Source organism: Callorhinus ursinus, unplaced genomic scaffold (assembly GCF_003265705.2).
Source record: "Callorhinus ursinus isolate GAN/ISIS: 27379988/994484 unplaced genomic scaffold, GSC_fseal_2.0 scaffold17, whole genome shotgun sequence".
NCBI classification, from domain to species: Eukaryota; Metazoa; Chordata; class Mammalia; order Carnivora; family Otariidae; genus Callorhinus; species Callorhinus ursinus.
The window spans coordinates 39,468,942-39,541,030 of NW_027397079.1; the positions used below are offsets into that span (position 1 = coordinate 39,468,942).

General features: G+C 43.0%; 2 protein-coding genes and 1 pseudogene across 5 annotated transcripts in view; 2 read left to right on the top strand and 1 right to left on the bottom strand.

Moving 5' to 3' along the window:
• Positions 1-16,885: 16,885 nt before the first annotated feature.
• On the top strand, positions 16,886-45,499 carry CHRNB3 (cholinergic receptor nicotinic beta 3 subunit). The gene is made up of 6 exons (XM_025886205.2): positions 16,886-17,021; positions 25,411-25,562; positions 26,626-26,670; positions 41,210-41,319; positions 41,548-42,430; positions 44,511-45,499. Exons 1-6 carry the CDS (start codon positions 16,967-16,969, stop codon positions 44,643-44,645), a joined length of 1,380 nt encoding a protein of 459 aa, XP_025741990.2. The 5' UTR covers positions 16,886-16,966; the 3' UTR covers positions 44,646-45,499.
• Positions 45,500-52,872: 7,373 nt separating this feature from the next.
• Positions 52,873-54,243, top strand: LOC112834735 (heterogeneous nuclear ribonucleoprotein A/B pseudogene; annotated as a pseudogene).
• Positions 54,244-57,756: 3,513 nt separating this feature from the next.
• Positions 57,757-72,089, bottom strand: part of CHRNA6 (cholinergic receptor nicotinic alpha 6 subunit) — a 17,237-nt gene continuing 2,904 nt past the window's right edge. For 2 of the 4 annotated variants that reach the window (XM_073902577.1, XM_073902574.1), the window contains exons 3-7: positions 62,732-62,776; positions 61,541-61,650; positions 60,467-61,461; positions 58,841-58,878; positions 57,757-58,682 (exon numbers count right to left, since the gene is read on the bottom strand). In XM_073902577.1, coding sequence (XP_073758678.1) covers positions 58,461-58,682; positions 58,841-58,878; positions 60,467-61,461; positions 61,541-61,650; positions 62,732-62,758 — 1,392 coding nt within the window. In that variant the 5' untranslated portion in view covers positions 62,759-62,776 and the 3' untranslated portion in view covers positions 57,757-58,460. Of the gene's footprint in view, positions 58,879-60,466; positions 61,462-61,540; positions 61,651-62,731; positions 62,777-72,089 lie in introns of all 4 variants that reach the window. The other 2 variants (XM_073902575.1, XM_073902576.1) reach the window with 2 other exon arrangements.

The following is a 72,089-nucleotide window of genomic DNA, read 5'->3' on the forward strand; positions in this document are numbered from 1 at the left end:
TTGTCAGAGAGAGTGAGAGAGGTAGGAAGAGGGAGAAGCAGGCTCCCCGCCGAGCAGGGAGCCCAATGTGGGGCTCGATCCCAGGACCCCGGGATCATGACCTGAGCCGAAGGCAGACACCTAACAACTGAGCCACCCAGGCGCCCCGATTTATTCATTTTTAGAGAGGGAGAAAGAGTGAGGGGAGGGGCAAAGGGAAAAGGAGAGGGACAAGCGGACTCCACGCTGAGCACTGAGCCTGATGCAGGGCTCGATCTCACGACCCTGAGATCATGACCTGAGCTGAAATCAAGAGTCTGATGCTTAACCAACTGAGCCACCCAGGGCCCCCTGCCCATACTTTTTCTACTGGTGTTATCAGCCGCAGCATCAGCCCTGATGGGTCTCCCAGGTGGGAGTTCTGAATTTTCAACTCCTGCTGGGACTGGGAATCTCAAATTCAACACACATAAGACAGAACTTGGTGTTTTCTACCAAAAATAAGTCTTCCGAAATGGGGATAATAATTTTGGAAATATGTCAGTTGCTTTTCTCTAGTACAATCCTGTGTGTGGTTTTCTGAACATTCGTTTGCGTCCGGGAAGGTTAGGATTGTTGTAGCAGGAATGCGAAGAGGAGGAGAATAGTCAGCTTTCCCCAACCAGAGTGGGCTTTTGAAAACAATCATTTATTATGGAAAATTCCAAATATATGCCAAAGTAGATAGAAGAGTATAATGATTCTACGTGTCCTCATCACCCACCTTCAACAGTTATCAACCCATGATCAGTCATGTTTCAACTGTACCCCATCTACCACCTCCCAAATCATTAAATATCCAACCAGTATTCAAATTTTCCTGATTGTCCTTAATTGTTTTACAATTTGCTTGACCCATGGTCCAATTAAGATCCAAACACTGCAATTGGTTCATAAGTCTCCTATTTTTAAAAAATCTATTGGTTCCTTCCCATCGCATGTTTTTCCCCTTGTGGTTTATTTGTTGAAGAAACGGGAAGCTTCTGGTTTTGCTGATCATCTCCTGAAGAGGTGATTTAACATGCCCCTCAGTCCTTTGTGTTTCCTTTAGGTGGGCGGTTAAATCTAGTGCTTGTTCAGATTCAGACTGGACATTTTGGCAAAGAGACGTTAGCAGGGGTTGGTGATCATTGCCTAAAACAACTAATTAATCGTTGCAAAATTATGTCATCCTTTCATTCTTTCCTCATTTATTAGCTAGATTACTTCTTTAAAGGAAAACGTCCCCTCGTCAACTATCTGCTTACGATGAGGTACATTTATCCAGGAAAGGCTGGATAAATGAATTCTCCCCCTGGTTCCTGTTAGTAGGAAATGGGATTCCAATGCTACAATCTAGGTGCAAGGTGAGCCTGCTCTTCGTGAAATGATCATTGTTTTTAGGTGTTTTCAGTGGATAGAGCTAAGATTCTAAAAAGATAAAATACATGATGGACTCATATTTATACATCCAAATTAAATTCAGGAGCCCAGTGTTCCTTACTTGATATTGTTTTGTACTCTTAACATCTGTATCTCTTCTTCTCAATGATCCCACTATAATTATTGGTTTGCTTCATCTCACAATCCACATACAACAATCTCTAATAATACCGACACCATCGTCAATAGGATTACTGAAAACAGGTTTTGTTTCTGCTTTTTGTGTTTTGTGTGTGTGTGGGGGGGGAGTACTTCTCTTTGTCTTAGGATCTATCTGACTCTGGATATATAATCAAATTACTCTGAATTAAAGTCCCTTGAAATATCTCACTTCTGTGCATTATGCCACAGCTCAATATACTGTTCGGTCTGTTTGTGTAGTTGCTTTCCACTTTTAGGGATTTTTTTCCTTTGTAAATTTAACTTTTTTATAATTGCACAAAATATTTACTTGGTTTCAGGGGCACCCGGCCGGCTCAGTCAGTAGAGCATGCGACTCTTGGTCTCAGGTTGTGGGTTCGAGCCCCACACTGGGTGTAGAGATTACTAAGAAAGATAAATAAGGTTAAAAAATATATACTTACCTGGTTTCAAAATCAAATCTACCAGACAAGTTACAGTCAGAGAGGTCTAGCTTTCTATACCTATTTTCTCAACCCTATTCTCTTTTTTCCCTGTTGGTAATCTCTTTCCTCATTTATGGTTTCTTGTTCCATTTTTAAAAATACAAGTTTATATACATCTATAGAAAAGTATGTGTGTGTATGTGTGTATATATAGATATAGATATAGATAGATAGATTCATATTCCTCCCCTTTATCAAATAAATGGTCTATTAACATTTCTTCACTTGTACTTTCCACTTATTGATATAATCTGGAAATAACTATACAGTACTAGTATATGGAAATATTTATTGTTCCTTTTATTTTCTGTTACATACCTCTCCACTTTGAAAATGTGAGTAATTCAAGCTGCCCCTATTGAGGGACAGTTGGTTTGTTGCCAATCCTTTGTTACATGGTGCTACAAGAATAGCCCTCCTTGTACATGCATCTTTTCTTATTTTTGCTACACTATCTTTGGACTAGCTACCAGAAGTGGGAAGTCCAGGCCAGTGAATAGATGCATATGTAATTATGCTAGATATTGCCAAATTTCCCTCCATAGGAATTACACCATTTTGCATTCCCAGCAGCAATGTATAGGAATGCCCATTTTCCCACAGCGAGGCCAACAGAATATGTTGTCAAACGTTTTGGCTTTTGTCAACCTGCTAAGTGAGAGGCATGGTATCTCCATGAGCCTTATTTTGCATTCTTCTTATTGTAGGCAAGCTTGAGAATACAGTTAAGGGCTGTTTGGATTTCATTTTCTGTGACTTGTCTATTCATTTTTCTAGTCCTTGTTTCTATAGATTTGTGGTCTTTTTCTTCTTTAATTTAGAAACTATTTATATATTAGGAAAAATAACATTTTGTCTATAATTTTTCCCCCAGGCCGTTATACTTTGCTTATGGAATTTCTTGCCGTGTGAGCTTTTTTTTTTTTATGTAGTCAGATTTATTAATCTCTTCTCTCATTGCTTCTGGATTTGAAACCTTAGGAAAGTTTGCTCAGTGCATCCATTACACAGGAATTCACCCACATTTTCTTCTAGCAGTTGTGGGGCTCAGTTTTTCACATTGAAGTCTCTTATCCATTTGGAATTTATGTGTACCATGTGGAGAATGAATCTACTTTTATTTTTTCCACAAGGCTATCCTAGTATCTTAAAACCACTTATTAAAATGCCTGGCTTTCCCCCACTGATTTGAGATGCCTCCTTTATTATACACCAAGTTTCCATTTGCAATTGGATCTTTCTCTAGATTTTCTAGTCTGTTCCTCCGTCTGTGTGTCTACTGATTTGCCAATACCACACTGGTTTATTTATGGAGGTTTTATAGCATTTTCCTGTTTTACCCTCTCCTATTGTTCTTTTTCAGGGGTTTCCTGCCTATCTTTGCCTTTTTGTTCTTTTTAAATAAACAAACCATTCCTTCTATAATTTATATGATTATACACTTTATAATCAACTTTACCTCCATGAGATCACCATGACCTCTGATAATCCCACCAATTCCATTACCCCGTATCTAGATGCCTCTTGGAGAAAAGCCAGCTAGCGGGTGGAGGATGGAAGCTGAGCATTTGTTCAAGAGATCGAATCATCCCAAAGAGACGGAGATGCCACTCTCCGACAAGCTTAAAGCTCAAGCGAACTTTCCTGTTACCCTGAAGGTGAGGTCTCAAATGAAAATTCAGATTGCTTATGGAAAAATAAAGAAGATATATTTTCTTTACATATCAGCCCAGAAGTGTGAGTAAACATGCGATGCTGCTCTTTCTCTTGATTTTCTTATTTCTCTTAGCATAACCATTCTCATCTGATGGAAACCTCTGGGTGATCTTTGAGCCTCTCCTTCACACTCCTCATCCGATCAGCCACCAAGGCCTGTCATTTCCACCTTCACAGTGTCTCCGTGCTTTCCCAGATAGCAGGTCAGCAGGACCTCAAGGCTCTCAACCGTGTTGTCCCATTGGCACCCAGCTGTCATTTTCAAAAGAAACATTCTTTCCAGGGTCAATTCTAAGAATACATACGTATGCATTCTTCTAACCAATTAATTTTAGCCAATTAACTTTGATGAACAAAACACACCAAACCCCCATCATGGTTTCATCTCTTTCTCTGTGCAGCATCAATGGTGATGTTGTTCCTTGTATGAGGAAAGCCTGCTTCTCCCTCTCCCACTCCCTCTGCTTGTGTTCCCTCTCTCGCTGTGTCTCTCTCTGTCAAATTAAAAAAAAAAAATTCTTAAAAAAAATCTTTAAAAAAAAACCAAAAACAAAACATTATGCCTTCTCCAGACTGGGACCCGTCACAATTAAAAATCCATTTTCTATGGGCTGCAGACAGATCTCTCTTTAATAAATATCTGTACACATATTCAGATTAAAAAACCTAGTGTGTTTTATCTAGGAATATTTTTAGAATCGAAAAATACCATCAGATTCGACTCTTAGATGTGTAGCAAGAGTCATAAAGCACACTTACCCACCAAAAGACATGTACAAGACTGTTCATAGCAGCATTATTTTTTTAAAGATTTTATATATTTGTTTGACACAGAGAGAGAGAGCACGCACACAAGTTGGGGGGAGCAGGAGAGGAAGAAGCAGGCTCAGCGGGGAACCTGACACCAGGACCCTGGGATCATGACCTGAGCCAAAAGCAGATGCTTAACCGACTGAGCTACCCAGGCGCCCCTCACAGCAGCTTTAGCCATAATAACTCCAAAGGGCAAACAACCCAAATGTCCATCATCAAGAGAACACACAAATAAGTTGGAGTATTTTCCTTCGATGGAATGTTACATGTCAATAAAGAGAGAGGACTACTGCTAAAGGCATCAATATGGAGGACCTACAGGCATAATAAACCTGGGGGCAAAGGAGCAGACAATAAAAAAAGAGTACATATTACCTAGTTCCATTTATGTGAAGTTCAAGACAAGTAAAACCAACCTATGAAGACAAATCAGAATACTGGTTCTGAGAGGGAGTATAGTCTGGGAAGTGGAAACTTTGTGGGTGGAGGGCAGGTGGAGATGTCTGTATCTCCGGCTGGGTGGTAGTTAGCTAGTGTTTAGTTATGCAGAAATTCCCCGGGTTGTATATTTAACATTTGTGTACTTTCTTTGATGTAGGTTATACTTCAATAAAAAAATAAATATATCTTAGAGAACCTCCCCTCCCAAGTCCCCAAAGATAGCAAACTTCTCTAAAATCCCTTGGTCCCCATATATCTGGGACAGGAAAATCCATGTTCTTACACACACCACCAGGAGTCACAGCTCCAAGTGTATTCTATGTAATGGTGCTCCCTGAAGCATAAAAAAAATGTACAGTTTACATTCTGGTTAAAATGGAATTTCTCAGCCTTTTATTCCCCATTTATGCCAATCACCATGTGCACGAGGGAAACCTGGCTCAATTTATGAATCAGGAACACGATAAGATGAGGTTGGAACTCCCATACAGGACAATAGAAGTTCTCATGGCAGGCACACAGCTAGCTTTACAGGCAATTGTAAATTCCCTGAGGGCGGGGGATCATCACCCTAACCATTAGCTTGTCCTTTGAGCCATTAGTACTGTGCCTTTCCTTTTTTTTTTTTTTTTAAGATTTTATTTATTTATTTGACAGAGAGAGAGCACAAGCCGGGGGAGCGGCAGGCAGAGGGAGAGGGAGAAGCAGACTCCCCGCGGAGTAAGGAGCCTGATGCGGGACTCAATCCCAGGACCCTGGGATCATGACCTGAGCCGAAGGCAGCCGCTTAACTGATTGAGCCACCCAGGCGCCCCACTACTGTGCCTTTCTGGAACAGAGTAGAAAATCAGAATGGATTAATAAATGGATGGATGGATGGATGGATGGATGGATGGATGGATGGATGGAAACTTATGTCCTCAGTACAACAGTTTAATTATCACTCCTAAATGCATATTTTCTTTGTGGTAAGTCCTCCTCAAGGCTACATGATTATAACAAGCTTCCCTCATCTCTTCCCCTTCAATTTTATTGTGTCTTTGATGAAATATAATTATATCTAAGTGGTATTTTTCTCAGTGTTCTTTGTTGAAATATGTCCTGTTCTCATGATTTGTGTCCCATGGTGAAATTTTCCAGTGATAAGAACTGGTTATAATCTCACATTTTCTTTCCATGGGAACTGGCAACCTTAACAATTAGAGTCGTTAGTTTAAAATACACAAAATATATGAATACTGGGATTTCTCAGCAAAGGCTTAATGTAAAAATGAAACTGTCTAGCACTCCCCCCGGAAAAGAGTAAATTTCTCATTGAGAGCCAGTCCCACCAGCCTGGGCCCAGGGCAGCGGTCCACCCAGGGAAGGGCTGTGGGATAACTGGGATTTCTTTCTGGGACGGTGAGGCTCTTCTGGACTATAGAAGGGAATTGTTTGGTTCAAGGTTGCTGCTGTGTTTCTAGAGTTTGTTAGAACAGGAGTATTTGTGATGTGAAGACACCCTTCTGTTTCCACCTAAATGCTGCCAACGTCCTTAGGTTGCAGGTTGAGGAAGAAAGATCCATGGGTGCCTTCTTTTTGCCACTTTCTTTTTATTTTAAGATTTTATTTATTTATTTGAAAGAGAGAGAGCATGAGGGAGTGAGGGGCAGAGGGAGAAGCAGACTCCCCACTGAGCAGGAAGCCCACTGCAGGTCTTGATCCCGGGACTCTGGGATCATAACTTGAGCCGAAGGCAGACGTTTAACCAACTGAGCCGCCCAGGCTTCCCCTCTTTGCCACTTCTTAGAACATCTAGAACATTCTTTCCACTTTATCCTACACCCATCCTTAACCCTTCAGAGAATCGGACTCCTGCTGTTTGTTGGATTAGAACCAGAACCTAACCTTGGCACGTTGACATTGTGGGCAGATAGTTCTTTGTTGTGGGGTTCTCCTGTGTTAGTAGGGTATTCAGTAGCATCCCTGACCTCTACCCACTGAATGCCAATAGCATCCTCCCAGTGTGACAACCAAAATGTCTTCAGACATTGCCAAATGTCCCATGGGGGACAAAAAGGCCTCCGGTTGAGAACCACTGAATTAACTGATCAGATATGAGGGCCAATACTCAAAACTCAGGGACCCAGCTCCCACTTGTTTCCACCCCACACAACTTCCAACACCACCCTACTGATAGCAACTGAGAAGGGAACAGGAAAACATTTAACTCCATGATGGTGATAGCCACTGGGTGCAGTGTAGCTAGAAACTATCAGATATAAGAAAAGAAGATAACAAAATGCAAATGTTATGGTAATATTTCTGGTGTCCAGGACATCTTCTGCCTGCAGGCAGGCCACAGAGAACTCACAAAGGATTGCAGAGTTGGTGAGATTAAGGAGTATGTTTCACAAAACCTTCTGAATCAAATCTAAGAGCTAGAACATTTCCTTGGTGGTTACTGTGTTATAGAAAGAAGGGGGAGCCTGGGAATTCGCTCATTAAATGTTTTCTGTGATTCCATCCTTGGACTTCAAAGACTACCCAGTGTTTCTGCCAGGCCTGCATAGCCAAAGAGCCATAGTGGGTTGTGGTGGCAGTGAGCAGGCACACGCAGGCCAGGAGATGGTCCCAACCTGTATCGATCGCACATTTCCTTGGCCCATTATTACATACTTTCATGGCTGCTTTATGTCCATGAGTCTCGTCTTGCCACAAGGACTGTGTGGTGACTTGATTTTGTCTGACGCCCTATCCTCTCTCCTTCTCAATAAAGGACCCTACCTATGTTCCTTAGCTACAGAGGGAACACAGGATCCAGGATAGGTCCATCATAATACTTCATCTCTGGCCACAGTGAATAGTGGCTAACATTCTTTTTTTGACATTTTCAAAGTTGGGAGAGAAGCTCCCTTGCCTCTCTGGTCAAGGACTAGGTGAAAGGTACAAGTGAGGCCAGATGAAGCAGGCACCATGTGGAAAAACCCATCTACACCAGGAGACACTAAAGCAATACCTGGAGAGAGAAAGCTCCGGCGGGGACACAGAGACATTGGGACCTGTGTGCACCGCAGGTGGGGATGTGACATGGTACAGCAGCTGTGGAAAACAGTGTGACGCTTCCTTGAAAAATTAAAAATAGAATTACCATATGATCCAGGAGTTCCTCTTCTGGGTGTATACCCCAAATAACCGAAAGCCGAGACTCAAAGAGATATTTGTACACCCATGGTCACAGCCACATATTCCCAGAAGGTGGAAGCAACTCAAGTGGCCATTGACAGATGAGTGGATAAACAAAATGTGGTGCATATACATATATACAATGGAATATTATTCAGCTTTAAAAAGGAAGGCAATTCTGACCCATGCTCCAATACAGATGAATCTTGAGGACGTTGTGTTAAGTAAAATAAGCTAGTCACAAAAAGACAAATACAAATATAGCAGTATGATTCCACCTATATGAGTAATCAAATTCAGAGAGAGAAAGTAAAATGGTGGTTGCCAAAGGCTAGGAGGAGGAGGAGACAATGGGGAGTTAGTGTTTCAGGGGTACAGAACTTCAGTTCTGCAAGATTAGAAGAGTTCTGGAGATGGATGCTGGTGATGGTTGCATAACAGTGTGAATGTGCTTAACACTACCAAACTGTATGCTTAAAAATGTTTAGGATTTTATGTAAATTTATGTTATGTGTATACTAACACCTTCTTTTTTTTTTAAAGCCCAGAGCCCAAGAGTCATGTTCTTCTCCTGGAGTCCAGCATCCTACCCTGCCCAATCTCCATTCGTTGCCCTGGAATGCAGTGGGTAACACCTGGGACCTTGTCGGAAATGTGTACCATGGGTCCCACCTCAGATCTCTTGAATCAGAAACTCTGGGCTCTGGAATTATAGTCCTAACAATCCTACCAGGTGATTCTAACATCCCTCAAGTCTGAAAACCACTGCACTAGGGTCATTGAAGTAGAGCTAGAAGGGAGATGTTTTGAGATTCAGAATATGTTTTGAAGATAGAGAAAATAGGATTTTGTGGGGGACTGGATACAGAGTAGAAAGGGAGAATAATCAGGAGGTAAAGATTAAATGGATACCTGTTGGATGAATGAACATTTTTAAAAACTGTCTGCGCTTAATTTGTCTTTGTTTTACTAGAGTCAGAAAGGGGGGAAAAAAAAAGCATGCTTTCTTAAAACATCAGGCTGGAGAACAGGAAATAGGCCAAGATGGTTGACCTATAGTCTTTAGAAATCCATGCAAGGTAGGTTTTACCCAAATGTGTACTTAACTATACACATGGCAATTAGGTAGCAGGTGAATGGTGGAGTCATAAATCTTAGGGCTGTAAAGTCACACACCACACCTGCCCCTCCCCCCCTCAGCCCCCCCCCCCCCCCCCCCAGAGCTGTGAGCACACCTCTCTTCTTTCCTTTTGTACTGATGTCAGAGGGAGGAATGATGGGGCTCAAACCTGGGATTTTCTGGGACAGGGGACTTTCAGTTTTAAAACTGGGACAGTCCTGGGCAAGTCAAATGGTTGATCACCCTGCTTATGACACATACTCATAGAATTTTCAAATTTAAGGCAAGCAGAGTTCATCCGGTCTATGGTTTGACACTTGGGCTACAGATTGGAATTACCTAGAGAGCTTAGAAAATACACGATTGCTGGGCTTCACAGTGGACCAGTTAAAATCAGTATCTCAGGGGCGCCTGGCTGGCTCAGTCAGTGGAGCACAAGACTCTGATCTCGGGGTTTTGAGTTCAAGCCCCACGTTGGGTGTAGAGATTGATGAAAAATAAAATAAAATCAGTATCTCTGGATGCCATTCCCAGGCATCAATATTTTTAAAAGCTCCCCAAGGGAGCATTGAGAATTGATCTAATCCAACTTTTGTTTACTGGAGAGATGAGGAATCCAACGCCACTAAAAGTTATTTATCCAAGGTCACACGATTAATTAGTAGCAAAACTCAGGGTTCCTGACTCTTAGGCCAGTGATCTTCCCACACACAATCCTTTTATAGATAATTACTGATTAATTACTGGTAACCAAGCCCCTGCCCAGTGCTGATAGGGCAACGCACGCACACACACCACCTGTCTGGCTCTCGATAAAACAGACCTTTGAGCTTCCAGCTGGGTGCACTATCGGCTGAAATCCAAGGCTCTCCTTTCTTGCTCCCTTCCAACTTCCTTCTCTACCGCCTGCTCCCTTCCTAAGTCCCTCTGACTCCTGAAAGACACAGCTCGGATTCCTTGCCCCGGGGATCCCCTTTGCTCCCGTTTACCAATTTGGCCTCAACTGTTTTTACCCCAGCACCCTCTCACTTCATGTTCTGGCAGCCCCTTCGTGCATGTGTGGTGGGCACCCAGGATCACTCACCTGGGTCCAGAAGCCTGCCCTGGCAGCAGCCTGCTTGAGCAGCACTCCCACCAGGAGGGGCTAAGATGAATCTCCCTTAATCACAGAGCTTATTCTGTAGAACAAGCTAAATCCACAGCAGCCTGCGATGTAAACCCTCCTCCATATTTGCTAGGGGAGGGGTGAGCCTGGCTGCCTGACCACTGGCCATCTAGCACTAAACAAGCACCACTGCTGAAGATGAGTCCAGAATGAAATTAAATGCCTCTCAAAGGTTAGGGTTGGAAACCCAAACCTCAGCCTTGTTAATTCAGAGGAGGAATGGCTGGACTGTTTCCCTGACCAGGAAAAAGTACTGAAAAATGATGGTGGTGAGGTGACCATAGTGAAGGAAGACTCCATCATTCACATAGGAAACAGTCAAGTCTCGGAAAAAGAACAAGAATGAAATTGAAAGTGCTGAAATAAGTTTCTAGGCTCAAGATGGAACCATGGAGCCACAGGGGCAAACAGAGACCTGGATGACTTTGGGGTCCCTGCAAATGCTCTGCGTGGCCAGGCATGCCACGCACGGACCCAGCCAGCTGGTCCCCACACGCCCAACCACCTGTGGGCCTCCTCCCCCAACAAGACGGCCCAGCCAATATTTCCTATTTGTCTCATCCTTGATCTTTTTTCTTTACCCAATAAAGCTTCCTACCTTCTGCCCCATTTTGCTCGGACAGGAGACTGTCCACTTCGTGAAATGTGACATAGAGTGTGTGTCACCCAAAGTGTCTTCTTTAATCCTCTTTGTAAGAGAACAGGAGCAGCCCCTATTCTGCCGGGGCCCTCCCTGGACCTGGGCAGTCGTCCTGGGGAGGAGGGGGGCGGGGACCCTGGGACCTCCTGGGGCTGCCCCCCCCCCCCCCGCCCTGGGCACCCCGCGGTTCTCCTCCCCGCGGGGTGGTTTCATATGGTTGGGCCCACTGTCATCGAGTGTTTCCTCCGAGTCCTTGTGGCGGCTTAACTTGGAAGACCATACAAGTCGGTGGTCTGCAGCAGTAAAACCTGGCTTCTCTTCAAAACCACGTGGGCCCCATTCCAGACCCCCGGATCGAGAATTCCTGGGGAAAGCATCCAGGAATGTGTTTCTCAGAAGCACGGATAGGTCTGGGAAACACTGCTGTGTGGGGGAAGTTTAGAGATGGTTTCTCGGTTCAAGCCGTCCTTCCCACAGTGACCGCCAAGGTTCCGGGTGGTGGGCGCTCCAGCGCTGCTACGCCTGAACCCCGCCCCGTCCCCCCCGGCCCCCCCCCCGGTCCCCCCTCCCTCCCCCCTCCCCCGCTCAGGGGCGGCCCTCAGCTCGTTCCAGCAGCTCTTGGCGGCCTGCACCCCTTGCCTGAGAGCTGTGTGACGATGCGTGGAGCTGTTAGACCAACAACCCATTGCCTTCTGGTACTTAGGTTTGGATTTAGGCAGCCCGCTTTTATTTTAGTTTGTTTGTTAATTTAAAATTTAAGGAACGAATATCTAAAGCACACGTCCTTTAAAAGGGAGCCGCAGTAGCTCCACGGTCGGCCTAAGCCTGCAGTATGCTCCATGGTCCACCAGAGGGCCCCCAAGTCCTGTACCGCACCTCTGGCGTCGCTAAGTCTCCGGGTCCTAGTCGCCGCCAACGCCAAACCTGGGGAAATGCAAAGCATTTCCCAGGAGCCCCTTGGCTCCTGCTTGATCTCAGGAAATAATTTGACACGTATTTAAAAGCCGTGAATTTCAAATCTCTGCAGATGATGAGCAATGTTCCTATTGGGAGGATGTCACATAAGCGAGCAGTGCAAAGAAAGGAAAAGGATTGAAACTCTTTGTATTAAAGGGCTCCCTCCCAGGCTCTTTGAATTTAATAAGTTTGAAACCTAGAGAATTATGTTTAGAGTGAAAAGTGAGCCATAAAAGGATGGGAGATTATTTGGGAGGGCAGTGAGACTTTCGAAGTCATATACTATGAAATTCTAGACCTTTGACTCCTATGAATACCAACACCGGGTCCTGAATCCCTCCCACAAAACATCCCACTGGTGGTAAGAAGAGTATTTGAAGTTCTAGTAATGCTGGCTAGATGGAAAGGCAGACAGGCAGCAACAGGAATGCCTGAGGTAAGACCGAGGGAGGGGCCCAAAGAAGAGAGTGTGATGAATAACTGGGGCGAGTCAGAGGTGATGAACCTGCAAAGGCAGGGGGTGTGTTCTCTCCACGCTCATTTCTCTATATACAGCCTGGTTAATGGGTATCTTAGTAAGTGGCATGGTACATGATTCTGACCCTGCTTCTACCATCATCGCGCTGTGTGCTTCAGGACCGTGACTCCACCTCTTTGGGCTTCCCTTTCCTTGCTTGTAAAATGATGTTGGTGTCCTGGGGTTTCTGTCACATAGCAAAACTTTTCACAGCTAAAAGACAGTTCCCTAGGACTTCTTTTTCTCTAATCAAAACTCCTTGCTCTTTAACCATTTCTCACAAGGCCTACTTTCTAGACCCTGGGTCTCTTGACTCCCCTAGATGAGCTTTCTTAAAGCATGTGGCTCTCGGTGAGATGGTTTGAGGTGCCTCTGGCAAGGGAGAGCTGCTGCTCTGGATGCCATTCTTATGGCAACCAAAATGCTGTCTGTATTATATAATTGCAATAAAAGCAATTCATTAATGAATACCGCAATATATTTAGTGTTTCTAAGTGTTCAAAAATCTTTTTGTAGAAATGGACATATTTTGTCCCAATTCACACAAATGTCATTCAGAGCTATCCTACCTTGTCGGTATGGGCTCAGCATCCCAGTTTTTTGAGGTTGCTCTGGATCTTGATTCTGTCACAACAGTGGATGACAAGGTTGTATAGTTTGGTATTGCAAGGGACCTTGGCAGTCAAGTTGATCCTCTTATTTTTGTGTTATTTGCCAATCTGACAGAATATCTTCCATGTCTTTAAGAAAGCACTTAAAGGTGTTGAATGTGTCAGAGCCATGTTGCCACAAGAGAAGATGTCACGAGAGACCTTCTTTTAGGTTGGCATCCACTTGTTAATCAACACCCTGTCTGTGGTTGCTCAGCTAGCTCTGAATCCACTTAACTATACTCTGGAGCCATCTACAATTCTCCCTTTTGTCTTCCTACAAGTCATGAAATCATTCCTAAAAGTTTCTTTTTTTCCTCAAAGTTGATGTTAACACATTCTCCTTTTTAATGTATCAAGTTTTATATTACAAATAGTAACAGTTCTGCTGAAGGTTGTGGTGTGCGTGTGTGTGTGTAGACCAAGATCTTGATGGTGGTTAGATTAGGAAGATGAATCATAAGTGTTTTTAAAATTTATGGTTAGGGGCGCCTGGGTGGCTCAGTTGGTTAAGCGCCTGCCTTCAGCTCAGGTCATGATCCTGGAGTCCTGGGATCGAGTCCCACATCGGGCTCCTTGCTCAGCAGGGAGTCTGCTTCTCCCTCTGACCCTCCCCCCTCTCATGTTCACTGTCTCTCTCTCATTCTTTCTCTAATAAATAAAATCTTTTAAAAAAATAAAATTTATAGTTAGGATTATACTACTTTCACAATTAAAAAAAAAATACTCATCAGAGGCGCCCGGCTCAGTTGGTAGAGCACGCAACTCTTGATCTCGGGGTTATACGTTCAAGCCCCACATTGGGTGTAGAGATTACTTAAAGAAATAACATCTTTAAAAATAATAAATAAATAATAAAAAATACTGATTGTAACTTTCCAAATCTTCAGTTGAACTCTCATCTTCAGTTTTGGTTTTGTGACTCTCATAAGTATGTGTCTGGAGCGCATTCCAGAGCCTCAGAATGAGTGAGCTCACTCTTCACATGGAGAGCATTTGGTCAGTGATGGATGAGGAGAGGTTTTGCTTGGGGTCCTAGAATGCAAACTTATCCTCCATGGTTAATGGAGACCTCTGATTATTTCTGCATTGATAGACCCAACACCACAGCCCGGGCAGCTGCCCAGCTCATGTTTATTATTGGTTATAGAATGGGTGAGGAAATATGGGCACACTGGTTCAAGACAGGATGATTTTTTGAGGTAAGGATTTGTGTTTTGTTCTCTGTATGTCTTATTCCTACGTTTTCCAAGAAAGGAGCTGGGCTCCGGGCCCCTTATGTTTACAGGGACCCAAAACAGAAGCTGCTTAAAGACAGCTTCTCTACCTATTTATTTGATGTCTGCCGCACTGAAAGTCTAAACTCACCGAAGAGATTATTTGAGGTTTCTAGAGTGGGATGGAGACGAGATGGGTGGCTTTTCAGGGAGAAAAGAAGCTGCAGGGAGAGATAGGTGAGAACTTTGCAAAAGTGCAGACGGAGCCAGAGGCTGGCTGGTCCCTCCAGCAGCCGGGCCGTTACAGGGCGGCACCAGCAGAGGTGGCCGTCCTCAGGAGGCAATGGCTGTGTGGACACTCAGAAAGGGGGGCATTCTATCACCCAGACTTCCAGGCCTCGCAGAATCCTGGGCATTCAACCAAGCAAAGTGTAGCACAAGTGCCACTTCCAAAGGACCATGTGGGCTGGCCACTGATGCACCTGCTCTGGTCAAGAGGGACTGGAGCCTACAGGGCCTGCCCTGTATTGTGGGCACCACAGAAGCCTTCCCAGTTCTTGTGCTACCCCCAGGCAAGAGGATTGAGACTGGTTTTTCTGCTTGCTCCGTGGAACAGTGAGCTTCATTTTATTTGATTTATCGAAATAAAGAACGGTGATACATCCTGCACCTCTGGGTTAGTGGCTCATTTATTCCTGAGATAGTTGTAAATTCACAGCGGGCCCGGAACACGATTCAGATGCATAGGAAATCAATGTCCGATTGTTTCCTTCCTCCTTTCTTCCAAGCAACACTCATAAGCATTTCATGTGATAGGCACAGGAGAGAAAGTGGAGGTACAGAGATAAAAGAACACAGCCCCGTCCTTGGGAGTTCTCAGAGAGGATCAGAGAGGTGAGCATGAGGAGGGGACAGGGCTGTTTTGATTATATATTGGTACCTTTTGGAGCAGTGCCTGGTGTTTGAAAATTGTTAATGACACATAGTGGGAGCCTAATAAGATAACATCAAGCGAATTTTAAATTGGATTAAGACAGTGTTAAAAGGGGGAGGAGAGTCAGTAATGTATCCTCCAGACTGAGAAGGCACTTTAGTACTGAAAAACAAAACACTGTGTACACAGAGTTTTGTTCAGTGTCACTTACTGACGGACAATCAGAGGGGCGAATGGACCAACCATCCAGGGCTCTACACAGTAATTTTTTACCCCTACTCTCAGCCTGTTCTCTGCAGCTATCCAGACCTTAATCCCCAGATTTTACGGAGTGAAGGGCAGGGGGTTTGTGGTCACAGGATAGTTATCTAAGATGGCACCACCTGCGCCCCAGATGGAGGACCAAAGATGGAGTCAGTGTTGTCCAGGTGGAGTTCCTCAGGGCCCTGGAACATGTTGCTCCAGTACTCAGTCCCCATCTATGTGCCTGTTCCCACCTGACCCTCTCCTGCATCCAGCCTTCACTTACACTCGTTCATTCATTAGATTTGCATTTATGAGGAACACGCACTGACCTCGATGAAAATCTGATCCACTGTGAAGAAGGTGCATCAGAGCAAGAGTGGCATTATCAGCCTCCAAGTCCTATAAGGGAAACAAAATAAGACCAAGCTCTGATCATACTTTTTCCTGTAGAAGGATAGGTGGATCTGGTGGGCTCAAGGGAAGCACAGACGATGCTCTGACATTAGAACATGCAAGAACCATTAGACGTGGGAGCTAAAGGCCAAATCATTATTCTTTTTTTTTAATTGCCATGTAACAGACATCCAACATTATATTAATTTCAGGTGTACAACATAATGATTCAATGTTTGGATATATTGCAAAATGGTTGCAATAAGTCTGGTTACCATCCATCAGCACACGTAGTTAGACATTTTTTTTCTTGTGATGAGAACTTTTAAGATCTACTCTTCTAGCAACTTTCGAATATGCAACGGCATTATTAACTATAGTTGCCATGTTGCACGTTACATCTCCATGACTTATTTTATAACAGGAATTTTGTACCTATTGACCCCCCTCATATTCATTATTCTTAAGCTCCAAGTCCAAATTGAAGGAATAGTATGTGTGGGAAACTTCTCACTAACTTCCATGATGCCTGTGATAAAATGCAGTTTTTCTCCTTTGCTCAGATCTCCACCCGGGAGAAAAATACCACAGGGCGTTCAGAAGTTGTCTAGCTTCATCTTTTCCCTTCTGCCTTGCATCTCTTTGTGAGAGAGCAAATTAATAAGTCAGGAGTTAGGACCCAGAGCTATGTTTTAGACTTACACGATCTGACAGCTGAGTGGAAATCAATGAAGTGTAGTTGAAGAAACATCACACTGATGTGAGGTGGTTTGAGACTCTCTTATCCCACTTCAGTCAGGTGTCTACTCTCCCCTTGGGTTCCGCTTCGGATTTGGAACCACTGCGTTTTCTTTTCAAAACCTCCCCTTCTGATGGAAATACTGTACTGTTCAAAAGGAAGGGGTTATCTTTCCTAAACTGACATCATGAGACTGGCAGCCTTTCTCGTCGTGTTCATCGTCCTTGGTGTCACTCCCTCAGGTAAGTTCAAGTTAAAGTAAATTAAACCTTCATCATTGTAGAATGATTTAAGCAAGGGAGGCAGAAATATGGTGTTGATAATGTTAGAATTAGAAAATGTAATGTACAGGTATCTTTAGGATGCGGCTCTAATGAGTAATTCTAGGAAATCTGCATGTTGCTAAAGAAATCATACCTATGGATTCCATCAGATTTATGCTGTTGTCATTTTTCTGGGCTATTCCTTTTGAATCATGAACTTGGTAGGAAGATATAAAAGGAGGAAAAATGTTACTGAATGCACTGAATGCTTCTCAGAATCGTTAAAATATTTGGCACAGAAATTTACTCTGTCAACATTTTTATATCATGTCTACTAATAATCACTATATCTGTGTGTAGGTACTTAATTTTATCCAATATATTCTATAGACTTATATACAAACCTTAATAAATGTGTGTGTAAGTATATTTAGTATGTTTGTATATCACAATTAAACCAAAATAGACATTACATATCTATGAACATGTGTGAGTTTTCTGTGACTATTATCCACCTGAAATTTGGAGAATTCTTAATAAAGAAAGAGGGCAAAGAAAAGGAGAGAGGGAGAGACAGATGGACAGACAGCCAAAAGAGAAATGGAAAGAGGGAGAAAATAACTGCAAAGTTTAGGGGGAAATGGTCATTTGCACCTGCCAGCTCTCTGGGTTTGGGAAACGCTTCACTTTTTATGTAACTTTAGAACACAAAGCCCTTCCCATCACAGTGGAAACCACTTAGAGCCAGGGGCCAGATGGCTGTCCCATTAGCAGTTTGCATTTATTTCTCACTAGGATTTTTGCCATGTTTGACTATTGCTACTTTCAGATGGGGAACCAGAAGCACCGAGTGAGATTCGCCCACGTCCTGAAATAAATCCTAGATTTAATAAATTCTAGATTTCAAATCTAGGCACACACACCTGAACAGTATCATATCTTTAAAAATGTAGCCTTTCTTCATACTGAGGACCCAAAAGGAGTCCTTTCTAAGTACCGAGGGCATCGGACCCACTTTCAAGTATCACTAAACTTGATCCCTGGAGTCTGAAATGAAATTTGTCAATTATAAAAATGATAATCAACTTCTGTGTGTTTTAGCATACAATTAATATCCACAAGTCTAATGTTTTTCTGCCTTTATTTACTGTTCCATTTACTATGAAATAATTGATTCTTACCATCCTTTGCCCTGGGAAAACATCTCACTCAATGGTTACATAAGAAAATTGGGAATGGAAGGGAGCCTGGTACTCGTTCTCCATCAAGTAGGGCAAGGGTTTGGGAATGTATACTGTGCCGGGTACATCTGTCACAGATCTATAATAAATCAATAACCTGTAGTCACTCTTGCATTTGTGAACATTTCTAGACCCCTCGGAGTCTATTTCTGTTTGCAGATCTGTACCACCTTTCCTTAAGTTCTTTAACCTTGCTACTCCTTGCAAAGGAAATGGTTTCTTTTTGTTGCCCAGAACTACCTTTTCCAAATTACAAGGGGCAACTCCTCATTTTTAGATTTCTGGCTTTGGCGGAAAGGATGACTGTGTCTGGCCATGTGACATTTCTTGTGTTGCAAATTCATGCTTTGTGTGTTTGGGTCTGCTCCCAGAAATAGGGACTGTATCTTACTCATCTTCCCATCACTCTTACCCACGATGACATGTATTTACTCATTCAATAAATATTTACTGAGGATCTACTGTATCCTAGGAACGAGTCCAGCATGGGGGATGCAAGAGGGAAAAAACAAAGTCATTCAAATAAACTCTCACACTAGCAAGGATCCATCCAATATTTATTATTTATTTCACCCCGAGGGCTAGTTCTGAGTGTTGACAGCAGAGGCTAACATATTTGTGGCATGATTTCTTTTTGACAAGGTAGTGATAATGGAAGGACAAAACCAAAATATACCAGAAGGTGTCTAAACAAAAAAAGTGTGTCTCTCCCAACCATGTTTGCTGAGGTTTAAAAGTCTTCAATTACTTCTTTACTCTCTTAGCTAAGGATAAGCAATGATGTTTTCTTCAATAAAACCATAAATAAGCATGTGAGTTGTCATCAGTTATTTATACCTCAGCGTGCATGAACTTGTTACCTGATGTCTCCTCTGTTGCAGTAAATGGCAGCCAGGAGCAAAGTTCTCCAATCAATGGTACATCTTAAACATTACCTCTTTTTTGTGTCTTCAGAATAGCAAGTATTGGGCATAATAGATCACATTTTGTGGCTGTTTCATGGGCATGAAATCCTAGAAGCCTCGGGTGTGTGCGTTGGTAAGGGCGTACCAATCATCCACATTCTGTTTTTACTGGGAGAGGTTAAATGCCTTGCTTAATTAAGATCGCCTGGTTTGGAAACAAGACCAGAACTCATGTCTCTAAATCTGAGTCCAGTGGCTCTCAATGTTAAATAAATATTTGTTGGATTCTCGTTTTAACAGTAACGAGTTTGGCAAGAGACTCAGCATCCAGAGCCAAGAGCAGAGTGCCCTCCTAGAGCACTTTCCCAGCCTGAGTTCCACATGGAAGGAATTACTAGAATCAGGCAGAGAGCTCTCCATCTGTCTGATCGCTTGCATGTGCTCTCCCTCTGGCTTCTTGTCCTCCACCTGCGGAGTTGCTTATATAGTCCCAAGAGAAATATTTTGACAAAGAAAAAAATAAGACAAAGATTAAGTAGAGGGAGGGAGAGAAGAAAGGGGGAGAATTGGGATTTAGGGGAACAATGGTGACAAGCTTTAACAAGAAGCACATATCCTCTGGAGATGTGCATTAGACTACGTGTGTGTGTGGAGGGGGGACGGGGGTGGAAAGCAGGACTTAATGCAAGGAGATGTGAGAAGATGATGGTCAAGTCTGAAGCAGGACTGCTCCTACTATAAAGCCTTGGGTGTCCACCTCCAAGGAGAGTGACCACAGTGCCCATCCAAGAGGCGCCCAGGGCCAAGTTCAACTGCAGCAGAGGGGGACTGAGTAGGGTTATGGGACACCATCACCAGTGTTGAGCATCTCCCTATCACCAAACATTATCTGTGACCTGGTTTTAGAATATCATTCTTCCTGGTGATAGATTGCTTTCAACAACAGTAAAGTATTTTTGGTAAATACAATGCTAACAACAACACAGCAACAAAAAAAGCAAAAACAATAAATAATGTGTCCATAGACATGAATTGTTGAAAGTTTTTACGTGGCCATAAAGTAAGGAGACCACAGCACAGGGAACAGTCTTTTTGCCTCCTCAGTCCTCCAAGGATGAGCTGGTGGAAAGATCGACAACCTGCGAGTCAGAAAACCACACCCACCACATATTAGCTGGGTTGACCCTGGGTAAGTCACTCCCTCTCTCTGCACCCCAGGATCTTCATCTGTAAAAGGAGGGGCTTAGATCATCTTAGAAGTCCTTTCCAGCTCCACTGCCTTCACTTCTTCATCATTTCACTTGTCCTTCCTCTTTCATGCTGAAATTATTTATGAATACAGATGCTCTCCCATCCCTCCCCATCCAGAAGCTGACTTTGGGAAATGTAAGCACCCACTCAGGGAGTCACTTATCTTCTGACATCAGCTTCCCAACTTGTCCGTGTATTGCTAAGATATATCTTAGAATATCAGTCTTGTCAAATTTGTTTAAAATACAAGTCCATTTGCAAAAATTTGGTTTACACACGTTTCAGGAATCCATTTATTCCTTAAAACAGAGACCACTTGTCCTGGAAATCCTGGGCAACATCTGTGATTCTACCCGCTCTGGAGCAGTGAGCCGAGCTCACTCTGCCTCCTTCCCCTGTGCATGGAAAGTGCTGTTAGAGCCTCTTTGCATTTGGTTCACTCACCAAACGTCATCGAGTATTTACTGAGGCCCTAGCCTCAAAGAATCAACAGTGGGAGCACTTTCCCTTTCTTATCATGTTCTATTTTACAGGAAGGACCAACCAGAGACATTTCTAGGGCATCTCTGCATCTGCTCCAATAACATCAATGACTTCAACTTTTATTTGGGGAAGCTGAGGCAGGTTGAAGATGTTGAGCAGAAAGCATTGAACCTTTGGCCTTTTTTTTTTTTTTTTTGGTCAGATATGTTTTGGTCAATACAGATTTGTGCTGTCTTAGACAGCTCGGGCTGCCATAACAACACACCACAGACTGTGTGGCTTACCAGAAATTTATTTTCCCACAATTCTGGAACCTAGAAGTCCATGATCAAGGTGTCAGCAAGTTTGGTTTCCGGTGAGAACTCTCTTCCTGGCTTGGAAACCGCTGCCTTCTGGCAGTGTCTTCACCTGGCTTTTCCTCATGCCTGCATGGAGAGAGAGCTCTTTCGTGTCTCCTCCACTTCTTCTAAGGACACCAGGCCGATTGGATTAGGGCCCCACACTGATGACTTCATTTAGCCTAAATTATATCCTTATAGGTTCTATCTCCAAAGATAGTCACACTAGGGGGGAGGAGGGGAGGGCTTCAACACAGGGATTTGAAGGGACACAAGTATTCAGTCCATAACAGCCTGTGCAGATTTACCCTTTTTGCTCCTCGATTCAGACAGCAGCTCACCTTCTGACATTGGCCGAAGTGGGTAAAACATACAAAGGTCTCTGAAAGAACAGATCTGCTTATTTCCCTTTGGAGCCGGGGAAAGAGCAGGGATCCAGCCATTCTCATGGAGGGTGTAGCTTTGAAGGTGGCAAGTGCTGGGGATTGTCAAGGTCATCATTTTAGAAGATCCCTCCCAACGGGCAACTCCACCTTCCTGCAAATTGATAGTCAAATTGTCCTGCCAGGAAAGGAAGTGCAAAAGTACAGTTTCTGTTCTCAGGATTCTTCTCTCAAGTCCAGAATTATAATGGCAGGGTTGTCCAAGCTAAGAAGTCTGTGTGTGTGTGTGTGTGTGTGTGTGTGTGCGCGCGTGCACACGCACGCTTGTGTTGGTTCAGACATCATGCAGGTGTTCTCAGGCTTCCTGGAGCATCTCCATCCATTGTGAGATGGTGTTGTAAGTAATTAGTTCTCACTGGCCTGAACTGGAACACGGGCTGTCGGGAAGGGCAGAACTCTGGTGCTAGGACCGCACTCAGACGTGTGTAGCAATGGGTCTAACAGCTTACCCCAAAGGTGTGCTTTTCTCACACACCAAAAAATTTGGAGGCAGGCAGTCCTGGGCTGGTTGGCGGTCCTATAGTGCTCTCAGGGACCCAGGATCCGTCTGTCTTTCTTATGTGTGGAGTTTTCATCAGGCTGTGTGAGGTACCTATGGGGCCAAATCCCTAGACACCGTGTTCCAGCTCCAGGCCGGAAGGATAGAGAGCAAAGGGCAAAGGATGAAAGGTGAAAGGTGCAGGTCGGACGGAGTCTGTCCTCTTCAACAGTATTTCCTACAAACCTCGCCCACCGGCTTCTGTTTGTATCTGAAGGGGCCGATGCATAGGGCACATGGCCATCCCTAGCTGTGAGGGAGCCTGAGAAGGGAACATCTTAAGCTGGCACCATGCAATCCTGAATAAATTTAGCATCTGTTACCAAAAAAGAAAGGACAAACGGGCTGTTGAGCAGGGAACCAGCAGTCGTTGCCATGGTGACCATGAAACAATATTCTCCTTATGGGAGGGCTGCTCGCAAGGGGGAAGGCCGAGGGGGGACCGCTGTGGCCTTCCTGCCTCTCTCTTCTCCCAAGCAATTCAGCTCTGGCCCAAACTCTCCAAACACCACTCAGCAAACAGAACTCAAGTAGCTCACTGCATTGCCACACAAGTGTTGGCTCAGCAGCCACGATGTGCCAGACCCCACAGAGCTGGGAGGCGGTGGTCAGGAAGATTTCCGGGAGCGCCATTTTCCCATGGGGCAGACAGACAATAAGCAAAGACACGTATAATATGTGCAAGGGCTCCGATGCAGGATAAAGTACCATCAAGGGGATAAAGTGTGAGGAGGGATGTTTAGACTGTGTAACACAGAATGACCTCTTCAAGGAGATGTGACGTGTGAGCAAAGATGGGACAAAATGAAGGAATGAGCGTGGGGTTATGGGGTCTCTACAGGGCAAGAGCCTGCCCCAAACAGAAGCACACGGGCATGTTCTGGAAAGAGCAGATGGGCCCAAGGACCTGAGGAGGTGGGCTGAGGGAGGAGTGGGAGAGTGTAGGGGCCCTACACAGCCAGAGAAACCATGGTAAGAACATGAGATGTCTCTTCTAGGTTTGATGGGAAGCCATTTGGAGGGTCTGAGCAGGAACTGACATAATCCTCTTCAGCTTTTAAGAGATGGCTCTAGAGCGGAGCAGAAAATGAACTATAAAGGGGGCACGGGTGGAAGCGATGTGGAAAGCAGCGCACGAATCCGAAAGTTGATGGAGTCTGTAACTTGGGCAGGACCAACGGGGATGGTGGAAAATAATCAGAGTTATGATGGATTTTGAAGGAAGTGAAGACCGGATGTGGGATAGGAAATTCGTGAAGTGCAGCCTGAGCAAGTGAACAGCCTGTGCCTCAGAAAGCTTCGGGGAATTTCAACTGCCACCCTCCCCTACACTTCCAGTAAGGTTTTAGGGCATTTACAGAGTGCTGCCCTGGTGGCCACCCAGCTGACCTGCTCCTTAGCGTAGCTCTGCTCGCGGAAAACAGCTGAAGTAGCAGAGTTTCAGAACAGTTAGCTCTTTAAATAAATGAGCGCAAATGGAAGTCACAGCTCTCTCCATCACTCATTTGCATTTTAATACGCTTTTTAGACAGAGAACGGGGTGCGGGCAACCTGAGTATGTAACCCATCTTAAGGACACCTCTGTTCACCCCTAGGAGCATTGAGTGGGTTTCAATTTACTTATTTTATAACTGGAGGGACAGATTTCCAGTGACATAATAAATAGGTCACAGAGATGAAAAGTATGGCATAGGGAATATAGTCAATAAGGTGGTAATAATGTTGTTTGGTGACAGATGGTCACTACACTTATGGTGATGAGCACTAAGTAATGTATAGAATTGTTGAGTCATTATGTTGTACACCTGAAACTAATATAGCACCGCACGTTAATTATACTTGCATTTAAAAACAGAGTGGATTTTTAATTTCTACTCCCTTAGTAAAGCAAAGGTCTATGCACATACAGGGAATGTTTGCTCTTCTTCCTACTAATAATCTTTGGGTTTTGATTGGGTAAACTTTGGGGTGTGTCTTGCATGTGATCATTGCCCATCATGTGTCTCTCAGTGGGAAAAAAGGTTTTCTTTGGTAAATCACACAGTGCAGAATGAGTTATTTAGGAGATATAATAAGGTGCTGAATATACCACGAGAGGGGCTATATCCATTTTTTTAAAAGATTTTATTTATTTATTTGACAGAGGGAGACACAGCGAGAGGAAACACAAGCAGGGGGAGTGGGAGAGGGAGAAGCAGGCTTCCCACTGAGCAGGGAGCCCGATGCGGGGCTCCATCCCAGGACCCCGGGATCATGACCTGAACCGAAGGCAGACGCCTAATGACTGAGCCACCCAGGCGCCCCAAGAGAGGGGCTATATTCAAAACAACAGCAACAAAGCCTCCTTGCTTTAAATTTCATAGCATAACACTTTTGAAAAGAAATAAACTTATCTCTAGACTCTAGACCATTTCTTCAGCCTGAGGGTCAAAGCTTGAAATTAGGGTGTTTCGTAGGCTCTCAGACATAGGGGGGGAGAAGGGTGTTAGAACCTGGTTGATGACCAGGGAAGGTCTTTATAAGGGAAGACTTCCTCAGGAAGAAGGCAAGGGAACAAACAGCCCAAGGGATGTGGTAGGTGTTCAGTGGATATGTGCCAAATGCGTGGAAAATGGCCCCAACATATTCCTTTCATTGGTTCATTCATTAAATAGATATAACATGAGTATGTGCTATGAGCAGGCACTGTTCTAGGCAGTGGATAAACATCATCAAGTAAAATGGATACAGTGCCTGCCATCATGGAGATCAAGGGAAGGATGAACAATGACAAATTCACAACACATTGCAGCAAGGGACATCATGGAGTCAAATAGGGTACAGTGGTGGACAATCACACGTGGGCAGAGACCATGTCTGTGAGGAGGTGGCATCTCAGGTGAGATGTGAGGTAGACGGTAAACGGGTGGCTGTAGGGAATTCTTTGGGGGTCAAAGTGCTGACCTCACGGTGGGAAAATCCCGTGAGAGTGCGAAGCTCTGGGTGAAGCATAGAGTCTGCTTTCAGCCGTGTGTTGTGGGCATGGAGAATGGTTCAAGAACCCTTGTACACTCAAAGCTGCCTTTGCTGCACTAGGCCATGTAGACTATACGAAGGTTCAGGCTGTAGGATGCTAAACCAGCCATTACGCCTTTCCCATTAATTCGGGTTTCCCTCATGATTCTTACAGCCGCTGCAGGATTCAGCTCAATAGCTGAAAGTGAAGATGCCCTCCTCAGACACTTATTCCGAGGTTATCAGAAATGGGTTCGCCCTGTATTAAATTCTAATGACACCATAAAAGTATATTTCGGATTGAAAATATCTCAGCTCGTAGATGTGGTGAGTAATCCTTGGCACAAAGCTGAAAAGAACATGTATTTCTTAACCTGTTTGTGAGTCTAAGATTTTATTTTGTTTTCTTTCCCCATGTCTGCCATTTCCATTTTAAAAATAGATTACTGTGAGAGAAAAGCTGCCCCAAGAGGCCAGTGAAATGACCCGAGGGAGGAATGAGAAGTGTCATGGAGTAAATTTTCATTGCGGCACTATTTGTGTGGGACCTTTGGCTGGGGGGCGGATGTGGTGGCTGGGACAGGCATTGCCCCTGGCGGGTTGGCTGAGCACCAGGACGAGCACCCAGGGAGAAGCAAGGGGTGGGAGAGAAGGCAGAACTGAGCCGAGGGCTCGTCAGGGTCCCCCTGGCTGATTCGGTGTCACCTGGACTGCAGATTGGGTGAGGGCTGCCAGGGGTATTGACACGGAGAGAAGGCAGATGATGCTGGCACCCCAGTGCCTGGCAACCCCATCACCCTCCTGAATCCCCCCAGGACCCCGCAAATTCCTCTGGCCCCACCCATACCTTAGCATTCTCTGCTAATGTTCCTGTTGGGCTCCCACTTCTGCCATGATCGCGATCCCAGGAAATCAGTGAACTTTAAGAAGCCCATTCTGCAAACTCATCCTGCTGTGCTCCACAAAGTTCCAGAATAATCCCCCCATATTGCCCCAATCCCCTGCCCCACCACTGGCACACTCACCCACCCCAGCTACCTCGATGCCCAAGGAATCCTTCTAGAAAATCACGCAAAACCAATCTCTTATTTAGCTAATGTTCATCCTACTTCGCCACCTTTCTGGGCTATGCAATTTTAGATAAATATCACCACAAGTAACTGCTACTTGCCTTAATTATTATTTTTTTATTTTAAGCAAAATATGTGTAATATTTTAGGATCCCATGCCATTTAACTGTGCTTAAATTGAGACTCCTTTACACTTTGAATGCCTCAAAAGATGCCTCAAAAGTATGTGTCAGAGAGCTCTTTCTGACAAAAAAAAAAAAATTCTAAAAGACAACTTCACTTAATTTGAATTTACATCTTCCTAATTGTCACTTTCTTAGGATGAAAAGAATCAGCTGATGACAACAAATGTGTGGCTCAAACAGGTAACTGTCAATCCAAGCATTGGGTCTACTAACCTAATTATTTCCATGCTTTTCTGTTTAGAAAGACACCCATTTGAAAAACAATTATTTTACAGAGCATATTGGTTTCCTTGGGGAGATATGTGGGAATGGTTGGGAAGGATTTATTATTTAATTTTCTTTTGCGGGAGGTGGAGAGCAGCTTCTGGAAGCTCGGAGGCATGCCTGGAGGGGACTCTCTGACACCCAGGCCTGGGTGCTGCTCCCTGGCTACTTGGAGAAGGGAGGGAAAGCTCCAGAGTGCCACTTTCCCCCCACCAGGATACCACAACTGGAGCAGGCAATCATCAATCCTAAATTCTCCCTCATCCCCACTGGTCCTCCGTGGGAGGAACCCGCCCCTAGTGTTTCCCGTTCCTCCCTAGAAAGAGAAAACAGGGAGGACAGAGGGCCTCTCATCAGCAGTTTCAGAACAAAGTGAAGCCCCAAACAAAATAAGGAATACACGTTTTCCTGGTATAACTAAAAAGGCATTTTGAATGGGTTCAGCTCTCTGCTTAGATGATTGCTTTTAGCTCGACTGGAGCCTGTTTCCTAAAACCGAGGTGTCCGTTCAGAGGAGCTTGTCCTATAATGTTCAGGAAATAACTATCTTTCAAAGCCCAATTTTGCATGTGTGATGGAAAGGAGAAAATATTGACACTCCTTTGATAGGAGGTGAGAATTTGGTCCCCCCTGTTTGTTTTTCCTTGCTGTTGTTATTGTCAGCAATTACTTGTTTTCTCCTGAATGTCCAGATATTGCCTAATCTCCCATAGACTTAAAATCTTCCCGATGAGAAATCTTAAATATCTCACTGAATTTTAACATACGTACATAATATTTTTGTTCGCTTATATTGAAATAAGTTAATTACCTATTCAGGTTCAGGAGACATTGTTCAGTACTGCTAAGGGTTTATAGGAACAGTGGACCGAGATCGTAGGGAGATTCCCTGGGCTTGCTTTCTGTCATATTTGTCCCACCCAAAAACTTTGGTCAGAGTTACTGAATTATTCTCATTTTTACTACTCTCTATTCCTCTGATTCTTTAATTGGTAGGTATGTTAGCAAGTTATGAAATAGATCTGTGTATTATTTTACTTGCAAATAAAGATGTCCAGGAGAAAATAATAAGCTGGTAATGTAGATAGAAAAATACAATTCAAATAAACATATTTTTCTATATACCCATCTCCTTCCTCAGTGATGTATCCCACTTTGCCAACTTAGAGACTGTGGAATTCAGAAGTATTTTGAGTTAATAAAAATCAGTAAGAAGTGCTGTATTTGAGCTTGCAGGGGAGAGAATAAAAACTTTTAAAGTTCAAATGGGTTTAGGAAGTTAACAAAAATAAAACAAAAAACCTCTCACTGCCTCACACACACTGCTCCTTGAGATTAAGCTTTTATTAATCTCTCACATAAAACAGTGGTCCAGAGACTCCTGGCCTTTAATATTTGGCACTTTTCACTTTGCTTGAGATTTTGAAAACATGAGGTCATTTCAGTAGAAGTGAATGAGAAGCCACAGCTCCTCAGACCTTAACTACAACTGAGGAAGTGACTTCCAGCAAAGTTGTGCCACCAGAATCACTGTGGCCTGGTGAATGCCTCCAGGTCAAGCCAGAGTCAAAACCTAAACATCTCCAGAACCCAAAACAGAGCAAGAGAAATCCAAAGGGATGGGGCAAGCTGTTGCTTGGAAAAGACAGCCTGATGACTTAGGTTCCCATTTTTTAGAAGTAATGAGGATAATAATAGACTTTTTTTTTTCATTAAAGTCTGGTTGGCACACAATGTTACATTAGTTTTCAGGTGTGCAACATGGTGATCTAACAAGTCTGTACCTTATGCTGTGCTCACCACAACTGTCCCTCCCATCGGTCGCCATACATGCTATTCCAATGCCATTGACTACATTCCCTATGCTGTGACGTCTTCATTCCAGAACTGAAAGTCTGTACCTCCTATCCCTCTTCACCCATTTTGCCCATCCCCCTCCAACCTCCCCTCAGGCAACCATCACTTTGTTCTCTTTATCTGGATCTGTTTTTGCCTCTTTGTTTGTTTGTTCATTTGTTTTGTTTTTTAGATTCCACATATAAGTGAAATCATATGTTATTTGTGTTTCTCTGTCTGATTTGTCTCACTTAGTGTAATACCCTCCAGGTCCATCCATGTTGTCACAAACGCCAAGATCTCATTCTTTTTTACGGCTGAGTAATATTTCATTCTATATATACACCACATCTTCTTTATCCGTTCATTTATCAATGGATATTTGGGTTGCTTCCATATCTTGGCCCTTGTAAATAATGCTGCAATAAGCATAGGGGTACATGTATCTTTTTAAATTGGTGTTTTCATTTTCTTTAGGTAAATACCCAGCAGTGGTATTACTGATCATATGGTAGCTCTATTTTTAATATTTCAAGGAACCTCCATGCTGTTTTCCACATTGGCTGCATCAGTTTGCATTCCCACCCACAGTGCACGAGGGTTCCTTTTTCTCCACATCCTCGCCATCACTTGTTATTTCTTGTCTTTCTTATACTAGCCAGAGAATAATAGACTTTCATTTGAAAAGGGTTGTCATCTCTCTTCTCTCATTTACATTTCTCAACTCTGAATTTGCACAGCAGGTATCACACTACCCCAGTTTACAGAGACAGAGGGGGTCCAGGAATTCATCTGGCGAGAATCTGGATTTCCCCAGTTAGGGCCTTCTCTGCCATATCCAGTCTCTGCGCTAACCATCAAGCCCTGCTTCTAAAGCACTGAAAGAGCCAAAGTAGAAGAAACCTCTGTACATTTCATAGAACCACAGAGAATGCTATCAAAGCTATTCTACACACACAGATTGGATTTGGAGTGCAAATATCATGATAAATATTAGTCAATACATGCTATGTTATGGCACAACCAATGAGGTGTATGTGCTGCTGAAGCAAGCACAGGACACAAAAAAATGTGGAAGCAAAAAAAAAAAAAAAGATGATTCTGTTAGCATGGTGGCAGTCAGGGAAGGCTGCATGGGATAGGAGGTGTTTGAGCTCCATCATATGATGTATATGTATCTTTTTATTTCTTTTTAAGATTTTATTTTTAAGTAATCTTTACACCCAACACAGGGCTTGAACCCATAACCCCAGGGTCAAGATGATCCATGTTCCACTGACTGAGCCAGCCAGGTGCCCCTAGCTTTTTAAAACTACAAAGCTAAAAGAAAGGCAAAGGGTAAAAGAAAAGAGATGCTAAAAACAAGATAAGATTGATGTTAAAAACCATGGGTGTTTTATACACATCTCAGTTTTAGAGTAGCTAATAATAACACCTAAGAGTTAATTGAGCACATACTAAGTGTTGAGGTGCTCTGCATGGGTGTGTCATAGGAATGAACTCAGTTCATTCTCACAGCCACATTATGAGGTAGGTTCTATTAGGATCCCCACTCTGCAGATGAGAAAACTGAGCGTTAGAGTATTGGAGTGACTTGTCCGAGGTTGGGCACTGTTAACTGAAGTCAGGTCACATGAAGAAATCCTTCCGTTGCCTTGGACAAGGGAGCGGATGGAAGATGTCCAGTGCTCCACTCAGTGCTGTCCCTGTGGAGACTAGTTCCTTCCTAGTCCTTGTCTTCTAAGGTTTTGGTGCCTCAGCTTCTGGGACATCTGATGGTCTAGAAAGGCATTTAGGAGAGAATGAAGTAAGGATTCCCTCCATCTTCCATTCATTCCATGGGGTTTATGGAGAGCCTACTAAGTGTCAGCCACTCTGCTACATCCCGGGTATATGAGGAGTAAAATACAGCCCTGCCTTCAAGGAGAGGATAGAGCATTACTTGTGTAGAAAATAATGACTGTCATATGATAAACACCATAAGGAAAATCTGCATGAGTACTGTGTCACTACCAAAATGACAACGAGACAGGGAGAACATCAGGGAATGCTTCCAAGGGAGGGGATATTTAAGTTAGGTCCTCCAGGATCAATAGAAGTTCTGCAAGCCAAAAAGGTAGAGAAGTTGTGAAGCCCTGTATACTCTTCCCAATCGCATAACTTCCCAAAGCTCTCATGCCAGAGCAAACCTACGGGAAACTCCCCAGCCACCCCTGTATGCCTCAGTCAGAATAAAGATGGAAACGATAAACCCCTGTTCTTTTCTGGACACTGAAAAATGCTCCCTGACTCATATCACGGAGAGAATAAAACTCTTCGTACTTAAAACAAAAACATGTTCCATGTAGTTTCCACGACTGAGATGCTTGGTATTTAATTCCAATTCTTCTGTCTTACCCTCTATTTCCGTAGTTCCCCTCGGGTATATTTAGACACTCTTCCTCCATCCTCTTAACCAAAGACCTTTATCAAGCACAAATTTAGTGACATCCTGAGAAAGTCCTCTCTGTGGAGCTATTTTTATTTTATTGATTTTATTTTGGAAACTCATTTGTCTTCCTCCTTCCTACTTCCAGAAAGTAATCAAAACCCTATAAATCATAAATAGATTATTAACACTGACTCACTAAAACTACATGAGAAAGTACTTAATGCTTCGCCACTCAGATTCTGCTCCATCATATTCAAGGTTAGGAAAACTCCATCGCAAGCACCTTAAAGGCAAATGGGAAATGAAACCACCTTTTCTTTAATGATAAAGTGTTGAAAGCTTGGCCTAGACGCGATCATGTGAGTAATCACTAAGACAACAGATGTCAAAATTACTCACTCAACAAGCATTTACTGAGCACCTACTATGCACCGGGCACTTTGTAAGATGCTGGACCGTCGGGTGTAAACACCAATAAGACAGTAAGATTCTGAGTGATCCGGCTTCACTGTAGCTGAGAGCACTTTGCTGTTCTACCCCCTTCATTTTCCCAAGGAAAATAAAACTGCCTGAATGTCTGCCAAGGCCAACATCACAAAGTAGCCTTGTCTCTCCAACAGCTGATTCCCGTTTTAGACCAACAAAAAGTTCAGCAAACATATGCAGGCCTCAGGGGCTAGATCCCTGGCGCTGGTCTCAGAGGAGAAATCAGAAACAAACCTGCCATGGAAGGCTCAGCCTTGCTGTAAAGGTCTGGGGGATCTTCCCAAAGTCTAATTACCTTCCACAACCTGCAATGGCACCTACAAGTCTGTGAATGTATCTCCGACCTTTACTCAACACCTTAGTTTCCTTTCTTCTCCCAGCCACACTCGGACCTTAGCACAGGAGGCCAGTTTGGTGGATGCTGAATGAGAATTGAGCAGGAATTAGGAGTTAGGAATCAGAAATCCTGCTACGTAAACTTGGGCAAGTCATTTTGCCTCTCGGACTCTCAGTCTCTTCGTCTACAAAATAGAGGCGATGCCTAGCTCACAGTGTTAACAGGTGAAATGCGATCATGTGTGTGAATGCAACTGGTACCTTATCTGGGGCGCAGTGGGGACTCAATCAATGTCATTTCCTGCCGCCTCCTTTGGAGGCTTTTTCATCCTTAATGACAAATCCCATTTCTTGGCCCTGACAACTCATGGTTATAATGGGAATATGAGACATATCATATGTCATGTTGTTGCCTTTAAGATTAAAATGTATGAACATTAACTTGTTTTATGAATTTCACGCTTGAGGGCGCCTGGGTGGCTCAGTCGTTAAGCATCTGCCTTTGGCTCAGGTCATGATCCCAGGGTCCTGGGATCAAGCCCCGCATCGGGCTCCCTGCTCGGCGGGGAGCCTGCTTCTCCCTCTCCCACTCCCCCTGCCTGTGTTCCCTCTTTCGCTGTGTCTCTCTCTGTTAAATAAATAAATAAAATCTTAAAAAAAAAAAAAGAATTTCACACGTGAGGGCACCTGGGTGGCTCAGTTGTTAGGCATCTCCCTTCAGCTCAGGTCATGATCCTGGGTTCTGGGCTCGAGCCCTGCGTTGGGCTCCCTGCTCAGCAGGGAAGCCTGCTTCTCCCTCCCCCTGCTCCTGTGCTCTCTCTCTCTCTCCCTCTCAAATAAATAAGTAAAATCTTTTTAAAAAAAAGAATTTTACACTTGATTTTAAGATAACTGAGGATCCCGGGGATGCCCCAGAGGCTACAAGTCAAGGCACTACTTGTTCCTTACTATCTTTTGGTCTTAGTATTAAACTAAGAATAATTAGGAGAACTTTTTTGTGGTAAAAAAGTCTTTGGTTTAGGTTTAAAAGAAATTTGGTTCTGGAAAATAGCTAGACATTTAAGAGTGGTATTTCAGATAACATATGTAAGAAAAGACAATTTTAAGGGAATATATATGATATGGATTTGAAATTGCACTTTTCAGAATTAAGAAATCTATTTTTCCATATTTTTTCTTAGTCACAGATTAACTTTGCTCTTTGGCCCTGACATATCCTGTGCTCTCCCGTTTCCTGCAATGACTCAGCTCTCCACCCAGGAACTGCTTCAAGGTAGAGCTGGTGTTTGTAAAGGGCTTTGAGAATCTTGGTTGGAACATGCTATATGAACACAGGATATTATTTCTAATCTCTTACTTGAAAAAGGAAGAGATAGGAGATTAGTCTCCAGATGCCCTTAGGGTTTCAGGGAGAACAGGAAGTAACAGAAGGTCTCAGAGCTGCTTAGCAAGCTAGAGGATGGGGGCTCTGAATCCTTACCCTGACACTCTGACCTAGCACGCATTGTCGTCCTGGGGCATGGGGCTCTGTCCACACCGTGATGGATGCATATGTTGATAGAAATTCAGGGAAGCCCTCTGGGCAGACATGTCAGGGAGAACATCTCTGATTCCCCAGGTCTGGTTACAGAAGGACAACTCGCAAAGGAGTACAACCGGTAGAGGACCATACAGGTGGGGAACTCAGGGCTTCTGACTCTAATTCAGTGCTCTTGCTCTTCTGGGTACTCCAAAGTAAGCAGTATTGACCAAAAGTCCCACCTATCCCCTTTCTCTTTACTGGTCAGGAATGAAACCTAGGGGACACCTGGGTGACTCAGTTGGTTAAGCGTCTGTCTTGGGCTCAGTTCATTGTCCCGGGGTCCTGGGAGTCTGCTTCTCCCTCTGCCTGCCGCTCCCCCTGCTTGTGCTCTCTCTCTCTCTCTCTCTCTCTCTCTCTGTGTCAAATAAATAAATAAATAAACTCTTAAAACAACAACAAAAAAAGGAATGAAACTTCAATCACTTTAGATCTCTTTATGTCCTCCTTGAGGATTCAGTGCACCCCTCCTTCATCGTTCACTCATTTCTGCTCCAGCGCCTTCCTGAGCCCCCTTCTTCTCCCTGCCCCACACCACCACTCACCGCTCCTCCCTACCCTTCAGGTCTCCTCTTTTGAAAGTTGTCTCCTGAGAACTACCTTCCCTGTCCACCCTGCTGTTCCCTGCCATTATACCCAAACTGCACTCCCTTCAGAGCAATGACCACAAAACGTGCTCATTTGTTTCTCATTGTCTGAGGCGGCCCTAGGCTGGGAGTCCAGGGCAGCAGCGGTGTGCTCCGTGTGAGCACAAGCCTTGCATACTTGTGGAATGCATTATTCCCCCCAAACTGTGAGCTCAATATACCACCACCACTCTGTTCTCTCTGGCTGCAGCTGTCCATCCTGTGGTTGGAGACCTGGTGAGCAAGGCAAACCTTTCTGACACAAAAATCCCACACCCTAGGGCTTGCCCTGGTCCCCTTAGAACAGTTTCTAAAACCAGGTATGTGTTGGCTGGGATTTGCAAGAAGCCAGGGGGTCCCAGCATCATAGCTGTCTACCTTCTCTGCAGGGTAGAACCAGGCACAGGAAAAGATGGCTATGCCTAGAGCAGAGAGGAAACTGGATCCAGGAAGCAGGCAATTTTGTTCGCAGCAATCTTTACATTCCAGATGGAGGAAGTGTGAGATTGGACTCTGTGGCTGAGCTCACCAACATTGTCCACTCAAGACAGAGCCAGCTCATAACAGCACAGTTCCAGCCAACCTGCCCGAGTCTGTGTCTGCCCCAGGGCTCACTGCCTGCCCGCCGGCCAGAATGCTGCTCAGATTCTCCCAGGATCAGCTGAGAACTTTTAGTTGCACATGACAGAGAACCCAACCCAGACTGGCTTCAGCAAAAATAGAATGTATTGGCTTACACAGTCTGGAAAGTCCCGGGACAAGGCCAGCATTAAATGCAGCTTGACCCAGGGGCTCAAGCAATATTCCCAGGGATGGTCTTCCCTCTGAGTGTCTCTGGGCTCCTCGTCCTCTGGGTGACCCCATTCTCATGTTAGCCCGCCTCCAGTGGCAGCAAGGTGGCTGTATCAGCTTCAGCCTCAAAGTGCTTCCTATGTTCAGGTTCAGCAGGAGAGAGAATGGCCAGCCTTTTTCCCAGTGGTTCCAGAAGATTCATGCTATCTCACTGTTTCCCATTTGGTTACCTGCTATCTCTGAAGATCACAGTGGGCAGGTATGAGGTGCAGCCCCACTTCTGCAGCAGAAGGAAGAGCCAGATCCACCCACAGCTGGTGGGTGACAGTGCAGTAAGGGGGTTCCCCAAGAGGAAACTGGGGTGCTCTTACCAGGAGAAAGGCAGGTGAACTTGAGGCAACAGGCAGTATGTGTCCACTTTATTCCCGAATTCATTTTTCTCCTCTTTCTATAAACAGCTCTTGACATGCCACGTCCTTCTCCAACAAAGCCTTGCCTAAGCGGAAGTCAGCCGAAGGCTCCTGTTATTGACAGTTCATCTTTATCCCATAATTTCTCTCCCCTTGTTTGTCCATGAACTTGGACACAGTGTAACATGCTTATTTGTATAATTCCTCCACTTTTGGACAGATATTTCACCATTAAGACCAGACAGATTTCCTGTTGTTATTGTCTTCATTTTCTTTTTTTAACAGAGGAAAAGATGGAATAAGCTACTGTTTTAGCCTGAGTACAGAGTCAGTAAGCCTTATAGTGAGATCAGCACTGGAAACATCGTTGAAAGCTGAGCCATGGGAAGCCTGATCAAACAGTTGACACAAGTTCTTCCACTGTAAGGTAGCATGGGAAGAGGGGAAAGAGCGCAGGGTGTGGCTTTCAGGGTACCATGGCACACCTCCAGGGGGTGCCCTTCACATCCTGGTCAATGTGGAAGGCACCTCCTAGAGTTGTGATGCCAGGCATACCCAGTCATATGCAGCCGACTTGATCCTGTTTTCTCTGCTGACCAGCTGTGTGGCCTGGGACAAGTCACTTGAACCCTCTGAGCCACAGGTGCCTCATCTAGTAAAGCACTAATAATAGGTCATTTGTAGGTTATTGAAGAAATTAGCATTAATAAATATAAAGCACTTAGGCCAATGCCTGGCACATCATCAGCACTAACTTTTATACTTTTCTATTTTTATCTTATTATCAGCATAGCTACAAAATAGTAGGTTTTTAATGTATGCTACAGTTGTATAAAATAATCATATAAACATTCCCAAACAAAAACATTCCCACTGCTAAGAGGGAAATATATGGGTTGTTTCCTCTCTTGTAATTAGCCCAGACTTGCGTTTGATATCTGGTGAATTATTGGAATGTATTTTTTACATCTACACCAACAAATATTGTTTTGAAAATCCTTCAGTAGCAAAAGCACAAATGTACATGTCACCTATTTCACTGTCTTCATCTTTTCTCAAGGAAACCTCACTGTGTTTTTATTTGAATTCAAACATCAGGAAAACGGTTAGAGCAACACTTGCCAGTGCATCCTTATTTTTGTAAGGCAGCGGTCTACCTATTTTTCCTTGTATAAGAAGAAAAAGTATTATATAAAACTAATACATCAAGACTATGTGGGGTGGATCCCAAGAATGCAAGGCTGGTTCAACATTTGAAAATCAGGGGTGCCTGGGTGGCTCAGTCGTTAAGCGTCTGCCTTCAGCTCAGGTCATGGTCCCAGGGTCCTGGGATCGAGCCCTGCATCAGGCTCCCTGCTCCGCGGGAAGCCTGCTTCTCCCTCTCCCACTCCCCCTGCTTGTGTTCCCTCTCTCGCTGTGTCTCTCTCTGTCAAATAAATGAATAAAATCTTTAAAAAAAAAATTTGAGAATCAATCAGTATAGGGGTACCTAGCTGGCTCAGACGGTAGAGCATGTGACTCTTGATCTTGGGATCTTGAGTTCAAGCCCCATGTTGGATGTGCAGCCTACTTAAAAAGAAAAAGGAAAAAAATCAGTCAATATAATTCATCTTATTAAGAGATTAAAAAATAATCATGTAATCATCTCTATAGAAGCTGAAAAGCTTTTTATACAACTCAGGATCCATTCGTGATTAAGAAAAAAAATCTCGGGGAGTCTGGGTGACATGGTTGTTGAAACCAACTCTTGATTTCAGCTCAGGTCGTGATTTCAGGGTCGTGAGATCCAGACCAGCATAGGACTCCACACTTGATGGGGAGTCTGCTTAGTATTCTCTCCTTCTCCCTCTCCCTCTGCTCCTCCCCCACCCCCGCCGCCCCGCTCATGCTCTTTCTCTTTCGCTATTTCTCTCAAATACATAATTAAATAAATAAACTTTAAAAAAAAATCTCGGCAAACTAGAAATAGGAAGACGCTTTCTTTTTTTTTTTTTTTAAGATCTTATTTATTTATTTGAGGGGGGAACACAAGCAGGGGGAGTGGGAGAAGGAGAAGCAGGCTCCCCATTTTGAGCAGGGAGCCTGACATGGGGCCGGATCCCAGGACCCCAGGTTCGTGACCTGAGCCAAAGGCAGATACTTAACCAACTGAGCCACCCAGGCGCCCCAGGAAGAATCTTCCTTAATCAAATAAAGGGCATTTATGAAACCCAACAGCTAACATAATACTTAATGGTGAATAACCAAATGCTTTCCACCTGACATCAGGAACAATGCAAGGATATCTACTCTCCCACTCCTATTTAACGTCATACTAAAGGTCCTAGCCAGTGACTTAAAGCAAGAGGAAAAGAAAAAAACAATAAAAGGCATTCGGATTGGGAAAAAAGAAATAGAAGTTTTTATTTGTAAATGATGTAATTGTCTATGTAGAAAATCTACCAAAAAAGTTCCTAAAATTAAATGAGCTTAAATAAGTTCACAGGATATACACAAGGTCAATATACAAAAATCAATTGTTTATTCATATTCGAGCAATGAACAATTGGATTTTTTTCCTTAATTTCAAAGTACCATTTACAATAACATCAAAACAACAGGATCTCTCTCTCTCGCTGTGTCTCTCTCTGTCAAATAAATAAAATCTTTAAAAAGGGGGGGGGCGCCTGGGTGGCTCAGTCGGTTAAGTGTCTGCCTTCGGCTCAGGTCATGATCCCAGGGTCCTGCGATCGAGCCCCGCATCGGGCTCCCTGCTCAGCGGGGAGCGGGCTTCTCCCTCTCCCACTCCCCCTGCTTGGGTTCCCTCTCTCGCTGTGTCTCTCTCTGTCAAATAAATAAATAAAATCTTTAAAAAACAACAACAACAACAGGGAATACTTAGGTATAAATCCAACTAAATATGTGCAGGGTCTATAAGCTGAAACTACAAAACACTGATTAAAAAACATCAAAGACCTAAATACATGGATCGAGAAATGATTTTCCTGGGTCAGAAATTTCAATATTGTGATGTCAGTTCTCCCCAGACCAACCTATAGATTTGAGGCAATCACAATTAAAATTTCAGAAGGATTTTTCTTGTGGATAACCACAAACTGATTTAAAAATTTATACAGAAAAGCAAAGGAACTAGAATAGCCGAAATGATTTGGAAAAGGAGAATACAGTTGGAGGACTCACATTACGGGACTTCAAAATTGACCAGAAAGTGATGAAGGTTAAGAGAGTGTGGTACTGGGGAAAGGAGGGACACAGATTAATGAAACAGAACAAAGAGCCCATAAATAGACCCACATAGTCTACGGTTAGTTGATTTTTGACAAACATGTATAGGTAATTCAATGGAAAATGTTTAGTCTTTTCTACAAAAGGTGCAGGAATGATCGGACATCCATATGCGACAAAACCCAAAAAACTCAACCCATATTCACACCGTAATTAAAAAATTAACTCAAAATGGACTTTAGATCTAAATGTACAACCCAAAACTATAAAATCTCTAAAGGAAAACATGGGAGAAAATCTTTGTGACCTTGAGTTAGGCAAATACTTCTTAGATATGACATAATTCCTAAAAGATAAAAATGGTAAAATAAACTTCATCCGAGTTTAGAACTTCTGTCTCGTCAAAGACATTGTTTATAGAGAATTAAGAAACCACAGACTGTGGGAAACTATTTGCAAATCAAATATTTGACAAAGGGCTTTTATCCAGAATATATAAAGAAGTCTAAAAACTCGGTAATAAAAATATGCAAAAGATTTAACAGCCACTTAGCCAAATAAGATGTATGGGTGGCAAATAAGCACATAAAGAGATGCTCAACATCATTTGTCATTAGGAAAACTCATATTAAAAAACCGTAATGAGATACCATGTCACAACTCTTATAATTAAAATAAAAAATAAGACAATACCAAGTACTGGAGAAGACACTAAAGAAATGGAACTCTCATACATTGCTAGTGGGAATGCAAAATGAGACAGACACTCGGGGACACAGTTTGGCAGTTTCACATGAAGTTGAACGAACACTTATGATATTGCCCAGCCATCCCACTCCTGGGTATTTATCCAAGAGAAGAAAAGAATGCTTTTCACTCAAAAAGCTGCAGAAAATGTTTATAGTGGTTTTACTTGTAATCATTAAAAACTAGAAGAATCCAAATATCCTACCTGGAGAATGGATAAATAAACTGTGGTATATTCATACAAGGGAATACTACTCACTAATAAAAATGAACAAATCACTAATATAGAAGAATCTAAAATGCATTATGGTAAGTAAAAGAAATCAAGATCGAAAGGCTCTCTACCCTGCGATCAGTTCTATCTATATGACCAAAGGCAACATTATAGGATCAGAAGGTGGATCCTGGTTGCCAAGGGGTGGGGGATGGGAGGAGTTGATTACAAAGGAGCAGCACAGGGAAAACTTTTTGGGCAACAAAGTTATTTTTGTATCTTGATGGTGTTAGTGATTATAAAACTGTTTGCATATAGAACCATACACAAAGAGTGAATTTTATTGTATGTCAATTTCTAAAGAAAGTAAATGAAGTGAAAGTGAAACAAACAGAAGGTGCTATTCTGAGTTCCTTTTAACATTTCTGAGATTCAGACCTGCTGCTGGTACTACAAGTCTCCTTAGCAGGAGACAAATTATTCATAGGAAGGAAAATATATTTGCTTTTCAAAATGGGCAGAGGAGGAGGAAGAGAGTACCAAGTAAACACGGTAAATACTTTATTAGTTTGGGCTCTTAAACTGTCAGTCTTCATATGCATGCTTTCCCATAAATAGGCATGCAATCTTTTATCCTTTAGATTGTAGTTTTTTAATGACCCACACATCCTTTTCAATTTGTTTTTCAAGGATCAAGCCTCACAAATATTGTCTAGGATAGATAACGTCTCGTCTGGGGTGTATGGTCTCATACTTTTTCAGGCATCATGCATATTTTAATACTTTACCATCTAGTGAAGTTACCCATCTGCTGACTCCTGATTTTTTAATGACAGGAAGGCTTGCATTGCGCACACCCTTCAAACTTTCTGAAATGTCATTTAATATTATCCTACATCATTACTCAGCTGTCTACATGAGGACAGTGGGATAGAAGAATTTAATTTTCAGGTCAGATTTCATAAGATTCTGGACCCAAATCTTTTTAAGAAAGTCCACTTCTGCTGTAATTGGATCAACTATATATCATCCTCTTGCCCTTCATAATCCAATCAATTAGTGGTCAGGTTTGTTAATCGGGGTCCATTAGCTCCTGTAAAACATGCTAAATGATTTCATTCTATTATGAGGAAAAATACATGAGCATCTGGAGGCTAACAATATTAGGAATATAATTTAAAACTGTAATTGGGTGGTCACAAAATAAATTCAGATTAGAACTTAAAAGGAAATTCTTGGAAAATATTTTTTCATTGGATTAAAGTTATAATGTCATCAAGACCAGTCAGTGGATACTGGATGTTTCATATTAACATAGTGGGTGGATGTTTGTTCAAGACTCTGGAGTGATATTCAAAATTGTTTGTACCCATTATCATTAAAATATCACTGGACCAACTGTCCTAGAATAAACTGAGTTAGATCTATCATTTCTTTTCTTTCGCTTCTTAAGAGAATATAGGCTGAAAAAAAATAGATCACAAATCAGTGGTGTTTGTTGCTGAGACTCTTCACTGGGAGGCAGATCTATGGCAATTTTGGAAATCCCAGGTAGGATGGCTGTGTGGGCCTGGGCAAGATCAGAGGCCAGACTGGCTCAGCCTGCATCCTGAGAAGGGTAGCGAGCCACAGGTAAGGTCATAAGATCTAAAACGGATGGATTTCCCTTTTTAAAGAAAACACTTGATTAGTAAGTTACCATAAACTTGAAGATTCCAAAGTCTAATACACTGACTTTTCAGAATAAAATTACAGTACGCTGATTTGGTGCAGGAATGGACAGACCACAAATTACGCTGGAATCCTGATGAATACGGTGGAATTCGTTCAATTAAAGTTCCATCGGAATCTCTCTGGCTTCCCGACATAGTTCTCTTTGAAAAGTAAGTATCCCGGAAGAAATATACCCTGGTTCTATTAGGACCAGCGATGGAAAAGCCTTACTTTGGCAAAAGAATTAAGAGAAATGTACAACTTTGAGTAAGAGGAGAACCGTTTCTTTCTGAAATAATGTTTGACTCTGTGGTAGGAAAGTAATAAAAGGCAAACAAACAGTAGAGGGAGGGGTGGGCAAAGACCCCAGTCATCAGTGTTCGACTCTTTTACCGCAGTGCTGATGGCCGTTTCGAAGGCTCCCTCATGACCAAAGTCATCGTGAGATCCAACGGCACCGTCATTTGGACGCCCCCCGCCAGCTACAAAAGCTCGTGCACCATGGACGTCACCTTTTTCCCATTCGACCGGCAGAACTGCTCCATGAAGTTCGGGTCGTGGACTTACGATGGAACCATGGTTGACCTCGTTCTGATCAATGAAAATGTTGACAGGAAGGACTTCTTCGATAACGGAGAATGGGAGATACTCAATGCAAAAGGGATGAAGGGCAACAGGAGAGACGGTGTCTACTCCTACCCGTTCATCACGTACTCGTTCGTCCTGCGCCGCCTGCCCCTCTTCTACAGCCTCTTCCTGATCATCCCCTGCCTAGGGCTGTCTTTCCTGACAGTGCTTGTGTTCTATCTCCCTTCCGACGAAGGGGAAAAGCTGTCCCTGTCCACCTCGGTGCTGGTTTCCCTGACCGTGTTTCTCTTAGTAATTGAGGAAATAATCCCCTCTTCCTCCAAAGTCATTCCTCTCATTGGGGAGTACCTGTTGTTCATTATGATTTTCGTGACCCTGTCGATTATTGTGACAGTTTTCGTGATTAACGTTCACCACAGGTCCTCTTCCACTTACCACCCCATGGCCCCCTGGGTGAAGAGACTCTTTCTGCAAAAGCTTCCTACATTGCTTTGTATGAAGGACCACGTGGATCGCTACTCTTTCCCAGATAAGGATGAGAGTCAACCAGTAGTGAAAGGTAAAGCTCTAGAAAAAAGGAAACAAAGACAGGTGAGTGATGGAGAAACAGTTCTTGTTGCTTTCTTGGAAAAGGCAGCTGATTCCATCAGATACATTTCAAGACACGTGAAGAAGCAGCATTTCATCAACCAGGTGAGTGCACTGGTGTTCATCCCAACGCATCCACCGAAGCATGCAAAAACCAACCTTCTCTTATCTCTTTACAGCCAAATGCTGGCATTGTTTAAATGTGACACTATTAGCTATCTGTTTTTCACGTGTAAAATGTTAAGCAAGCCCTGAGATGAGAAAGAATTTTAGTATGGATTTTTAGGAAGCAGTTCACAGAAACAGAAGGAGCAAAAGTGAAGCAAATGCAGACTAAGCACCAGTCCTTATAACTAGACTTGATTCTATTTAAAATAATTTAATTCTACATTTTAAGTTGGTTATCCTGGTCTTTGGTAATGTATCTCTCATTTTTAGTGCAATGATGGTTATTTCTATCTGTAGTATTTGGAAATAAAAGAGCAGAATTAGATTTTGGGATTAATATAAAAATATAGTGTTCCAACAGATATTTTGGTGAGGGAAAAGGGCATAGTTTTTAGCTTACAGATTAAAAAAAAAAGTGTGGCGAGAGTGTGGATTTCAGACCCAAGACAGTCATGGATTCAGATCGTACCTGCTGCTTAAAACAAGTTATAGGCCAATTTACAGCGTTCAATTACTCTACTCTAAAATCGGTGAAAATTAGTGCCAAGAGCCTGATCCCATAAACAAAATTATGAAAGAATTTTTTTTAAAGATTTTGTTATTTTTGACAGAGAGAGAGCCTACAAGCAGGGGAAGCAGCAGACAAAGGGAGAGGGAGAAGCAGGCTCCCCGCCGAGCAGGGAGCCTGATGCGAGGCTCAGTCCCAGGACCCTGGGATCATGACCTGAGCAGAAGGCAGACGCCTAACCGTCTGAGCCACCCAGGCACCCCTATGAAAGAATTTTTAATTAATTAATTAATTTAATTTAGTTAGCTGACATAGAGTACATCAGTAGTTTCAGATGTAGTGTTCAATAATTCATCAGTTGCATATAACACCCAGTGCTCATCACATGATATGCTGAAAGAATTTTTTTAAAAGAAATATCCTTCTATATTTTATCTAGACACTACCTAGTATGTTCTCTCTTACTATTTGTTGTGTTTTTCATCCACTGAAAAACATTTTTAAAGCATTAGGGAAAATGCTGCTATAGAACAAACATTTCGGCTCTTCTTAGGGCTGTTTGTTGTTGTTTCTTTACATCCTTTAAACATTCTAATTCAAAGATTCAGAGAGCCTTTTAAAAAATCATAAAAGTAACACCTTATCAGGGTAAAGAATTTGGAAAATACAGAAAGTATAAACAAGAAAATTAAAATCATTAATAATCCCACTACTTAAGGTTGGCACTTTAAACATTTCAATGTGTCTTCTTTGTGTTCTTCCCCCAAAGTTTTACTCCTAAACCTCTGTGTGTGCGGAATGCATTCAGGTTCCACATCAATACCTGTGTCCCCTCTAAAACTCCTGTTAGGTTCCATTTTTATAAAACCCCCATATAATAGAAACAGGACATTTCTTTTCCTTCGGAAGAGAACTGACCCCTGTCCTTCACACCTCTCACCTTGTTCCTGCTCTGACCTTGTTCTTATAGTGTATTGCCCACTGTGCCTCAACTTCCCTTCCTCCAAAGGGACTCAGTCTCCCCTCTCCCTTACGGATTGCTGTCCTGGCCTGATCACTTCTCCTCCCCGGCAGTTTCCCGGCATTCCAGAGATGTAGCAGCCAAACCCACATGCAGAGTGGAAGATGAGAAGGCTTGTTATATTGGGCCATGAAAATGCTTAATTTATAAGTTTGTGATTCATTTCTTATGTAGTATCAGGAAGATCATAGTAACAGATACTGGCTTTTTATGTGTGTAAAAATCAGGCTTTTCCCATTTTGATCAGTATTGTTTACAAATACATACATGATTCTGTTGTTTCTATTTCACATCTTCAATGTCGAAAGTGTTCACAGGCTAGTAAAGTCACGGGGAGAATCTGAGCCTACGCTGCAGGGGATGTGTTCGGTGCATTTTAAAAACGGAAGTGCTGTACATCTGAATATTACTCTTTTTCAATCCCTTGAAATGAATTCAGAACAGTTGCCCTGCAGCTTAAATGGAAGGCATCTTTTTCTCTTTTGCAGGTGGTACAAGACTGGAAATTCGTAGCCCAAGTTCTGGACCGAATCTTTCTGTGGCTCTTTCTGATAGTGTCAGTTACAGGCTCTGTTCTGATTTTTACTCCTGCTTTGAAGATGTGGCTCCATAGTTCCCACTAGCAATCCAGAGCCATCTAAAATACCATAAAGACAAAATCACGCCTTAGAACTGACCTCCAGCTAGCATGTACATACAGTATCCAAATGCATGAGCTTCTTGGAAGGGCCTGAATGGGACTCAGGGAAACTGAACATTGGCAAATGTGGGTTTGCCCACAGTAAATTCATGACTGTCACAGGAGCTCCTCAGGACCCTACCTTGGCCTCCCCAGATGTTCAAGGAGTCGTAGGTTCCAGGCCTGACATCACAGCCAGGACGGACTAGGACTGTTGCTGGCTGCTGGACTGAGGCCCCCAGGAAACTGGACTGAGGCCCCGCCAAGGATGCACACCAGGAATTCAAGACAGGCAATCTCCGAGTCAAGAGATTTGTGTGCTCGGACCTGGGCCTCCTGCGTCTACTGGTGTCCTTGGTGGTTTGGCCTGAGTTTGCAGACTGGTGCTGTGTGTCGTGCCGCTGGACAATGTGCTTCAACAAATCTCAGCAACCATTTGGGGAATTGCCCTGGTTGGACAGATCTGGCACCGCACGCTTGTTTTCACGAAGATTCCAAGATGCCTGGTAACTGAAGTCCCTCCCCTTCCCCCCCACAAATGTGGTATTTCTTGAAAATAGTGTCTCTTGAATGTGGTGACCTCTCAGGCAGGTGGTATTCATGGATTATTCATAACATTATAAAGGTTTCCTGATGCTGAAACTAGAACCTACTGTGAGTTGTGACTTGTTTAAAAGGCCATATCAAAATAACTGACAATAGAAACAATGTCATCTATTACTGGGAGTGCAGTCACTAATACCCATCATCTTTTCCTAGAAAATACAAGTACCCAACATTCTCTGATGATGGCTTTTTATGTCCCCGCATCCAATCGAATCCACTTCAACAGTACTCTCAAGGCTTTCCATTCTGTTTCTTTTCTTTCTTCTTCTTCTGTCCACAATCACATTATAAACAAGTAATTGTTTTACTCATTTCTTGGTTCACCACCTTTTTTCTCCTATTTTCCTTTCCCTGATTCATTTCATTATCTCAGAGGAATACATCTCCAAGCAATTCTTATAGAAAGTTTTGAGTGGACAGTATATGTTAATTAAAAAATTAAAATAAATAAAAAAATAAAAATAAAAATAAGCAAAAAGAAGTTTTGAGTGGGGTTACCTTTCTGAATCCTTACATTTCTGAAACTGGATAGGTTGGCCCTCATAGGATAGGTTGGCTGAGCGTGGAATTTTGAATTCAAAATCATTTTCCCTCAGAATTGTGAAGAGAGTATTCTACAATTTCCCATGATCTTTTTTTTTCTTTTCAATTTCCCATGTTCTAGATGAGAAGTATGGTGAGGATTGATTCTTATTCCTTGTTCCTACAGATTCCTGTTTTTCCCTTTATGAAACTCTTGGACTTTTCTTTTTATCTTTGGGCTTTATAAATGTCACCTGAATATGCTGTAGGTGTCTAAATGTAGGGCTTGTTTTCTCTCTCTTTCTCCCTCTCTGTTTTTATCTTGGCACTTGATAATTAATGTCTTTCTTCAACTCATGCAAATTTTCTTCTCTTATCTCTTTTATTATTTCCTATCCTCCATTCTCCCCCTCCTTTCTTTTTAAAATTTCTAGAAGGATCTAGTATTCCTGGATCTGTCTTCCATGTTTATCAACTTATTAACTCTTCTTTCATACTTTTTATTTCTTGAATTATTTACATTTTGAGCTTGATAATACCGCTAACTAATTTGATATTCAGTCTTTGTCTATGCAGCCCACCTACTGAGGTGAGGGTTTATTTGTTTGTGAAAAAATCATGTATTTGATTTCCAAGAACTCAGTTCTTCTTTTTGGATGTCAGATGCTCTGCAATAACTTGGAGGAATACTAATTGTGGTTGTTTTTAAGTCTCCTTCTGTTGTCTGCATTAATTTTTCTTCAGCGGTTAATTCTTCTACTGATTTTTAAAATGCCTTTTGTGGTAGTTTTACTCCAGTGTTTGTTGATTTTTGATATTGTTTCTTTACCTGACAGTGGAAACCATTTCTAATTACAGGACACCAGGCTCCAGGTGCTTTCCTTTACTGTCTGTGTCCAAGGAAACATTTCTCTAGGGTGTGTGACTAGCTCATCTTCTACATTCAAGGAACTCCTTTCTTCTTGGCAACCATAAATAATCTGGGGGCACTAAACTGTTTCTCTGACTCCAAAGCCCACTCTGGTTTCTCCTGTGTCAGAGTGTCCACCGGCTGGGACAGACCACGGAAGCCACAATGAAAAGTGGAATTATATCTTAAGTCTCCCCTGTGTATAATCTTAGAATTATTGTGGGGTTTTGTTAGAAAGAAAATAATTTCTTTGGTGGCCCCATCTTTCCTTCATGGGACCAAAATTCCACTGTTCTGTTAGGTTTTATCATAAATCTGACCTCCTGTCCTACATATTTCAGCCATTCCCCACCAATCTGGTCTATGAAGGTACCTCGGCCAACTTCCCAGGGCTATTATGGATGTATTCATTTTACATTTCTTTTGATCTAGCAGTAGGATTTGGAGGACAAAAAAAAAAAAAAAAAAAAAAAGGAAACACATCAGCCAGCCATTTTATACTGATCTTTTCTAAATCTCAATCCTTATGGAAATTGTATATAGAAACTAGGACACTGTAAAATCATTATACCATGACAAGCCGTGGACCTATTTTTAAGGACTCTGATTAATCTTGACTTCACAGACGGGTGGATGCTGGGCCTGATGGGGACTGGAAAGATGATTCTGTTGGAAATAAAATTATCAGTAGTAAAATAGTAATTATTGACCCCCCAAGAGTGAAGCATTTCTTGAAGTTAATGATACACATATGGTGTTAGATCTGGCAGGAGGACTGATAGGAATCTTCACACCTGGCTGTCTACAGTGTCCTGGACATCTGCACTGGTTTCCAAACTGCTTCTCCTGCTTCCAGTCAGAGTTCCATCCTGTTCACACCAACTATCCCCTTGTCCTTTTCATACCTAATCTCTCCTTCTCTTGTGCCCTTGATCTCTCTTCCTGGAAATGGCTTCTTTAATTACCCTGTCGGTCTTGTATGGCTCCGTCCTAAGTCTACAAAGTGCCCAGATTTGTTTTCGTTTTAGAACAAACACAGACCATAGTGAACAGAAATAACAGAGTTTTTTCAAAAAGCCTGGACTGCTTTTTTTTTAAGATTTTTTTTATTTATTTTGAGACAGTGAGAATGAAAGAGAGAGAGAGAGAGAGTACATGAGAGGGGAGAGGATTAGAGGGAGAAGCAGGCTCCTTGCTGAGCAGGGAGCCCGATGCGGGACTCGATGCGGGACTCGATCCTGGGACTCAATCCTGGGACTCGATCCTGGGACTCGATCCTGGGACTCCAGGACCATGACCTGAGCCGAAGGCAGTTACTTAACCAACTGAGCCACCCAGGCGTCCGCCTGGACTGCCTTCGTAGAGAGATTCATGCCATTCAAATCATCCTCAAAAGCAGTTATAAATTCAAAAACAGAAATCTCCTTTATATATTTTTAAGTGTTAAAGGAATATTTAATATGATTGGTACATTTTTCAATAGATACTGAATTTTATACAATAGAATTATATTTGTATGTGCTATGCACACACATTGTGGAACATTGGGCTCCTTGTATGATCTTCATATCTATTACTTTTCTGCACATTTTACCGGACTTTTAAAAGGGAAACAACATGGTGAAGTGAAATATAGGGCACTAGGACCTTGGGCTCTAGACCAGCCATTACCTACGTGTGTGGGCTATGGGGCCTTGTGTGGGTCATTTGCCCTCTGGTTTCCTGGTCAATTAATTAAAGGTTATGACTCATGGTTCTTGCCTGCTCTAAAATGCTATACTTTGGAGATTTTCACAATTTTTAAACCACACAACTTCTAATCATAGTTTTGTTCCTTTGGGAAATGTCATCTGTTTTATCACTGCTTCAGAATGGGATTTGCAGGGATACGTTGTGATGAAAATCAAGGATTCCCTGCCTTAAATCCCTGATCGGATTGTGGACTCAAAGGGCAAATCATTGTTCTTCCTTTTATTGAGAACACTATTGACTTTAATTCATTACTTAACTTTATCTGACTCATTAGTTTGCTAGGTAAATGACAATACTAATCTTAGAAAAATGCATTTAAATTCAAATTCAGTTTTAATTTTGAAAAATACCACATGAAACACTTCCCACAGCAAGCCTCTTTCTGACCAGACACAAATACAGCAAAGGTCAAACATTTGTATGTGTACACACAGCTTAAGGTGGGACACAATAACAGTTTCAAATACCGGAAAGCATAAATATTTATACATCACAATAACCCCAAGATAGTAACTATGAAACAGAACTTTAAAGCAAATAAATTTTTATTTCAAATGTATAACAAGAAAAATCTTTTGTGCGCAAAACCTGCCTGCTATTGCAACTGGAGGGCAGGGGTCCAAGAGCACCTGGCTCCGGGGGTCCCAAGCAGACCGGGTTTGGCCGTTCTCCGCTGACAAAATCCAAAGGCAGAGAAACGGGGCGCCTGGGTGGCTCAGTCAGTTAAGCATCTGCCTTTAGCTCAGGTCATGATCCCAGGGTCCTTGGGATTGAGTCCCACATCGGGCTCCTTGCTCCCTGGGGAACCTGCTTCTCCCTCTGCCTGCTGCTCTCCCGGCTTGTTCTCTCTCTCTCTCTCTCTCCGTCAAATAAATAAATAAAATCTTAAAAACAAAACAAAATAAAACAAAGGTAGAGAGACAGGTGGTGGTAAAACCAGAAAGGAATTCATTCCCGTGAGGCCAACACTGGGAAGACAGTGGACTAATGTATGTCTCAAAGACTTGTCTCCAAAGTGCTGAAAATCCTTCCAGGTTTATATAAGGAAAATGTGGGACAAATGTCAGTGGGTACGTGCAAGTGGCCAGTAGAGGTCAAGTCGATCCCTATCTTGGGGTCACTCACCCTGGGTCTTGCTGACGTCAGAGCGGCCGCCATTGCTGCTTGAGGGGTAGTGGTTTCGGTCCCCATCACCGTACGCTTTGCCCGCAGCTGGGTCTTTTGCCTGAGTTAAGAAGATATGCTGGAAAGAAGAACTTAATCAGAAAGTACAGACTGAGGTCAGAATGGAGGTAGGTGGTTGAAGTCCTCTTTCACGATTTCCAACAAGTGGATGGTGTGAAACCCATACAACCCTCCATCACAAGTGTGGGCACATGGACCACACAACTGTGCAGACACACGGAGAGCTGTCCTAAATTGGCCTCATCCTTTAGATCTCTGCTCACACCCACCTCATGAAGCCTTCACAGAACGTGGCCCTAAGCTCCCCGTCTCTGAAAGCCTGTGGTGTTTTCAGTCTCTGCTAGATAGTGTAGAAAGTAATTGTCCCCTATTATTTTATTAAGTGAATTTTATTTCCTTTAGTTATATCATAGCATATCATCCACAGCATCTAATAGAGCTAAGTACATGGCCAAGGCCTAATTAATATTTGTTGATGAGTTAAACCAACACCAGAAAATTTGATTGTTTAATTTGTCTAAAATGAGGACAAATTTGTACTCTTGCTCAGCCTCTCTCAGTATTTCCAGCTCTGTGTGTGTGTTCATGCAGGTGTAATTTTCAGCATGCACCTTAAAGAAACATTTTCCTACATTGAAAAGTGTCTAAAATACTATTATCATACTTAGAAAAAATAATGATTCCATATTCAAGTGCCTATCTCGAGAACAGCCTAAATTTGTAGCCAGCTTGTTTAAAAGAGGATTCAAACATAGTGTTATGCCTCTTAAATGTATTTTCATTTCTTTCTTGTCTCTGACTTGTTGCAAGGACCAGATCAATTTTCACCAAGAATGTCTCATTTTGGGGATTCATCTGGTCACTTGCTTTTGGTGTCATTTAGCTTATTCCTCTGTGTCTTCTATTTCTTATAAACTGGAAGTTACAACATAATTCTGGTTAAATATTTTTGGCAGAATATGTCATAGATTGTGCTGTGTGGTTCATATTGTACTGTAGGTCATCCTCAGTGTTAAGACTAATCCCTGGATCAAGATGATAACCGTCTGATCTCTCCCCCTACCCAGGGGTAAATATAGTGGTATAGCTTATAATACACAGCAAAGTTATAAAGACTCTTACATATCACCGTAGATCCCTTAGAGATGGTCTCTAACCAGCTACGTTAGAACACTGCAATTTCCAAAGAGTAACATTTTTTATGCTAGGTTGGACCTTTGGTGGTGTCATAATTCTTTCTCAGAGCACCTACTATTATGTATTAAAGTGAATTCGTTTAATGAACACCCTGGTGACTACCATTTGTGTTTAACCTGGTATGAATTCCTCCTTTGTATTAAGACTTTCTGTTCAGTATGTCAATAAAATAATAGTGAAAATAAAAGTAACATTACTTCTTTGGTTCCTGGACAATCTTAGGTTTGGGAAAACTAGCCGAGAGCAGCAATACATCCACTAGTGTATCATCCACCCCAGAGTGACTGTCGTCGGGGCAGGGCAGCCTGGCCTGTTGTAAAATCAGATATACCCCTGAGCTCAAGGGTAGTCCCAGCTTTGGGCAGTCAAAGGAGATCCAGCCAGGCCAGAAGAATGCAGTATAAAAAGGGAAATCATACCAAAAAAGAATACACATTATGAAGATTAACTCAGGCAACCTTCTAAACGGCCCGATGAGGAAAGCACTATAATCATCCCTGCTCATGAGTAAAGGTCTCCTTCCCGGGCAGAAGTCAACCCTCGGGGGAAATGAGCGGGAAAGATCAACCTACTGTTTGTCCTGCAGAAAGGATGTTCTTATCACCAAGAAGTACCCAGTGAGGGTGTGCTCGTGGTGGGAGGTGTGCTGTCTGACTGCCCCTAAACAAGCCAGCTTAGCGTGTGCCTGTCCAGGCCTGCGCTCCAAACGGGGACCCTCAGGAGGCCTATGCTTTTTCGTAAGAGGCGTTCATGGATATTTTGATGATTCTACACTGGCCTGTCCCACACATGGCAGGATGCTTCGCATCCTAGCCCCCAGGCCTTACGTGACAATAGTCATTGTGACAAGCAAAAATGTCCTTTTAGACATTTTCCAACACCAACTGGAAAGAGAGAGAGAGAGAGAGAGAGAGAGAGTGTGTGTGTGTGTGTGTGTAAAGGGGGCACAATAACATTTCTGGTTCAGAATGGCTGGATACTGCTGAAGGGACCAGATGACAGTTCAAAGTCAAAAGGGGGATGGGCAGGGGCGCCTGGGTGGCTCAGTTGGTTAAGTGACTGCCTTTGGCTCAGGTCATGATCCCAGGGTCCTGGGATCAAGCCCTGCATCAGGCTCCCTGCTCAGCAGGAAACCTGCTTCTCCCTCTCCCACTCCCCCTGCTTGTGTTCCTTCTCTCTCTCTCTGTCAATTAAATAAATGGAATCTTTAAAAAGGGGGGGGATGGGCAAAGGGAGATGCTCAGATGTTGTTCCGCTGTTCTTATTGCCCTGTCCCCTCACTGCACACAGGAGGCACACGCTAGGCCCTGCAAGGGGCAGGGGCTGGGTGGAGGCATCCCAAGGAGATGCTCCCTAGGCCCTCAGAAGGTGCTTCCTGGTTCTCAGAGTCCACCTCCTCCCTTCCCACTTCTCATACTTCTCTCCACCCAGACTTGGTCCCCTCTGGTAGGACCTCACCCAACGGAAGGAATCAAGCCCCAGTTTGTTCAGTCAACGCCACAAACTCCTGGCCCTGCTACAAACTCCTGGCCCAGCACACTGGGCTCATTTGGCTAACACAAAGATTTTATTCTTGTTTCTTAACTTAGTTGCCACAACTTAAAACTAGGAGACTTTATATAAAAAGCTGGATTTTTAGTTTTTCTTTAAAAAATCAGAAGTTTGGAAGCCTCGAGTTCCTTGAGAGCGAGCTCTCGGGGCTGGGGGGTGGGGGGGTGAGGCCGGGCCGGCGGCCCTTTGCCTTCCGTGCTCCATGCTCGTCCAATGACTTCCAGTTGTGAGGGTTCGGGGCCTCTACCCCAGGCCAGAGTGCCCTTCCTTCCCCTGCCCCGTCGGGGGCTGAGCAGGCTGAAGCTTCTCCCGGGTCCGGGTTGTGTGCGAGGGTAGTGAAGACTGGGCGGATTGGGTGACCCCTCCCGAAGGGAGGAGCCCTGGGGACTCTTGAGGGCATGCCCATGCTCCGGTGGCGGCTTTGCTTCTGAGCCTTGGCGGTGAAGGTTTCGTCGGGCCCGGCCCTTCTCAGATCGCGGCTTTCTTGTGAGGCTCGTTGGCACGTGTCTTTACCGTTTCAGAAAAATGTTCGTTGGCAGCCTGAGCTGGGATACCAGCAAAAAGGACCTGAAGGATTACTTTAACAAATTTGGAGAGGTCGTTGACTGTACAATAAAAATGGATTCCAACACCGGCCGGTCAAGAGGGTTTGGGTTTATCCTCTTCAAAGACGCAGCCAGTGTGGAGAAGGTCCTAGACCAGAAGGAACACAGGCTGGATGGCCGTGTCATTGACCCCAAAAAGGCCATGGCCATGAAGAAGGACCCGGTAAAGAAAATTTTTGTGGGGGGTCTGAATCCTGAAGCCACTGAGGAGAAGATTAGGGAGTACTTCCGCGAGTTTGGGGAGATCGAGGCCATTGAGCTTCCAATGGATCCAAAGTTGAACAAAAGATGAGGCTTTGTTTTCATCACCTTTAACGAAGAGGAACCTGTGAAGAAAGTTCTGGAGAAAAAGTTCCATACCATCAGTGGAAGTAAGTGTGAGATCAAGGTTGCCCGGCCCAAAGAGGTCTATCAGCAGCAGCAGTATGGCTCTGGGGGCCGTGGGAGCCGCAACCGGGGGAACCGAGGCAGCGGCGGTGGCAGCGGAGGTCAGAGTCAGAGTTGGAATCAGGGCTACGGCAGCTACTGGAACCAGGGCTACGGCTATCAGCAGGGCTACGGGCCCGGCTATTACGGCTACGGCCCCGGCTACGACTACAGTCAGGGCAGCACAAATTACGGGAAGAGCCAGCGCCGCGGTGGCCACCAGAACAGCTACAAGCCATACTGAGGCTTCGGCAGGACGCCCGACCGATCGCACACGCTTGTTTGGATCTCGAGTGAACACAATTACGTACCAAATTTAACTTGGCATACTTTCTATGGCCTGTCCCATGTGCATCTTATTTAAAATTTCCCCCTTGGAAATCACTCTCCTGTTGACTATTTCCAGAGCTCTAGTTGTTGTAGGCAGCGTGTGGGGTCTCCGAGGCCGGAGCGGCGTGAGGGGCTGACTGATTGTATGCCCAGGTCCCCCAGAGCCCAGCTGCCAGGGTCTGCTTCCTGCTGCCGCGCCTGGACCTGTGGACCCTGGTTGTAAAGAGTAAACTGTATCTTAGGAAACCAGTGTCACCTTTTTTTCACCTTTTAATTTTATATTATTTGTGTCATACATTTCCTGTTAATGGAAGTGTTAATTTTACTGTACTTTTTGGTACCTTTTGGGAATCTAATGTATTGTAAGGTATTTTACACGTGTCCTGATTTTGCCACGACCTGGATATTGAAGCTATCCAAGCTTTTGAAATAAAAATTTAAAACCCCCCCCCAAAAAATCAGAAGTTTAAGCACCCACGCCCATACCTGTATCCCCTGTCACTGTTAAAATAAACTTTGACACTAATACGACCTTCCCCAAATAAGGGAGTATGTGCAGCTTCACCTCTCTAACCTGGTTGACATCTCACTTACATTACATGTCTTCCTTCCTGCCAGTGCGAGGCTCTCCCCACCTTGTAAGGCAAGCGTGGGGGTGTTGAGGGAAGAAGATGGACAAGTTCAGGTGATTCTCTTCTCACAAGAGCCACTGAATTGTACTGGGGTCAGGGAAATGAGGAAAGAATCTGGAGATGTGGCATCTGTTAGCTGTGTGATCACGGGCAAGCCACTCTACCTTTTGAGATTAAAAAAAAAAAGAGTTGGGCTAAACAATCTATGAGTTCCATTCCATCCCTAAAAGTCACTGATCTTGGGTGCCTGGGTGGCTCCGTCGTTAAGCATCTGCCTTCGGCTCAGGTCATGATCCCAGGGTCCTGGGATCGAGCCCCACATCGGGCTCCCTGCTCAGCGGGGAGCCTGCTTCTCCCTCTCCTCCTGCTCCCCCTGCTTATGCTCTCTCACTCTCTCTGTCAAATAAATAAATAAAATCTTTAAAAAAAAAGTCACTGATCTTATATTTCAGGTACACAGACACTCCCATGCATGTGCACTTGTGTGAGTGTGTGCATGCGCACAGGGGCGCATGCACACACACACACACACACAGATATTGATAATGAAACCATAACCAGGGTAATTTCAAGTCAATTCTAAAAGTTAAAAATGTCAGTTAACAAAGAATTCTTTATGTTTTACTATCTTCATGCTTCCCCTTGTTCTTCTGAACAAACGCTGTGACTTCCCTTTTATTCACATGCTTATCTTTCTTTTAAATCCATATTGCTGGTTTGCTTACCTGTGAGTACAAGATCCTCTCTCCTCTGAGGATCACTGAGCAAATTCTGGCAAGCTGGGCTGGAAAGTCTGAGGTATGTTCATGTATAAAAGGATGTGTAAAGAAGTCAGGATTGGGGTCTCCCTGCTCCTGGCTGGGAGCATTTTCCTCCCATCTTCCTGCTTTGCATTTCTTACAAGTCTTGTTTTTATATCTAATAAGGGGTTAATGTTCAGAATATGTAAGATCTCCTACAACTCAATAACAACAGAGAACAACCTGATTTTTAGAAGTGCAGAGGACCTGATATACATTTCTCCAAAAAAAGATATGCAAAGAAGGAGAAGAAGAAGGGAGGAAGAAGAAGAATGGGGGGGGAGAAAAAGAAGAAGAAGAAGAAATACAAATGTACAGTAAGCACATGAAAAGATGCCAATGATTAGGGGAATGAAAATCAAAATCACAAGGAGGTATTACTTCACACCCATTGGGATGGCTGCTATAAGGGGGCAAAAAGAGCAGAAAATAGCAAATGTTGGCAAGGATGTGGAGAAAATGGAAACTTTGTGCACTATTGGTGGGGATGTAAAATGGTGCAGCCACTGTGGAAAAACAGCATGGCAGCTCTTCAAAAAATTAAAAATAGAACTGCCATATAACCCAACAATTCTACTTCTGGATATATACTCCAAAGAATGGGAAACTCGGAGATGTTTGTACACACCTATTCATAACAGCGTCATTCCTGATAGCTAAAAGGTAGAAGAAACTCAAATGTCCATTGATGGATGAATGGTTAGACAAAATGTTGTAAGTACATACAATGGAATATTATTTAGCCTCAAGAAGCAAATAAATTCTTATGTCAGCTGTACTTCAATTAAAATTAATTATTTTTTAAAAGCAAAACCATGCTGACACATACTAAAATATGGATGAACCTTAAAAACTATACTTAGTGAGGTAAGCCAGTTAGAAATAGACAAATCCTATATGATTCCATTCATATAAGGTCCCTAAAGTAGTCAGATTCATAGAGACAAAGTGGAAGGATGGTTGCCAGGAGCAGACAGAGTGGTAGGGATAGGATGAGCTGCTGTTAATGGCTACAGAGTTTCAGTTTTACAAGATGAAAGAGTTCTGTGGATGGATGGTGGTGAATACCACTGAACCGCATACTTAAAATGGTGAAGACAGTGAATTTTGTTATGTGCATTTTGCCACTATGAAAACTTTTTAGGGGTGCCTGGGTGGCTCAGTCAGTTAAGTGTCCGATTTCGACTCAGTTCATGATCTTAGGGTCCTGGTGATGAAGGATAGTTGGAAGGCAGGCAGGTGGGGACAAGGGGCCCCCCCACCCTAAGAAAAAACCACGTTAAAAAGATTTTATACCACCCTGGAAGGAGCCCTCCACCCTTTCCCATATGACAGAAACCTGATTGGATGACAGGCATGGGGGGGATTCGTCAGATTAAAACAGCCCACCAACAAGTCCTAAAAACCCCAGACCTGGAAATTCCGGTGGCCACCCTCTTGGGTCCCCTCCCTCCTCTGGAGCTTTGTACTATCACTTTTCTATCGCTCAATAAACCTCGCTTTGCTGCTCACCACTCTGTCTGGTCTACGTTTTCATTCTTCAAAGCAGCGTGACCAAGAACCGCGGGCACCAATGGAGAAAAAAATCCTGTTACACTGGGTTGAAGCTCAGGGCTCTGTGCTCAGCGCGGAGTCCATTTGTCCCTCTACCCCTTCCCCTGCTGGTACTCTCTCTCTCAAATAAATAAAGTCTTTTAAAAAATAAATAAAACTTTTTAAATAATAATATGAAATATCAATTTGGCTTAAGAGTAAAAAAAAAAAAGGTATCAAGTAAACCAAACCATTATAAGAAAGATAAAAAATAAAGATATGATCACAAATATGAAAGGCAGTAAAAATACTTCAAAACAGAGAAATTCAAGTTAATGACCTCTGCCCGGTGTGCCACAGAGTGCCTTGAGGCTCCCGGTTGAGATAGACAAGGAAGAAAGAGCATGAGGTAATAGTTCTGGTGTATCAACACAACGGAGATTGTGCAATCATAAAAAGTATAGGTCAGCGTAGAGGCCGCTGGTAGGCCGCAGGCTTGAGCAATGGCAACCCGAGCAAGGCCCAAGGGCCCCCGGTGACCACGGGGCTGAGTGCAAGCAGGCTCGGGAAGCCACCCACCTCGAAATGGCCGTAGGCCCTAGTTGACCAATGGGCTACTTACACCCAGGCACAGTTACCAAAACAGGGAAAATCCTATTCGTTTCCATGCCTCCCTCATTCCGCCCTATACCTAGAGCCCCTCAGCACCGCCTCATGGCGGACAGTCTCTCTCTGCTGTCCTGCCCTCAGCTGCCTTGAGGTGTATTCAGTAAACTGCCACCTCCCTTGTTCTGCCTCCCTTGAATTCTCTCACCACGCGCCGCCGGCCCCCACGCGAGAGGGACACCCCGCATTCAAGCCTATGTAACATCACGGAGAAATACTGCTGACATGTTTTGAGAAAACATCAAAATACAAAGTTGAAAGGTAAAATTGAAGTGTACAATAATGTGCGTGCCCAGACGAGGACAAGATGAGGAGAGGCAAGAACAAAAGGAGTGCCTTTGTTAAGTAGATTTATTTTTTTCTGCTTTGGAATACATTTTTTAAATATAACAAATACGAAGATAAATTAGAGGGACTGAAACAGAATTCCCAAAGTGTCCCTCTCAGAAAAGGTATTGCTCCAAAAGGTACCAGAACACAATTTCTTACAGAAAAAATAACTTTATCTGGAGTCTCAGCTACAACAAACAAATGGAAACAGCTGACAAGAACAGCCAGCTCTTTCACCCACCGTAGAAGTTGCTTCACGTTTGCGTGGCCACAGCACGTCGAGCTTTCCTACTCCAGCTGTTCTAGTCACGTTCCCCCCGCCCTACCTGGTCCTGGAGATCTTGGTGTTAATGACTTTTCTTAAAAAGCTGCAAGCACTTGGGGACAGGCCCTATTTTGTTGCCTTCACAATGCCCAGCACAGTGCTGGGCTACCACTCCAGTTTCTTGCCCGATGAATGCTAATTAGACGCAGCCTGCTGAGATACACCCTGATGACCTGCTATTACTTTTTGCCAATTAATATATAAAATAATGCTGACGTGTCTGACTACAGCCCAGAGGCATGCCTAAGAAAGCCAGCGTGTAATAGTTCCCAAGCGCTGCTGCAAGGTGCAAGCTGGAGTTTCCTGTCTGGATGATAAGCAGTGGAAACTGGAGGTACAAGGGTACCCCTTTTTAGCATGGCCTGATGTTGATTACATGGTTCACTGTATTATGGGTCATTCGTGTCCCTGGAAGTCAGACATGTACAGAGAAGAGAAGCTTGTGGGTGCTGCCAACTCTGGGCTCCAGTGTTATAAAACATCTTAAAGTACTCCTCCGTGCTACAAAGGAGGGCATTCAGCCTCCTGATTTGCAATAAAGTCCTCTTTTTCCATCTAGCCATCAGCTTCAGTATATGCAGGAGTTGGATGGAAAGCTTTATGTCCCTTTCCTGGTGGTTGGGAACAAAGAACAAATACAGCATCTGTAAGTTTCAAAAGCTAAAAGGAAAATACATCCTTAAGACTTTCCTGTGTTCCCTAGCAGCGGTTGTAGAAATAGCCCCGCAGTTCCAAACACACAGACGATTATAAACACCCAAAGAAATACCCTGTCCACCACCATGGCCACGTATTTCCAGTCGTCTTCTACCTGAAAGGCAAACAAAAAGTAAAAAAATTTAAAAAATATATTGAAACCATAGAAAATGTGCTTTGTCTCATAAATAAGCTGCTTCCTTTTCAAAGAAGACTTCCCTGGCAATTTTTAAAGCAAATACTGGTTTTAACCTGGTTAAGCCATGTCGCCTGTATAGCTCACAGAACTTTGTCTGAAGAGCATGGATACGCCCTTCCAAGCCTCATGCAGATGGCTACCGAGTGAGCACAAAGGTCTTTTCCTGCAAAAAGCATTCCCGAGATAGCTCAACTTTTGCTCAGATAGCTCAACTTTTGCCATTGGCACCACTGGATATTTTGACTTCTTGGCTAGTCTGGGAAATGGGTTTGGGGGAGGGGGTGCAGGACGTGAGGAATGATGGAGGGCCCCCTTCTCGGGAATAGGCAGCCCTCTAGACTGCAAAGTCATGCTGGTTGTGGGGAGTTCATTGCATTTCTCATGTCCTTCTGATGAAATATAGTTGGAAGGCAGGCAGGCGGGGACCAGCCCCCCCCTTCGCCCTAAAAGGAACCACCCTTAAAAGGATTTTACCCCACCCTGGAAGGAGCCCTCCACCCTTTCCCATGTGACAGAAACCTGATTGGATGACAGGCACGGGGATGGTCAATCAGATTAAAACAGCAACGTGACCAAGAACCGCCAGCACCGATGGAGGAAAAAAATCCTGTAACGCTTCTGGATTCTGACTTCCAATTGATCATGCCTCCAACTTATGCCTGAGGCCTACGTCTCAGGTGGTGTCTTGAGGGCCCTACCCCATGGTGTTTAAGTCAACTACTCTTCCCTCCACCATTTTATGAAGTTGTCACCATGAAGGTACAGTTCTAGGCTCACCTGTCCCATGATACATCCCCCACCCCTGCCTTGTGACTCGCAATCACAGTACTGTCCCCTGCACCAATGGGGCAGACTTCAGGTCTCGAGACATCCTTTCTCTAGGAGATAGGGATACCGGCAGCTGCAGTATGAGGTCAAACCCAGACACCTGACACAGGTTTTCAGATGCCCTCAGCTAGTCATCCTGATGAAATGGAAAACTGGCATGATTTTCTTGAGCTCTCTCTTTGGAGGCTCGGGGAGGTCCTTGCTGCTATTCTGGACAACAAAAGCAGACTATGCTGATGCTAAAAATATCCCTGAGGCTCATCCAATCCGCACCTAAATCCCTCTCCAGTGGAAGAAGTGGGGTTGAGAAGAGGGGACTCAGTCCCCTCCCCCAGTACTCTCAGACTGCAGGCTGCTCGGCGGGGCAGATCTCCCCATTCACCCTTCCCTCTGCCACTGTTTTTAAGAAACACTTTCATTAACCAAGGATGTCCTGAATGTTTATTTTAACCAGATTTCACTGGAGTTAACATTTCCAGAGGTGAAGGTTTGCAGTGAGACTATGGTTTACTCCACCCAACCCCCAGGCCACTTCACCCATAACTGCATAATAACCAAGCTCGGTCTTAGAGTAATGCTCCCTTAGAAACAGAACTCATGCTGAAGATCCGCCCTGGTCTCTAAAGTGCCTCTAAGCCTGCTACGGGTGGACAGGCCAGAGGAGCCACATACCTACCTCCTTTGTTTCATTTTGGTTCTTCATGTTTTCTGCTATGAATTGAACACTATTAATTACATCTTCGACATCAGGCGAGCGCTCTGAATTCTCAGTCATCCACCGTAAAGGCTGATGACTTAATCTTCTCTTGCTGGCGGCAAGCTCACTTGATTTACGACCGCGGCAGCATGCTTTAGGAAGTTTGGTCTCTCTGCAGTGATCAAAGCTGACTTTGGTGGACCTACTGGAAATGCCTTTGGAGTTTTTATCAGAACTTGTCTCCCTCATCTTGTCCAGAGGCCTCCTCATCATCAGGATCTGGGGTAACAGCTGGAGGAAAACCGTCTTCACCCACTTGGGCATGGTGTGTGTTGCTGGGGTGCGATAATGTATGTTCAACACGAACACAGTCACCGCAATGGACAGGGTGACAAAGATCATGGTGAACAGTAGGTACTCACCCACCAGTGGGATCACAAGAGACGTGGACGGAATGGTTTCCGTGATTACCAGCAAAAACACAGTCAGAGAAAGCAGAACTGAAATACAAAGTGTCACTTTTTCTCCACAGTCAGAAGGAAGGTAAAAGACCAGCACGGTTAGAAATGAAATAAAGAGACAGGGGATGATCAGATTAATGGTATAGAACATTGGCAATCTTCTAATGTAAAAAGAATAGGTTATATCTGTGTATATCTCCTCACAACAGTTGTATTTTATGTCATGCTTATAGCCAGAAGCATCAACAATTTCCCATTCACTGTTTTCCCAAAAATCATTCATATCCACTTTAGATCCAATGATTAGAAGATCAATTTCAGCTTTGTCATATGTCCAGGAACCAAATTTCAGGGAACAATTTTGATGATCGAAAGGGAAAAAAGTGATATCCATAGGACAGGAACTCTTGAAAATAGCTGGAGGAGTCCAGGTTATCATGCCATCATATTTAAGAAGAGCTTTTGTCTTGCCTTCGACTTGAAAATCGCCAACAGCACTGCAAAATAAACTAGACACCATTAGTAACACCCCCTTTGCTGTACCGAAGGCAACTTTGGAAAGAGACGACTGCTGCCAAAAGCCCATACTTGTTGTAGAGAACAATGTCAGGCTTCCAGATCTTATCTGCAGGAACACGTAGAGTCTCAATGCCATCATATTCCACTGGGTCCCAGCGCAATTTATAATCATTCCAGATCTAAAGGCAGAAGAAGTCAGTTCAATAAAAAATTCTTAGTAACTTTCTTCCAATGTTAATTCTATGTTGGTTTAGCAGGGTTTTTTGGAAAAAGTAAGTTCTGATTTAAAGAGTACATTAGAGGGCACCTGGCTGGCTCAGTTAGTAGAGCATGCAACTCTTGATCTCAGGGTCATGAGTTCAAGCCCCACACTGGGCACGGAGCCTACTTAAAAAAGTAAATAAAGAGTACATTAGTTTCTTTCTTTCTTTTTTTGTGTGAAAGAGAGAGAGAGGGAGGGAAGGGGAGAACAAACAGGGGAACGGGCAGAGGGCAGACTCCTCGCTGAACAGGGAGCAATGCCGACTTGATCCCTCAACCCTGGGATCATGACCTGAGCAGAAGTTTAAACAACTGAGACACCCAGGCGCCCAAGAATACATTGGTTTCTATCAAAAGTTGAGAGAGTAAATCCATGTGGAATAGGGGGCTAGGTAGCTGAGCTGATTTTGGCAAATATGACTTAGATAATTAACTATTGATTATTAATTAGTGGGCCAAGTTTATAAACTCAACTTCTATGTTCCATAGACTATATTCACACTGGAATAGCAACTCATTTCTAATATTAAAAAGATAGTTCAAGTGTATGATGATGAGTTTGTTACAAAGTCTGTGTAAAAGATTAAGGCAAGAAGGAAGCATGAGATGGTATAACTGATAAAATCCACTAGTGGGAATCTAACCCAGTTACTCTCATACTCAGTTCCTGACTTCCCTAGGCCTGATGCAACAGGATCAAAGAGTGGGCAAGCATCTGACTCTGGGGTTCAAGTTACAGATAAAAATAGGAGACTTGAGGGCAGAAACCAGAAGGGACAGGTCTCTATATCCCAGAGAACTTTATCACCATGTTTCTGCACCTGTGAAGTTTGCATCAAGCAGCTGTTACCGGAGCTGAATTTTAGGGTTTGGAGACAGATAATATTTTATGCTCTGTCATAATTTGGAGATGGAAAGAGGGAATGCTAGTGAAATTTATCCATTAGACATTGTTAGCCTGGCACATGAGTAAGACACATCCAAAGGAAGGACACATACGTGACGTAGCCACAGATTGGTTTCCATGATCTGGTTTACTTCATCCTGGGAAAAAGAAATAATATTTTTTAGCCTTAAATGTACTTGCTAATTAAGGTGGATCTTAGAACAAGAATTACAATAAGAGAGAGCCAAATTTGAGTTATTTATACTAAGAGAGAAAAACAAAGAGGACTAAAAAAGCAACTTATAAAATACAACCAGAAATGTGATATTTTCACATCTGGTTCCAACCCTGTTGACTTTGAGAGAAAATGTGGCTTAAAGACTGTCTTTCAAATCTGATTTAAGTCTCACCTCGCCTGTGAAACCTTCCTTTTTTCTTTTTTTTTTAAAGATTGTATTTATTTATTTGAGAGAGAGTGAGAGAGAGCACAAGCAGGGGGAGGAGCAGGGGGAGGAGCAGAGTGAGAGGGAGAAGCAGACTCCCCGCTGAGCAGGGAGCCCGACAAGGGGCTTAATCCCAATCCTGGGACTCCAGGATCATGACCTGAGCTGAAGGCAGCTGCTTAACTGACTGAACCACCCAGCACCCCTTGTGAAGCCTTTCTGATCACCACAGCCTGTAAAGGTTTCTGATTCCATGAAAGGAGGAAGAGAAGGGGCAGTGGGAAGGAGGGAGGGAGGAACTGCAGATGGTGATGGGTATCAGACCCTGGTTCATTGATTTTACCATCTTCGTCCTCAGTCCTTGAAAACCTCCCTTCCTCAACTGTGCTCGGCACTCTCTAGACTCTGAGTCCTGAGCCCAATTGCCCCTTGAAAAGTCAGCTTCAGGTCACCATGGAGTTTTCCAGCTGGGACCTACCACTCCGTTGCAACACATCCCAATTCTCATCCAAGCCATGCTGATTGTTTCAATCATTCATTACTTGAATATTTATTGAGTACCTACCATGTGCTCTATAAATGCTGGGACTGCAGCAGTAAACAGGTAGAAAAATTCCCTACCTTCATGTGTCTAAACTGTTAATTGGGGAGACAAAAAAATCAATAATAGATATATAATATAATGTATGGTAGTTATAAATCCTGTGAAGAAAAATAGAGAGGGATGGAGTGGTGTGTGTGTGCATGTGTGTATGTGTGCTTACATATGTGCATACATATATGCACACACATCTGTTTTAGACAGAATGGTCAAAGAAGTCTTCTCTGAGGAGGTAGTTTAAGCCGGTACCTAAATGGCCTGAAAAGAGTCATGGAGCTATCAGGAAGAAAACAAATATAATGTGTTCCTAAGCAGCTACCAGCCTTCAGTGGGAAAACTGAAGACATATCAGAACTTTTAACAACCTTACAGCACAACAGCTTGGAAGATATTGGGTATTCCCATTGGCCAGCAGTGCATTCCTAAAACTTACCAACTGGGGCACTTGGGTGACTCAGTTGTTAAGTGTCTGCCTTTGGCTCAGGTCATGATCTCGGGGTCCTGGGATCGAGCCCCATGTCGGGCTCCCTGCTCAGTGGGCAGTCTCCTTCTCCTTCTCCCTCTGTCCCTCCCCATCGTTTGTGTTCTCCCTCTTGTTCTCTCTCTCAAATAAATAAATAAAATTTTAAAAAAACTTACCAATCTTGCTTTACAAGACACATGGACACCCCCAGAGTAAATGAATTCAACTGTAGTTGACAGAGCTGTGGCCAGGACTCAGACACCAACCTGCTCTTTTTCACTGAGCTGCTCTGTACTTCACAAACGCCCCTGCCAACCTTCCTCCTTCAAATGAGTTTGTGTCAAGTCATAGTAAGCCCCAGGGTTTTAAAAGGTCAACAAAAGGAGTTACATTCATGGTTTCCTATTAGCCAGGAAAAGAAAAAAAAAAAAAAAGAGGCTATACTTATCCCTTGACCAAGCAGCCCATGGCTTTATAATCACCCAAGCCTAAGGCTGATGCCTTCTGCTTATAAGAAGGTCATGTTGTGACCTATAGATTCCAGCAGAGGCCATGTCAATAAATCCGTTGGCTGCCAATCAGGAATGGACTAACTATGCAGTCCAGAAAGGTCTCAGGGGTAAATGTCATAAACATCTTCCAAAGACTGCATCCTCTCTGTACACTAGTATACTGTGTTGATAGAACTAGTGTACACTGTGAACTAGTACACTGTGTTCAAATCATTCAAATCTGTTGGCAATATCATCCCAACAATATCCTTGTCTCCCCACCAACACGTCCACAGGCTGGTGAGGCTCCGTGTGGTATGGACCTCCTCAGGGGCGTCAGCCAACTTTATGGATCAGGACTTGTTCTGGCAAGTCTTGTTCTCCACCCAATTCCAAACCACAATGATAGTCATGGGCACTACCATCAGACTGCCCAGCTGGAGGAGGCCAGAAACCCACAATACCATTCCACATTCCTGGGACCATTGCCCTGTATCTCTTTCTTGGGAAAATAAATTAGTTGGAACCCTGCCTGCATCAAAGGATTGGAGTTGCAATTTCAAATTAATTAGCTTCCGGAGCAGCGGAGACTGAGATCAGAAAGGCCAGGTGGACTACACTTTAAAGGCCTTTAAGTTTGTCATTTCAGATATGGGAGGCCATCAAAACACTAGACAGGGGCTTTGTCTTGAATCGCTGTTGGGGGGATAGCAGATGTGCTCTAACACTGAAAGATCATCCACCCAGAAAACTCTGTGGCCAGAGTCATTCTGTATGGCAGCAAAAACACTTCTAAGTAGAGCAGCAAGAGGCCTAGAGACTTTGAGAAGGGAGTTGGTAGTTGTGCATCCTGGCTGTCCTGCATCACAGAGCCATCCCCAGAGCTCACCATGGCTCAAGGACAACAATGAATATGATCCACAGGAACTTCTGGTGCCCCACCTGAGAACAGGTGGCCTCTAATACACCAATGAGAATGGCTACATTAATATCTGACAAAGTAGACTTCAGAAAAAACAGTTAGTATAGGCAAAGAGGGACATTACATAATGCTAGAAGGATCAATTCACCAGGAAGACAATGATCCTAACTGTATACACACCAAACTATAGTCTTCAATTACATGAAACAAAAATTGATAAAGCTGAAAGAAGAAACAAACCCCCTTTTATAGTTGGAGACTTCAATTCCACCTCCCTCAGCACCCAATAGAACCACTAGACAGAAAATCAGCAAAAATAGAGAAGATCTGAAGAACATAATCAATCAACAGTATCTAACTGACATATATAGAACACTTCACTCAAAACAGCAGAATACACATACTTTTCAAGCATGCATGGAATATTAACCAAGATAATAAACCACATTTTTATCATGGGCCATAAAATAAACCTCATAAAATATAAAAGAATTGAAAACATACAGTGTGTTTTCTGACCATAATGGAATCAAACTAGAAATCAATAACAAAAAGACAACAGGAACATCTCTAAACCCACAGGAACTAAACAATACTCTTCTAAATAATCCATGGGTCAAAGAGGATGTCTCAAAGGAGATTTTTTTTTTAAGATTTTATTTATTTATTTGAGAGAGAAAGAACACGTGCCTGCACATGAGCAGGGGAAGGGGCAGAAAGAGATGGAAAAAGAGAATCCCAAGCAGACTGCACTGAGCATGGAGTCCCATGCAGGGTTTGATTTTACAACCCTGAGATCATGACTTGAACCAAAATCAAGAGTCAGATGCTTAACCGACTGAGCCGCCCAGGTGCCCTGCAAAGGAGATTTTTAAAAATACATAGAACTAAATGAAAATTAGAACAACATATCAAAACATGAAGGACATAGCTAAAAAACAGTGCTGAAAATAAAATTGTCACATTATATGCTTACATTATAAATAAGGAAAGGTCTCAAATCAATAATCCAAGTTTCTACTTCCAGAAATTGGAAAAAGAAGCACAAAATGAACCCAAAGCTAGCTGAAGGAAGGAAAAATAAAGGTAAGGGTAGAAATTATGGGGCACCTGGCTGGCTCAATCATTGGACCATGCAAGTCTTGATCTTGGGGTTGTGAGTTCGAGCTCCAAGGTGGATGTAGAGATTACTTAAATAAATACATAAACTTTAAAAAAAAAGAGTAGAAATCAATAAAATTGAAAAGGAAAACAATAGAGAAAAATCAGTGAAACAAAAGCTGATTCTTTGGGGGAAAAAAAAACAAAATTGATGACCTTGAGCAAGATTGACAAAAATAAAAACAAAGACACAACTCACCAACATCAGAAATGAAATAGGAGCACCACAGATCCTGTAGCCATTACAAAGAATAGACAATACTATAAACAACTTTATCATACATTCAAAAATTTAAAAGAAGTGGATTAAAACCTCAAAAGCCACAAATTATCCAAATTCAAAGAAGATGAAATTGATAGTCTGAATAGCCTATAGCCATTTTTAAAAATTGAATTTATAGTTAAAAACTCCTGGAAAAGAAACCTCTAGACCTAGTAAGTTCCCCCTGGAGAATTCTACCAACTATGTAAAGAAGAACTAATATCAATTTTATACAATCTCTTCCAGAACATAGAAGAGGATGGAACAATTCCAAATATTTTTTATGAAGTATTATCCTGACACAAAACCCAAAGACAATACAAAAAAAGAAAACTACAGATCAATATCTGTCATGAACCTATCAATAAAGTATTAGCAAACTGAATCCAACAATATATAAAAAGTTATACACCATGATTAGATGAGATGTAAGACTGGTTCAACATTCAAAAATCAATCAATGTAATTTACCATGTCAACAAAGTAAAGAAGAAAAATTATGTGACCATATCCATTGATGCAGAAAAAGCATTTAACAAAAATTCAACATAAATTCATGATAAAAACTCTCCGAAAACTGGGAATAAAGAACTTCCTCAACTTAATGAAAACCTCTATACAACGCCTACAGCTATCATTATACTAAATGGTGAAGGACTGAATGCTTTTTCCTTAAGATTGAGAACAAGGCAAAGATGTCCACTCTCACCACTTTTATTCAACACAGTACTAGAAATTCTAGTCAGTGCAATAAGGCAAGAAAAAGGGGGGAAAAAAAGGCACAGATTGAAAAGGAAGAAATAAAACTATCTCTATTTGCATATGACATGGTTGCCTACATAGAAAATCCATGGAATCTATAAAAATACTGAAACTAATAAGTGAGTTCAGCAAGATCTCAGGATACAAGATCAATATACAAAAATCAATTTAATTTCCATATACTAACAATGAACATGGAGAAATCAAAATTAAAAGCACATTATTTTCAATTGCTTCAAATAAAACAAAATACTTACATATACACATAATAATGCATAAACAGGATCTGTATGCTGAAAATTACAGAATGCTGATGAAAAAAAGAGCTAAATAAATGGAGAAATATCTTGCATTCATGGGTTGGAAGATTATACAACAGTGAAAATGTCACTTCTCCCCAAATTAATCTATAGATGTAATGCAATTCCTTTCAAAATCCCAGCAAGGTTTTTTGTATATATAGGCAGCTTATTCCAAGGCTTAGGCCCCAGAATAGCTAATATGATTTTAACAAAGAAGAATAAGGTGGCAGGGATCACTCTAGCCAATATTAAGACTTACTGGGTGCCTGGGTGGCTTAGCTGGTAAATGTCAGCCATTAGCTCAGGTCCTGGGATCAAGCCCTCCACAGCCTCCCTTCTCAATGGGGAGTCTGCCTCCCCCTCTCCCTCTGCCCCTCTCCATGCTTCTGCTCTCTCTCTCTCTCTCTCTCTCTCTCTCAAATAAATAAATAAATCTTTTAAAAATAAAAAAAAAGACTTACTATACAGCTACAGTAATCAAGACTGGGTGGTATTGGTGGAGGGCTAGTCACAGAGATCAATGGGATGGAACAGAGTACCCTGCAATAGACCCACACAAATACACTCAACTGATTTTTCACAAAGGTGCAAAGCCAACTCAATGGAAAAAGGGATAGCTTTTTCAACAAATGATTCCGGAGCAATTAGACACCACAGACCACCCCCTGCCCAAAAAAATCAAGCCTCACATTTTATACAAAAATTAAAAATTAGGGGGCGCCTGGGTGGCTCAGTCAGTTAAGCGACTGCCTTCGGCTCAGGTCATGATCCTGGAGTCCCGGGATCGAGTCCCACATCGGGCTCCCTGCTCAGCAGGGAGTCTGCTTCTCCCTCTGACCCTCTTTCCTCTCGTGCTCTCTATCTCTCATTCTCTCTCTCTCTCAAATAAATAAATAAAATCTTTAAAAAAAAAAATTAAAAATTAACTCAAAATGGATAACAGTCTTAAATGTAAAACATAAATAAAGCTTTAAGAAAAAAATAAAAGAAAATCTCTGGATCTGCAATAAGGCAAAGAATTCTTAGGCTTAACACCAAAAGCACAACACATAAAAGGAAAAATTCATAAATTGGACCTCATCAAAATGGAAAAGTTTGAGTGAAAGCCCACATGAAAAAGATGAAAAGAGAAGCTACAAACTAGGGTAAAATATAGCTGACCCTTGAATACACAGGTTTGAACTGTGCAGGCCCACTTACACGTAGAATTTGCATGGCACAGTGCTGTAAATGTGTTTTCTCTTCTTTATGATTTAATAAGATTTTATTTTCTCTTCCTTTATTGTAAGAATACAGAATATAACACACATAACATATAAAATATGTGTTAATCAAGTGTTTATGTAATCAGTAAGGCTTCAGGTCAACAGTAGACCATTAATAGTTAGGTTTTGGAGGAGTCAAAAGTTATATGAAGAATTTTGACTATGGTAGGGGCTGGCGCCCCTAACCCCTGCATTATTCAAAGGTCAACTGTATTTACAAACCACTTATCTGACAAAGCATTAGTATCTAGAATATAGCAAGAACTCTCAACACTGAAGAGTTAAAAAAAAGTCAAACAATCCAATTAGAAAATGGGCAAAAAACCATGAACAAACATTTCACCAAAGAGGATATACAGATGGAAAATAAGCGCAAGAAAAGATGTTCTATATCATTAGTCATTAGGAAAATGCATATTAAAACTACAATGAGATATGATTACATACCTATTAGAATGGTTAAAATAAAAATTAGTGACAACACCAAATATTGGTGAAGATGTGGATAAACTGGATCACTTATATATTGCTGGTAGGAATGAAAAAGGATAGATCCACTCTGGAAAGCATTTTGGCAGTTTCTTAAAAAACTAAACATGCAACTACCACATGACCCAGCAACTGCACACCTGGAGGTTTATCCCAGAGAAATAAAGATTTACATTCACACAAAAACCTAACCCGAATGTACATAGCACTTTTATTTGTAATAGAACGAAACTGGAATCAACCCAAATGTTCTTCAACCAACGAAAAGTGAAATAAACTGCAGTACATAAATACCACGGAAGACTCCACACCAAGAAGAAATGGACTACTGATACAATCAACAACTGGGACGAGTGTCCAGAAAACTATACTGAGTGGAAAAACCAATCCCACAAGATTACATAATATATTATTCCGTTTTTATATAACTTTCTCGAAATGACAAAATTTTAGAAATGGAAGACATATTAGTGGGTGCCACTGGGGAAACTGGGCAAAGTGTACAAGGGATCTTTCTATTCTTTCTTTTTTTTTTAAGATTTTATTTATTCACTTGCAAGGGAGACAGAGAGAGAACAAGCAGGGGGAGAGGCAGAGGGAGAGGGAGAAGCAGACTCCCCACTGAGCAAGGAGCCCGATGCGGGACTCGATCCCAGGACCCTGGGATCATGACCTGAGCCGAAAGCAGACGTCTAACCATCCGAGCCACCCAGGCGCCCTCTTTCTATTATTTCTTACAACTGCATATGAATCTACAATTATTTCAGTAAATAAAATTCAACTTAAAAAACTAAATTTCCCAACCTCCCTTACAGCTAGAGGTTGTCAGTGAGATAGGAAGCCAAGGATGTTAGTAGGACTTCTAAGAAAACTCCTCAAGGAAGTCACAGATGTCTGTTATGTGCCCTTCTCCTTTCCTCCTGCTTATTACCAAGGGTGTGAATATGATGAGTGAAATCAGCAGTTACCTTGGCAACACTGAGGAAAGAAAGCACATGATGAAATAGAAAGATGGGAACCTTGCTCACTGTCACCATGCACGGTTTATGCTTTAAGCATCATGGTCCATGTGACTGGCTTCCCCTGGATGTTGTGCAGTGCCTAACCTGAGCAACCGAACACAGTGGTGCAATCACTAACACCATGAAGCCACCTGGTGTTAACCTCCTAAACTGTTAACCTTTAGATTTCTGTTACATAAGAAAGAAATAAACTTGTTTTATTTAAGCTGTGTTATGTTTTAAAACCTCTGATAGCAGCCAAATGCAAATGTCAAAATCTGTATTCTGCCATCCCCACCCACCATCCTCAGAACAATGTCCTGAAAGGGTATATCAACCATGAATTTGAAGTACTGACTTTAGGTGAAACTTACTTTGTAACAACCCAATCCACAGCAAATTATGGCTCCCAGCCCAGTAGGAGGCCCGTAACCAGTGTAACACTATTTGGGGGTAGAGAGGATCAGAATAGGTACCAAATAAATATTTTTTAAATGAATGAGTGGGTCCCATCTAAACAAAAGAAAACATGTGACTTTTTTTAAACCAATATGTACCAGTATATACATATTTCCAACTTGGGCCAGAAGCCAGAGGACCAGGCCAGGGTCAGCCTCGTCCACCAGGAAGCATGGACTGGAGAAATATCACGGGCCCTGACTTCACATCTGTAATGAAGATCTTTCCCCAGTGAACCTTGAGAGCCACCACTGTTTCCCAAGGGGCAAAGCCTAGGAGGACGGAGGGCTCCTTCCTTATCCATTGGCTGGGACTGATGAAAGGGGCTCCCTTTGTTGTGCACTCTTGTCTCTCTGCAGATGCTTACACTCCCCCTACTTCCTAAGCCTGCCTATTCCTGGAATTTGGTCCAAGCCAGCTCAGCCCCATCCTATGCCTTGGAGCCAGAACTCTGCTCTAGGTTATAGTATCAGGTCTCACTACCTCCTCTTCTGCCAAGTAGGGCATGAAGATTATTCAAAATGAACTGCAGCCGGGCGCCTGGGTGGCTCAGTAGTTAAGCGTCTGCCTTGGGCTCAGGTCATGATCCCAGGGTCCTAGGATCGAGTCCCACATCGGGCTCCCTGCTCCACAGGAAGCCTGCTTCTCCCTCTCCCACTCCCCCTGCTTGTGTTCCTGCTCTTGCTGTCTCTCTCTCTCTGTCAAATAAATAAATAAAATCTTAAAACAAAAAGAACTGCAGTCCTACTTGCCCTTGAACATAGTAGCAATAAATTAAAGTAAGAACTCCAAATTCCCATCTGTTTTTTCAGGGCTGGATGGAATTTTGTATGAAAGAAGGTGATTTTTT

What these genes read in the sequence shown, in the direction of transcription:
- CHRNB3 (XM_025886205.2), top strand. Translation starts at nt 16,967, where the DNA reads ATGAGACTGGCAGCCTTTCTCGTCGTGTTCATCGTCCTTGGTGTCACT. An exon ending in CAAATGTGTGGCTCAAACAG is followed by an intron (nt 26,671 to 41,209) that starts GTAACTGTCAAT and finishes GATTTGGTGCAG; the next exon opens with GAATGGACAGACCACAAATT. An exon ending in AGCAGCATTTCATCAACCAG is followed by an intron (nt 42,431 to 44,510) that starts GTGAGTGCACTG and finishes TCTCTTTTGCAG; the next exon opens with GTGGTACAAGACTGGAAATT.